The sequence below is a fragment of the Choloepus didactylus genome, chromosome 11 (assembly GCF_015220235.1).
Source record: "Choloepus didactylus isolate mChoDid1 chromosome 11, mChoDid1.pri, whole genome shotgun sequence".
Lineage (NCBI taxonomy): Eukaryota > Metazoa > Chordata > Mammalia > Pilosa > Megalonychidae > Choloepus > Choloepus didactylus.
Window position 1 is genome coordinate 71,069,476 of NC_051317.1, and position 72,089 is coordinate 71,141,564.

At 38.0% G+C, this 72,089-nt stretch overlaps 5 pseudogenes; 2 read left to right on the plus strand and 3 right to left on the minus strand.

The window, feature by feature from the left end:
• Positions 1 to 25,380: 25,380 nt before the first annotated feature.
• LOC119506046 lies at positions 25,381 to 26,197 on the plus strand (annotated as a pseudogene).
• A 6,788-nt stretch (positions 26,198 to 32,985) lies between these two features.
• Positions 32,986 to 33,806, minus strand: LOC119506389 (annotated as a pseudogene).
• Positions 33,807 to 39,162: 5,356 nt separating this feature from the next.
• Positions 39,163 to 43,038, minus strand: LOC119506047 (annotated as a pseudogene).
• On the minus strand, positions 41,885 to 42,789 carry LOC119506519 (annotated as a pseudogene).
• Positions 43,039 to 47,762: 4,724 nt separating the features above from the next.
• Positions 47,763 to 49,579, plus strand: LOC119506429 (annotated as a pseudogene).
• Positions 49,580 to 72,089: the final 22,510 nt, after the last annotated feature.

A 72,089-nucleotide genomic window follows, 5' to 3' on the forward strand; every position in this document is an offset into this window, starting at 1 on the left:
CCATGTGTAACTGATAAGATTTTCACAGCTCTTTTTCATCTGATGGTTGCCCTGGATACATCTACGGCTCTAGAATGCTCCTGCTAGTGACTCTGAACTCTGTGACTGTGGTGGATGGGAGAGATTCTGGCCTTTTTGTATCCTAGGGACTCTTAAGCTGCATGGCACTGAGTGAGTAGAGAGAGTGGGACCAGTGTTCTAGTATGGCAATTTACTACCTAGTATTTTTTTCAGTATTGTGTAGTCTTTCCCCAGTCTCTACCATCCTCCAGAGTGGGATGTGTCCTTTGATTTGTTAAATCTGTGGTGAGGTTTTTTCAGGGGACATCTTACATCACAATGTTGATGTCTCCACCTCAATGAGGTTTAGATTTGCAGTTTCCTAATGGCTAATTATGTTGAGCATCTGTGGGAGCCCAGGGCCCAGGCCTTAGTCTCTAAGTTCCTGTGAGACTTAAGTGCACAGCAGCTTGCATGACCTTAGGCAGTTAGTCAGAAGTTTACAGTGGCCTTCTCTAGAAAGAATGTACAGCTTTTTAATGTACACAAGAAAACAGACCCCTTTGTAGAGAGTGTTAATCAATACCCTACATGTCCCTGATACTGTTATCTACAAAGCAACCTATAACTTACTCACTGCACACTTTGATTCCAATCAATCTCCTTCCTCATTACAAGACATCTTGCTATGACCATGTTCTCATACTCAGTGGAATGCCTATGTCTCAGGCCTCTTTAACCAGCTCTGCTGATTCCTGCTTAACCACAGAGCACTTCTCATACTCTCTGAACCACTGCCTTCAAAGCTGTTTGCTTTCCTTTGTACATAAGTTCACCAAAATGAAGTTCATGTCTCAGTCTGTGCCTGCTGCTTTCTTTGGCCATTTGGCTGGACACACTCCTTGGGTTGGAACAATTGGTGAGCTAGCCATGAAGCCAAAGAAACCCTGGCCACTGAGAGCATGAATTCCAGGAAGGGAGACTCCCTGAAGGGAATCCCAGGATGGCCTGTAACATCCATATGGGAAGGGGTGGCTGCCCTCCTGGATGAATGCAGGCCACTGAGGGAGTGTGGGGATACCCAGAACTCACTGGCCAGACTGACAGCCCTCCTGCAGCCGGCAGCAGGACAGTTAAGTATTCATAAGGAAAAGAAAATCTGCCAGGCCACTACAGCCATTCCATGGCCCCTCTCAGGAGTTTACATTCAGCCATGGAAGTGGCTCTGGCCACCAAAGCTGCAGTTCACTGCCTAGAGGAAATGCTTAGGTTAGAAAGAGACATGTAGCTAGCCCAAGCATAATTAATGGATGCATTAAATGATTATGCCATGTAGATGAAAGAAATATTGGCATGTCAGTGCATGAGAGTGAAAGGGCATAAATTGCTCCGAGGTCAAATCAGGCATATTCTGATTTCCCCCAATTGGGACCCCAAATTGTGGGATACCATTTATTTCTCTTCAGATGATGATGTGCCCCAGTCTGACTGGGAAGAGGAAAATGAGGAAAGTAAGCATGTTTGCTTTCTTATCCAATGCAAAGTTAAATCAGAGAAAATCCCACCACTGGAACACCAGCCAGGCAGGGGTGGCACCACCACCATGGCTCCAGCCACACCCACCAACCAAAACATGTATGTTACTATGTGAGATTACACTATCTCAAGTTACATCAAATTGGAAATCAATATAGACAAAAAACAAAAGAGCTTCTGTCAAATTGGCTACTGCACTTGTGGGATACTGATGTGGAGGGAATATTGCTTTCAGGCAGGAGATGTGTAAATTGGCCTCCCTTAATACTCACCTTTCCCTCTACCAATGAGTTTATTTGCTAAATACATTACATGCACAGCATGAAATAAATTCATTTCTTTATTGGTTTATGACTCAAGGCAAAGAGTTGTGGCCCAATGAGGGGTATTTTATACATGCCACCCTTCAGTGGAACATGATTGAAGAATTACAAGATATACTATGAAGATTGGGAATGGAACTTGCTTTCCATACCCCTGACTTCATTGGGCCAGACAGTGAAAATTTTACTGCAGAAATAAAGCATGAAATTTTACATAATGCTCCAAACCAATGGTATGGAATTTTGGTGCCTGTCTAGCCCACTAGTGGGCAGCCCATTTCAAGAGCTACTCAAATAATTGCAGATGTAAGAGAGTCTGAATCCCTGAGGCAAAAAGGAGCTAGAATCAGAGACACAGGCTATGCTCTTAGAGGACATGTGTCACCCAAGCAGATGTGGGCTGACCTAATAACCACAGGCACTCAAATTGAAGATATCAATAGACATTCAAATACTGTACAAGTAAAATTGTGGAGTAAATTATCCAAAGAGGAAAGGTGTACTAAGCTTGAAAATAAACTACTGAATGAGGAAGCAGATTCTGGCTGAAAAATTCAGACTTGCAGCATACAAAGCCTTCTGTTTTAATCACAGAAGAAGTCTGGGAAGCTCTTTTTCCCCTCACATAGAGGGCTGTTTTCAAGATCTCCAAATAAGAGCAATATGTTGGGACAATGAGCTAACTATTTTCTTTTCCCCTACTAATGAGCATAGAGTTTTGGCACTGGTGGATACTGTAGTGGAATGCACTTTTCTACATGGAAAAAAAGCCCCAGACCAGAGGGCCTATGTTGTCATCACCAGGTATGGAGGCCAAAGTATTTAAGTGGCTTAAAGTGGCTCAAAAACAGTTATTGATGCAATTAGTTGTTTACCACCTGTTCTGGTTTGCTAATGCTGCCACCATGTAAAATACTGTAAATGGATTGGCTTTGATAAAGGGGGGTTATTTGGTTACAAAGTTACAGTTCTACAGCCATAAAAGTGTCCAAACCAAGGCATGAACATGAATATACCTTCACTGGAGAAAGGCCATTGGCATCCAGAAAACCTCTGTTAGCTCAGAAAGCATGTGGATGGCATCTGCTTGCTCCCAGGTTATGTTTCAAAATGGTGTTCTCCAAAACGTCTCTAGGCTTAGCTTCTCAGGGAAAACGCTGGGCTAGTATTTCCAAAGCATCAACAAAAGTCTGCTTTCAATGGGCATCTCCAAAATGTGCCCCTAAGCAGCAGCACTGAGCTCCTGTCTGAGCTCTTCTAGAGCTCCAGTAAACTAATCTAGACCCATGCTGAATGGGTAGGGCCACACATCAATGGAAATAATCTACTCAAAGTTATCACCCACAATTGGATGTGTCACATCTCCATGGAAACAACCTAATCCAAATATCCCACAATACTGGATTAAAAGATCATGGCTTTTTCTTGGGGGACATAATATGTCCAAACTACCACACCACTTCAAAAATATACCATGCACATATCTCCTATTCCAGAAAATATATTAGGAATTAACATTTTGCAAACTGTTATGTTACAAACCACTGTAGGGGAATTCCATCTATGATGCCAGGTAGTCAAAGCCATCCTAAGAGGACATGCTAAATGGTCACCAGTAAAGATCCCTTCCCCCAGATGTACTGTGGCAATATGTCAGTATAAACTACCAGGGGGCCATCAAGAAATAACTGCCACCATCAAATAATTAGAAAGAGTGAACATTATAATCCCCACTCATAGTCCACTTAATAGTCTAGTCTTGCCAATAAAGAAATCTGATGGTACTTGGTGAATGGCTATTAAATATAGAGAATTTCATAAAGTAACTCCTCCTTTCTTGGCAGCTGTGCCAAATATAGATACCTTGTTGCAGGATATATGCACTCAATTAAGGCCAATTTCACTTTGTTTTAGACCTTGCACTAGAAATGGGGGAGAAAAGATCAATTGACCCTGGTCCTGGCCTATGCAGCCATGCTGGTTGGGAATCCTAAGCCCATGGTTTATTGGAATTACACAAAATATAAACATTAGGCCTCAGTTTATATATAAAATGCCAAAAGTTAATTGTATTACCAATCCAGGACCCCAGGGAACTGTATACATGACTTTGTGGATGCATATTATGCCCAAATTGACTATAGATCTGTCTCCAGAAGGCTCCCTGCAACCACAGGAAGGGAAAATGTGGTATTTGAAACCCACTCATGGTATCCCCTCACCTTGAACACTTCTACCTACAAATGGAAACTTAGCTTGTGTGTTGTTGTATCACCAAGATCTGTCCCTCACTGTTTCCCATAAACATCTTTCTTTTCACCCATAGCACTGTAGGAAATACATTTCTATGGGGGGGCATAGTCCATGAGCACAACAGATCTCAGTGCTGGGTATGCACTGATTTGCCATAATTGGGTACCACCAGCCTTCCATGGATGGTTGCCTCTGCCAATTGGACAATGTGGGTGCAATGCTGACATGGCAGAACACCAGCCAGCAATGAGTTTCAAAAAACTTTTATTTTTCTTCTTCACCAAAACCTTTACCTTCTAAGAATGTAATGTATTCATACATACATCAATTATTTCAGGAACAGTTAACAATCCTGACCCTTGACGGACTAAGAAGGCTCACTGCTGAAATTGTAACTATAGGCAAAGTGGCTCCAATTTGTATGGAGCATGTTGAAGGATGTGGAAAGCCGCCTCCCGAATCGGGCCTAGCGTATGCGCTGCAGCCTGCTCTAGAGTTACCCCCGCCCATCGAGTGAGCCAAGATGGCGCCTGCATCCTGTTTCCGCATAGTGACGCATGTATCCGCCACCCGCTCCTACCAATCGAAATCCTGTATACGCGATACTAGCCTAGAAGCTTATTGGTTGTTAATTGTGTATAAAAGGTCTTACCCGGACGGGGTAGGGTGAGACAGCCCACAAGGAGCCGTGCCTGACGGCCACATCGAGGCTGCTCTCCCACGAGGCGCCGTGCCCCGTGTGGGAACCAGTAACACAGAATGTTCATCTAGCTGTAGTAAAGGGCTTGCTTTCACAACTGCCGTGTGGTTCGAGTCGTGATTCATGACCAGGTTAGTTCGCGCAGTCTGCATCTCTCTCTCTCCTTCCCTGTTTCCCCTCGCCGGCCGGGAACCGGGGACCGAGCGGGGGCAGCGCCGGACAAGTGGTGGCCCGTACGGGGAGCTCCTCCTCCTGCCTCGCTCTCGACGGTCCCTCTGTGAGGAGAGCAGCGCTGCGCGTCGAGCTTACGGCGGACTTCCCGCGCCTGATCAACGCGAGAAGGTGAGTGCGTCTTATTACATGATAGTTAGGGCCCGTGGGTTTTCAGGTGACCCCGGGGGACTCAGAAGAGCTCTCCGAGTGACTGAAGTATAGTGCCGACTGCAATCATGGGGCAGTCCGGAAGTTCACCTCTCTTAGCTCCCTTAAAGAACCTTTTGAAACAACGGGGTATCTCGGTCAGGAAAAGCTCCCTTCAGCGTTTTCTTGATGATGTTGATACTTTTGCCCCTTGGTTTGCCTGCACCGGCAGCCTTAGCCTACCCTCTTGGATGAAGCTCGGTCGCGACATAGACCGAGCGCGCCAGACGGGCGTGTGTATGGACCCGATTCTAGTACCCATATGGGAGACCGTCCGTGCGGTCCTTGAACTAGAATCGGCTACCGGCCTAAGCCCGTCCTCTGTCTTGCAAGAAGCACGGTGCGCGCTCCAAGAAACCCAGTCAGTTTCGTCAGCGGACGGCTCCTGTAAGGGCAAACCGCCAGAGTCCAGTGACTCTGACTCAGAGTCAGATAGCGATACTGACGAGAAGGCGGAAGCATCCCCGCTAATTGAGTGGGAGGAGCCTCCCGCCACACCCGTGCGGCCTTCCGCCCTGCCAATGTCTACCGCTGCACCCCCAGGGACACCCCAGCTCCCAACTGACGCCTTGGGCGGTCCCACCAAAGGACCTTGCCGAGAGCTCCCTCTAGTGGCCATGCCCAGTAAATGTAATTATCCTTTGCTGCCAGACCCGGAAACCCCGATGGGTCGGTCAGGGGAGGGGCAACCTTTGCCGTACCCCCCGCCCGAGTATACAGGCCCTCAGGACCCTTTGCCATTAGGTAGTGGTGGGAGACATTTCTGGAGATGGAACCCTTTCACAACATTTAGACCTTTTGGCATGCTGGGTGGCTACCAGCCACTTGAGCCGCAGCCAGTCTCAGAAATGTACCCGGTTATTATCAATCCCCAAGGTGGCAATCGGCACGAATCATATGATTACAAACTATTGAGGGAATTGAGGCAGGCCGTCCATCAGTATGGCCCCAATGCCCCTTATACCTTGAACATGGTCGAGAACCTCTCTGCTCTAAATCATACACCCGCAGATATTTTTCAGCTAGCCCGTGCTTGCTTGCCGTCAGGCCGATTCATAGATTGGAAAGCATGGTTTGAGGAGTTAGCTGAAGAGCAGGCCGCAAGGAATGCGGCGGGGAGACGTGGCGGGTGGAATGCTGACATGCTGTTGGGGAGAGGCGCCCATGCCCAGAACCAAACGGGTTTCCCACAAGAGGTCTATGCCCAGATCTTCCGCTGTTTTGTGGGTGCCTGGAAAAAGCTAACAGGTGAGGGAGAGGCTCAGGCCTCACTCAGCAATATACACCAAGGCCCCACAGAACCATTTGCGGATTTTGTAACCAGGATGCAAACCGCAGCTGAGAGAATCTTCTCAGATCCAGGAGTAGCAGAGACTGTGGTTAAGCAAATGATTTTTGAGCAGTGCAACAAGGAGTGCAAAGTTATCCTGGCACAAAACAGAGCAAAAAATTTGATCATTGCAGTCCTGGAAAGCCTTTCCGAGCCCTTAAATGTCATCTCGGATTCTGCTTATGTTGTGAACTCTGTACAAATTTTAGAAACGGTGGGCATTGTTAAACATTCCTCTACAGTAAGGACGTTCTTTGCCAAACTACAGGAGGTTATATGGACCAGGCAACACCCTTTTTACATAACCCATATTAGAGCCCACACAGGTTTGCCTGGCCCTATGGCCCAGGGGAACCATAGCGCAGATGTAGCCACTCGACAGCTGCACATCTTTCCGACGCTGGTACCGTATCAACAAGCCCGAGAATTCCATGCCAAGTTTCACATCAATGCAGGTACCCTAGCTAAGCGGTTCAGCATACCACGTGCAGCTGCTCGAGATATTGTCCGAGCCTGCAACAATTGTGCAGAGCAGAGAGCAGTCCCCTCGGTTGGGGTCAACCCTAGGGGTCTCACCCCAGGGGATACTTGGCAGATGGATGTCACTCATCATTCAGAGTATGGTAAGATCAAGTACTTACATGTGTCGGTGGACACATGCTCCCAAGTTTTATTTGCCTCTGCTGAACCAGGAGAAAGAGTCTCCCACGTCATTGCACACTGCCTTGCTGCATGGGCAGCTTGGGGTAAGCCAAAGACGTTAAAGACGGATAACGGGCCTGCCTACACTAGTAAATCCTTCCAAAAATTTTGTGACAACATGGATGTCCAATTAAAACATGGCATCCCCTATAACCCTCAGGGGCAAGGAATCATTGAAAGAGCGCACAGATCTCTCAAAGACTTGCTTAAAAAACAGAAAGAGGGTATAGGCCACGGCCTGTCCCCAAAAGCTCGACTGTCTGTAGCCTTGCTCACATATAATTTTTTAAACGAAAATTCACAAGGAATGACACCTGCCCTGCAACACACCACCCCGAGTCCTCCGCATAGAGGTCTAGTCCGTTGGAAGGATGTCCTGTCGGGGCAGTGGAAAGGCCCTGACCCGGTGCTCAGCTGGGCCAGAGGCTCTGTTTGTGTTTTTCCCCAGGAACCAGGACGTCAACCAGTGTGGGTTCCGGAAAGACTGGTGAGAACCGTGACATCACCTGAAGAAGCCAAGGAACAGCTGTCAGAAACGCCAACGAATATACAACCTGAACCATTAGACCAAGCCTCCGACCCTGCTGATGATGGCGACGACCGACAAGACGATAATAGTAGGACTGACCACCCCGCGGTTGCCCAAAAAGAGGATCGGTAACTCTGTTCTTTGCTCTCCTATAGCAATCCTTCTAATCTGCCTTTTTCTTTTTAGTGGAACTATATTTCCTCCACAAGCTTCAACGAGTCCTTCCCCCTCACCAATGACACACTGATCCTCTCTTTTGCTAACCTCTCTGTCAAGGTTGTCAACACCACAGTTGCGGCGAATGCTACTTGTGAAACTGGTAATGGCGAGTTAAGTAAGGGAGTCTTGCTTGAATTTCTTAACGTTACAGGGAAGAGCCGCCAGTCTTGTGAAGGGATCTTGAGTAAAAAGGAGACTCAAAGGTGCCTTTTCCTTCCAGGGCTTGCTCCTACAGTCTGCAACCGTTCCAAAGACCCGGATGCCTCGCCGCCCCGCTATCCTAGTGTATCGCCCAAGTTATGTCTGGCTCCCCGTCAAGGCAACCGACTGGGTTGGCCCTGTTTCTCAAGTTGTTTCACTTAACAATATCCCCTTCTCTAAGTCTAGGCGTCCAAGAGGCATAAAAGAATGGCTATCGAATGCTGCCAGTGTAGCTTCCTCTTTGTTTGTCCCAACGATCGGGCAGGCTGTGCTACAAGCATGGACAGATCGGCGGCTCGCCATAACGATGGAAACGGTAAATGGCTTGGTCAACCTTACCCGAGACGTGCTACGCCGCCACAATCAGATGCTGAACTTAAATTTCCAGGCCATTCAGAAACTCCAAGCGGAGATAGATGAACTTGGACTGGAAATAGATGGACTCTGGAGAGTGCTTCAGCAAACATGTGACACCCGGTGGCTTACGGTTAAACTCTGTGTCACTCCTGTCAGGGCCAACGTGACCGGAAGCATTTCCAGAGTCTCTGATTGGCTGAAAAGGTCATATTTTCCTGAATTTGTTAATCTCTCCCAACAGGTGGAATCTAGTTTAGACACAATTGGGGGGATCAAGTTAAAACCCGTTAAAGTCGATCTCTCCGGGTTAGGCGAGGTTCTACAGAAACTATTGCACAGTGTTTCTTCCTGGTTCTCTTGGCCCAATTTAACTAATTGGATCCTCATTGCAGTGGGATTATTGGTGGGATTAGTCGTTGTTAAATGTTTGCTAGAACGCCTGTTTCAAGCGCAGCAGCAATTGCGTGTTACCACTATGATGGCTATGACTCCCACCTCTGTTACCCCCGATAGTGACCGATTTATTAACCATACCCCTTCCTGGTCGCCTCAGGTGGGGCGCTTTGGAGCAAAATTTGTAGCGAATCGCATGGCTGTTTCTCGGGTGTAAAAGGCGACACCAGTAGTCATAATTTTGTCTCAGGTGGGTCTCTAGGGCAGAGTCCTAGTTGTGGCCAGACTGGACCCTAGCCATTGCACAGAGACACCTAGTGACACCCCCGACTCTGGTTACTGCTGTTCCTGCCCCCGTCGTTCTTCCCCAGTTGCCAGGCAAAGCACTGCAGGGAGAGTCACGTTGCTTCCAGCTTACGGACTCTCCGGTCTCCATATGACGTGAGCATTCTGGTTGGTGCTAGAGGCTCCGCCGCTGGATGGCTGAGGCCTAGTCCAGACTCCCCAAAGCACCAAAGAGGTTGTGAACCATTTGGGTTCACGGGAGCACGCTCATCACTGGAGACACTGGGTCAAAAATAAATAAGAAAGGGGGAGATGTGGAAAGCCGCCTCCCGAATCGGGCCTAGCGTATGCGCTGCAGCCTGCTCTAGAGTTACCCCCGCCCATCGAGTGAGCCAAGATGGCGCCTGCATCCTGTTTCCGCATAGTGACGCATGTATCCGCCACCCGCTCCTACCAATCGAAATCCTGTATACGCGATACTAGCCTAGAAGCTTATTGGTTGTTAATTGTGTATAAAAGGTCTTACCCGGACGGGGTAGGGTGAGACAGCCCACAAGGAGCCGTGCCTGACGGCCACATCGAGGCTGCTCTCCCACGAGGCGCCGTGCCCCGTGTGGGAACCAGTAACACAGAATGTTCATCTAGCTGTAGTAAAGGGCTTGCTTTCACAACTGCCGTGTGGTTCGAGTCGTGATTCATGACCAGGTTAGTTCGCGCAGTCTGCATCTCTCTCTCTCCTTCCCTGTTTCCCCTCGCCGGCCGGGAACCGGGGACCGAGCGGGGCAGCGCCGGACAGAAGGATATAAAGATATGGGGTGGCTGCCTCTTGAATTCTGCAATATAACCATCCATTTGCAGAATGGTAGCCACTTCCAATGGCTCTGGACCAGTGGGCAGAACAGCTGGCCTTACCTGCAGTACAACTGGACTGGATGATGCACACATGGGGACAGCCCTATAAGCCAGCTACAATTTATGACTTCCTACCACATAAATCTAGTAATTGGGAAATGATAAAAACTAAATATAGAATCAACTGGACCTCCTGGCAGTATTATTACCCATTAGCTATACTTGCACCTGGAGGTGCCTTCATAGTAACTTAAAAAACACATTTTTGCTTTAGCTAACCACAGTCTTCATGCACTTAGTGAATCAAAATTAACTTTATTGCTGTAAAATGAAGAAATCACACAACTTAGGAAAGTAGTCTTAAAAATTGAATGGCTTTAGATATCCTCACTGCCACTCAAAGTGGCACCTGTGCTTTAAGAAATATTATATGTTGTGTATCTCTACCTGATAATTCTAAAAATGTCTCACAAGCCATGAATCATATGCAAAATAATAAACAAAGTACTGAAAATTTATCTGATGACCCCCTGTCAAAATGATTTAACTCCTTATCTTGGCCATCACTCCACTTATTAGCAGGTTTTCTTTCTCTATGCACTGGTTTACTCATGCTCTGTTGTGTGCTGTATTGTTACTGTGGATTATGGATGTAATGTCTGCCTTATGGTCAACAGAAACTGCTGAATGGGAGTGGATTGTAGGAGCCCAGGTTCTGGGCCTTTTCATAAGATCCTGTGAGACTCAAGCACACAGCAGCCTGCATGAACTTGGACAGTTAGTCAAAAATTTAAACTGACCTCCTTAAAAAATATGCAGCTGGTTAATGTATGTAAAAAAAATAGATGATTTTTTAGAGTGTTAATCTGTACACTGCATGTCCCTGGTACTGTTACCTCAAAGCAACCTATACCTTACTACATGCTTTGATGTTAATCAATCTTTCCCATCACAAGACAGCTTGCTATGCCCATGTTGTCATACTTGATGGAATGTCTTTGTCTCAGTCCCCTATAACTAGCCCTGATGATTCCACTTAACCATGGAGCAATTCTCCTACTATCTGAACAACCACCTTCAGATATTTTTGATATTTCCTGTATGTAAATTCCCCAGAATAAAGTTCATGACTCAGTCTGTGCCCAGTGCTTTCTTTGGCCTTTTGACTGGACACACTACCATGGGCCATGACAGCATCTTTTCCCATTTCCTTTGTGTAAATGTGTATTCTAATCCTTTGCCCATTTTTAAATTGGGTTGTTCATCTTTTTGGTGTTGACTTGTAGCAGTTTTACGTAGTTTGACTGTTAGACCCTTGATAGATACGTGATTTTCAAATATTTTTCCCATTTTCTGGGTTTTATTTCACTCTTCTGATAGTGTCCTTTGATGACAAAGGCTTTAAGTTTTAACAAAACCCAACTCATCCATTTTTCCTTATGTTCACTGTATTTTTGGTGCCACGTTTAAGAAATCATTGCCATATCCAAGATGACAAATATTTTCCCTTATGTTTCCTTCTAAGAATTTTATAGTTTTAGCTCTTAAATTTAGGTCTTTAATCCACAATGAGTTAATTTTTGCATTTGGTGTGATTTAAGGGTCCAATATCATTCTTTTGCATATGGATATCCAGTTTCCCTGGCATCAATTGTTAATGAGCATATTCTTTCCCACTGACTGCCTTGGCACCATTATTGAAAATAAATTCACCATAGATGTGAAAGTTTATGTCTGGACTCTAAATTCTATTCCATAAGTCTATATGTTTATTCTTAAGGTATTACCACATTGTTTTGATTGTGTCCTTGAATTGGTACATTTATACCACTTACCTTTAGTTTGATTATTTAGACAGAATGATTAATATTTATCATACCTTTACCTGTTTTCTTTTCTCATTGCCCTTCTTCTTTGTTTCATTTTTTGGTCTTCCACTCTTTTTCTGCCATCTCTGGTTTAATCAAGAAATTTGAATTTTTCTATTTTAACTAATTTTTAGTGGTTTCCCTAGAGTTTACAATATGCATTTTTAAGCAACTTAAGTCCACTTTTAAATAACACTATGTTCCTTAAAATGTAGTGTAGGTACCTTATATAAGAATATTTGCAATTCCTCCTTCTTGCTCTTGTGGCATTGATGGTACTCATTTCACTTATCCATATGCCATAATCACTCAACACATTGTTTTTTATTTGAGTCACCTTATATCAAGAGTAAAAAAATGAAAGAATTTATTTTGCTTTCATTATTCCTTCTCATTTGCTCTTTGCTGTATGTATATCCAACTCCTTGACCTATACATTTTCATTTTGCCTAAAAACTGCTTATAAAATTTCTTGCAGGTCATGTAGGAAGGCAATGAATTCCTTCAATTTTTGTTTTCTTTAGGAAATCTTTATTTCTCCTCCATTTTTGAAGCAAAATTTCACTGGATATATAATTCTAAGTAGCTAGTTGGTTTTTTTTCTGTCTTAACAATTTAGAAAGTATATGGCATTCTCTTTTGTTTTCTTGGTTTCTGAAAAGTAATTCACTGTAATTATTTTTTTTTTTAACTTTTCAAATTTTTGTTCCTCTATAAATGAGAATGCTATCCCCAACCCCCAACCCCTGGAATAACTTCTAGATTTTCTATTTGGGCTGGTTTGCTGCTTTCTGCTTATCTGTAAAATTTTGGGAATTTATCCTGCTTCACATTGTATGAGAATCCCAGAACTGTGTCCTTGTGTCTGATTTAGTTTTGGAAAGCCCTCAGCCATTATTACTTTTATTTTGTTTCTTTTCCATTCTTTCTCTCTACTCCTTCTGGTAATCCAGTCACATATATATTAACACCATTTTAGAATATCCTACAGGTTTTGGACATTCCATCCTGTGGGTCTTGACTTGGAGGTTCTATGTACCTAAGAAAAGACTATGTTCTTTTAATCCATAACTGTGGGTGCAGACCTATTGTGGGTGAAACATTTTAGTTAGGTTATTTCAATTGAAATATGCTCACCCCATTCAAGATTAGTCTTAATCCTTTTTACTGGAGTCTTTATGAGTGGATAAAAGACAGAAAAAGCCTGAGAGCTCAGAGAAGCCCAGAGAATCCAGGCAAAAAGGACACACCCAGAGAATCTGAGAGAGGAAGCCACTGAAGCCAGAGCTTAAATCAGGACCAGCAGATGCTGGCCATGAGCCTTCCCATGTGACAAAGGTGTCCCAGATTCCCAGAGCCTTTCTTCAGAGAAGGTATCACCCTGTTGATGCCTTAATATGGACATTTTCACAGCCTTAGAATTGTAAATATCTAAGCTAGTAAATCCCCATTGTAAAAGCCAACCAATTTTTGGTATATTGCATCCTGGAAGCTTTAGCAAACTGAAACACTGTACCTTCCTTTTTTTCTTTTTGCATATCAGTTTGGGAAATTTCTGTTGAATTTGACTCACAGACCAGCCTTGTGAACTTCAGCTGATACTTTTAACAGAGAAAAAGACAAATCAATGCATAAAATTATGTAACAGTGTTTAATACATCAAACATAACACGGTGCCATCTTTATCATCTTTCAAAAATATTACATTAATAAATTTGGGGAACTTTCTTAATCATGAAGTAACAAAGTGTTGCCATATACTCAATTGTATATACATTTTTTCTCAGGAAAACCTCTCAGCCTGTAACTAGTTTTTCAGCCTGTATTTTCACTTATCACCACTAGATGTCAGCAGTGGACTCTTGTCTAATTGTTGCCCTGAAGGTTTTCTGTAGATGTGATTATGGTGCATAGCTACCTGAATTTAAGGGAGTTGAACATAGATGATTTGATGGTACTGATTTAATCTATTGAAAAGCCTTGGAAGTAGAGCTGAGACTTCCCTGAAGAAGAAATTCTGCTTCTGTACTGCAGCTTCAACCCATGCCCAAGAGTTCTAGCCTGTCCTTCCTGATGGTCTTCTATCTGGATTTCTGAATTACCTAGCAGCCTCCACAACTGAATAACCAAATTCCTTTGTAATAAATCTCTTAATATCGATCACCTATTGGTTCTGCTTTTGTTGTTCAGACATGACCAATATACAAAGTTACAGAAATGTCACAATCATTTTATTTTTAAATGCTCCTTCTGCCTGACTCTCTTCTTTCCTTGTGGGATTAAAACCTCATATAAACTAGACCCTCTCACTGTTACCCTCTATTTTGTGTTTTTGCATCCCTTCTATGATTAACTCTAAATAATTTTTTTCTAATTTCTTTCATTTCATTCACTCTCTCTTTCACTGCATTTGATCTGAAATTAAAACTATTTAATTAGTTATATTAACATTATATTAGGTAAATTATAATTTCTAGAATTTTCCAGTTGTCTGCCCAAAATTTCAACCTGTTGTCTACTTAGGATATTTTTAGTGTTGTCTTGTGTTCTCACATGGCTATTACTTATTGAATGCTAGACATCAAATATAAAATATTGTACAAATAATTTAAAACATATTAAAACACTATTTTTTCCAGAAGGAATTTACATTTATTTTTAGCAGATAATTAGGGATTTTAATGATTCTAGGTAAGCTTATCATCTTCACAAGTTGCAGAATACTGTGAAGTTGGGTTTCAGTTCTTAAAACAGTAGTCTATTTTAGGTTCAAAATTACTCCCTTGCAGGCCTCATGCTCCAATTTTTGCCCCCAGTCTTTCTGATCATCAAAGCCTCTCAGCCACCTTTTCCTTCCACAATGTACAGACTCAGTCCAAGGGAAATATGACCCTTATGCCAGGCTTATTTTCATTTGCATCTTGGCCCTGTAGTTCTGTTTTCTTCAATAGAATTAAAAAACACAATATTTTGTCAATCTTGGATGGTGTACCAATTTGTATGTATTATGTCACCTAGAAAAATTTCTATTGAATTGGACAGTTGAAAGCAGACTATTGCTCCAGAGAAGCTAAGAGAGGACAAATGCCCCAAGGGCAACTAAGAGTGACATTTTTTGAGGAACTGCAGCCTAGAGAGGAGCATCCTGGGAGAAAGCCATTTTGAAACCAGAACTATGGAGCAGACACCAGCCACGTGCCTTCCCAGCTAACAGAGGTTTTCTGGATACCATTGGCCATACTCCAGTGAAGGTACCTGATTGTTGATGCATTACCTTGGACACTTCATGGACTTAAGACTGTAACTATGTAACCAAATGAACCCCATTTTATAAAACCCAATCCATTTCTGGGGTTCTGCATCCCAGCAGCATTAGCAAGCTGGAAGAGATTTTGGTACCAGAAGTGTGGTGCTGCTGAGATTGCAAATACCAAACCTTTTGGAATGGATTTTTAAATGGATAAGGGGAAGATTCTGGAAGAATTGGGAGGAGCTTGATAGAAAAGGCCTAAACTGCTCTGAAGAGACTGTTTGTGGAAATATGGACCCTAAAGATACTTTTGATGAGGCCTTAAGCAGAAATGATGAATGTGTTGTTACAAACTGGAAGACAGGCGATCCTTGTTTTAAAGTGGCAGAGAATTTGTCAAAGTTGAGTCCTGGTGCCAGAAGGAAGGAAGAATTTGAGAGTGACAAGCTGAGATTCTTGGCTGATGAGATTTTGAAACTAAAAGTTGTAGATATAGCATGGCTTCTCCTTTCAGATTATAGCAAAATGTGAAAAGTAAGGGATAAGCTGAGAAATGAACCCTTGGTTTCAAAGAAACCAGAAATTGATAGCCTGAGAAACTCTGGGCTTCCAGGATATATAACCCCAGAAGCTACAGCCCAACATGAGGATTTAGCCAAACATGGAAACCAGCTGCTATTTCAGTACAAGCCAGGATTGGAGATAGTTATCCAGAAAGGATTTGTGGAAAGTCCTGTTGTCTCATGGCTTTGACCCTTGTGTGGTTCATGCAAAGCCAACAGAATTTTTGAAAGACCTTTATAGAAGGAGGTGCTGCTGGTCTGGACTGGAGGAGACAGACGAGGAACAAATTGAAGGAAAAATTTCTTCAAAGATAGAGACATGGAGGTTGCAGTCTGGAGTCAAGAGGTCTCAGGCTGGGAAAACCAAGCAGCCTACAGACATGGAAAGGTTGAGTTTGCACTGGAGGTCAAGGGTAAGGATTCTTCCTCCGTACTCTGGAAGTGTTTCCACCCCAGGCCTCAGAGATGGTGGAGCACATTCCCCAGTACTGGGGAGAGCCTGACCATCACCCCATTGTTCTGAAGGGGTTGAGCGTGTGCCCCAGAGATGGAAGAGAATCCAGGTGCTGCCCCAATGTTTGAGGAGGGTGGGGCCAAGAAGGTGGTCTCCCCAACGTCTGGATATGTTGGAGCACTTACCCCAGCATTTGGAGAGAAAAGGGTTGCTGCAAAGTCTCTTAGGAAGGGTTAGACTCCCACTGTTTCAAGCCCCAAGGATAAAATGTCATTCTCTAAATGACTCTCAGACTGAAATCTAATAGAATTTGTCCTGTGGGTTTTAGGAATTGTTTTGGTCCCTTAAACCCTGTTTTCCTACTGTTTCTCCTTATGGCAATGGGAATTTTATCCTATGACTGCCCCTTCTTTGTATATTAGCAGTACTTAACTTATTCTGAGTTTCACAGGTCCACAGCTAGAGAATTATGCCTTAGGGTAGACCACTCCTTTACCTGATTCTGATGGGATTTTGTGCTTAACTATTTTTACTGAAATGATTTAAGTTTTTGTGATATTGCAATGGGATGAATGTATTTGTATATGGAAAGATCGTGTTTTTTGGGGGTACAGGGTGTGGAATTTACCAGTTTGCAAAAATTACGTCCCCTAGAAAAAGCCATGTCCTTTGATGCAATCTTGTGGGGGCAGACATATTAGTATTAAGTTGGAATGCTTGGATTTAGTTGTTTCCATGGAGATGCACCTCACCCAACTGTGGGTGATAACTGATTGGATAATTTCCATGGAAGTGTGGCCCTGCCCATTCAGCATGGGACTTGATTAGTTTATTAGAGCATTATATAAGCTCAGACAAAAGGAGCAAGCTTGCTAATCCAAGAGGGACAGTTTGAAGAATGCACAGGAACTGAGAGGAGCTGCAGATGAGAGACAGTTTGAAGATGGCTGTTGAAAGCAGACACTTGCTCCCAAGAATCTAAGAGAGGGCAAATGCCCCAAGAGCAACTGAGAGTGATATTTTGAAAAGGAGCTTTGGCCTAGAGAGGGACATGCTGGGAGAAAGCCATTTTGAAACCAGAACTTGGAGCAGATACCAGCCACATGCCTTCCCAGCTAACAGAGGTTTTCTGGACACCATTGGCCATCCTCCAGTGAAGGTACCTGATTGCTGATTTGTTACCTTGGACACTTTATGGCTTTAAGACTATATCATGTAAACAAATAAACCCCCTTTTATCAAAGCCAATCCATTTCTTGTGTTTTGCTCTCCAGCAGTATTAGCAAACTAGAACAGATGAGTAAGGGAATATCACTAGATTCTCTATTAAGAGTAGCACATTTATCTCCTATTTTCAATGCCATGTGATTCCTGGACCTAATGAAAATCAGGAATAAATGGCTGTCTGCCTGTTTTGTTTCCTTGATTGAGAGATATGTAGGATTGCTTCTATATAGAACATGGAAAGGATGCTTATTTACATCACTAAATCCATATCCAGAGCATATATATCTCAGCTCTGAGCTAACCAAGGTACCATTACATTATAATATGCAAGAGAAAGCTGTGTGTAACATAGGTAGTAACATGGGCAAGTGACTAAAGAGAATTATTCAATAAATATTCCTGGGATAGCTGATTCCTTGGGAAAAATATCATATACCCATCAAAACAATACACAGCAATCAAATTGAACAGTATGCAAATACTTAAATGTATAAATTGGGACCAGACATTAATAACAACAGTGAATTTTAAATTATGGTCAAGGGTTATCTAATATTATATGCTTTACTCAAAAAATTTTTATAATGTGTAGGACTTTGTAGGTCATGTTATCCCATTTCCCAGAGATAAACATTGCTACCATTTTAGTGTGCGTGCTTCCAATTTTATTTCTCTGTATTTAAAATAAATCTTAAAATAAATAAACAATGCATTTTCATTAGGTTAGATACCTCTAATTATTTTCCAGGTTTAATTATATTTTAAAAATGAAATTCATTTAATTGCCCTGTGTAAGTTGAAATGCTAAATATATTTCACTTCAAACTGGTTGAGAAGAATAGAACAATAGACTAGGTAACAGAGCTTATGCTACACAATAAGTTAATGTAAATGTCTTTTTAAGTGTAAATGAATTTTACACTTCACTTAGGAAACCATAGAAGAGACAAACCATGGGAATTTTTAAAAAGCATCCTCTTGAAACTTTGCCTCCCAAATATATTCAGCTAGTCAAATAGGTTCAAATAGTTCAAACAATATGACAACCTGCTATTAGCATTTATTTCCTCTTCTGAAAATAAATGGAAAAATGGAGACAAAAACTAAATGAAAAATAGAGTGGGATGGGGGAGATGATTTGGGTGTTCCTTTTTATTTTTATTTTTTATTCTTATTCTTTCTGGTGTAAGGAAAAGTTTCAAAAATTGATTGGAGTGATGAATGCATAACTATATGATGGTACTATGAACAGTTGATTACATATCATGGATGAGTGTGTGGTCTGTGAATATATCTCAATAAAAATGAATTTAATTAAAAATACATTTTGTTCATTTCCTCATGTTGTTAAATATGTTTCAAGAAAACATGGTTTTAATAACCTCCCCAAAAAGTAAAAAAAAAATAATAAACAGACATTTAACATTTATTTTATGCACAAGCAGGCTGAATGACTAACTAATGGATAGTATGAGCCATGTTATTTGACCAATTTTTGAAAATTTTAATTGGCAATTTAGCCCCAGAGAGAGCTGATCTAGCTACTTTGGCTGGTATAAGGTCTAGGGAATAATATTTATTTGGCCTTCTGAGACTGTAGGTTTTTTGGTTGTCAGCTAATTTTAGGAGAATAATTTAAATATGGAGAAAGAGCAAGTGATTTTATAGGCACTTTGTTTTTTGATGTGAAAGAACATCTCAGAGCATTTTCTATGGGGTCCAAGTGCAGGTTAGGAAGAATACGTGTTCTTTCATCCAAGGCTATGGACTACCAGCTTTGGAAGTGTCTAAGTGAGTTGATCTCAGAAATGATTCCTTTTTGTTTCCATATACAAATCTTGGCTCCTAGCTCTGACTCATGCATCTGATTTTTGTTGCTTAATACCTCTCATCTCTAAATGTACTTGATCTGGCGCATATCACCATCTCTTTCCCACCCTAGTCCAAATTTTTATCTTTTTTTCACATCTCTAATTATGTTATTTTTCTTATTCTGTTATCTGGTTGTGTCTATGTGAGAAAACAGTGTAATTGTCAGAGTAAATCAGTAATGAAGTATACTTTTAGTTATTTATTTTAAGTATAAATTTGTATCTTTTTTACTTGGTCAATAGCCTGGAGAGGTTGTTGACATTCTGTGAGGCAGATACTTTAAATTTAATCATCTATAAATTCATGCTTATATCTATTTCTGTTTGCAGTTTGTTGTGATAAACACACGCAGTAATATATTACAAGGCACCTTGAATCAGTTTAAGTATCATTCATATAATAATATTTCTTAATCAAAGATCCATTTTATTGATATTTTTCAAAATGGTTTTATGGCTTCTTTATCAAAATTGACTTATCTGATTTTGCTGGTACATACGTGTGGAGAGAGAGATACAGAGAGACAAAGAAAGAGAGAGAATGAGGGAGAGAGAAAAGTTGAAATAAAAATAGATAACTAAATACAAAAACAGGTAAGTTTAGCATATTTTTACATGAGATAAAATAATGAACAAATGCTTTATATACTTGTTTCTCTTTCTAGAAGGCAAGGTAATATTGGTGTTTTTCCAAGATATATATAAATAAAAAAATAGACTGAATTAGACATTGTTTGAAAATATATACATATAAAAGAAGTGTGTGTAATATAAAGTGGACTCTGGTATGGGATGAAAAATATAAGTCATTGGTGTTTAAAACTGGTGGGCCACAAACTGGAAGCTAAGTTACTTTAGCCACTAATCAAAACAAGAAAACAAAGGAAATAATTTTTTTGTGAATTACACTCTTCTGAGCATCCCAAGACAAACATGCACATCATTCAGGAGCTGACACAAATATTCTGTTAAATAGAAGCATACTGTCTAAGCAAAAGAATATATGGGGATTATATTATGTGTAATTTTGGAAGGGCAGATTATTTATTCAGTTTGGAAGGAGGAAAATCTGACTTTTTCTTGTCTTGCAATGTAAACCTGTCCTGTTCACCTAGAGACTGAATCTACATGTGCATTACAACAACTAGCTGATTCAGTTCTGTCTTTTCACTAAATAGTGTCTAAGGCTTTCCAAGATAAAATCTTACCTAACTCTTTTACAAAACCTATGACAGTTGGACTTTTGTTTTGTTTTCATCTTAGAAGGGCTTACAGGCAACACGATCAGAATATATTTATGTAAGCACGTGTTCAAGCTTTCATGCATCTATTCCCTGTACAATCCTAACAAAATCTGAAGAAGCACACTGAGGGAGAGGATAGCTGGGATTCAAACCCAGGCCCTTTGCTACAACTTATTTTGCCAGAAGGCTTTGACTTCAGGAACAGATGTGATTTGATGGTTTAAGCTGCGAATGTGATATTTTCTTTTGATAGAATCAAACCAATGAAGTTAATCCATCATTTTTAAAATAATATGAAAATATTTACACATCAAGACTAAATGCTAGATTTCTGAATATGCCTAAATAGGAACTGATATTTTATTTTCTCAGATGTATTAAAATAATACATATATTTTTGCACATCATGACTAAACGCCAGATCTATGAACATGCCCAAATAGGAATTGCTTTTTTATTCTCTTAGATGTGTTACTATTTTGTAGGTCTAAAGGGAAATAAGTTTGATTTAAATGAATCTGCTTTGAGTAAAATTTCCTTCAACTGAAACATTGAAGTCATTGCCATAGCTACATGCATGGAAAAAATATGGAATTATATAACCATAATGTCATTTATGCAATTTAAGTGAATCATGACAATTGGGACTACTGGGTAATCCTTATTCATCTATAGATTCTGCAGATAATCAGTGGATGTTATTTACATCATGATGTTATCTCCATAACCCTGCATCTCTTCTCCAACTGGAATCTCCAACCTTTCATCCACTATCATTCCAATTTTCCCTATGCCAATTTAATACACATTTTGCATCTCCAACAATACTTAATCATTAAGCATATATAGATTATGTTTTCTGCTAAAGGAAAAAAAAAAGGAAAAATAAAAGAAAATGAAGAGACCAGAGCTCTTGCTACTTCCCAAATTTTATTTGGCCTGAAGAAAAATGTTTTGTTCCCAATGAACAACAGGACATAACATAAAGAATTAGATGCTATAAGGAAAACAAACAGGAAGGAATGGATTAGTGAAAAGGATGATAATAAAAAGTGCTAAACATAGCTCCTGGCTGATGGCAGATACACAATGAGTATATGCACAATAATGAGTCAATGAAGGATTATTCATTTTACATATAATTATTAGAGCTTTTTTCCTATATGGTGGTAAGTTATAGCTCCATCTTTTAGTACTAATTTATGACAAGTAATTTATGACACCAACCTTTCCATATTTAACCTTACCCATTTTTATATAGTTATGAAAGAGAAAACAGTAATACTATAAATGTATTCAAAATTTTACATTTACATTTTCTAATTGATCTTCTTGTCATAAAGCAATGGGGGTCAAGGCATATGCTCTTACTACTGTCTGATAAATGATACCAGACAAAGGCAGTGGAAACTCTGCCAGATATTCTCAAATGACCAATTCCTGAGACATCAGAGTTTCAAAGAGAGAAAGAGTTTATTGTTAGGTAAGAAGCAGGAAATCAGATGGTTGGCCCAAAAATCTGTCTCCCAGAGACTAGGGAGCTCAAGGTTTTTATGAATTCTACAAGGGGTAATGAAGTCATTACACTTTCAATAGCCAGTATAAGCAGAAAGGAGGGGAGATGGGATTATTATCATTTCAATAGCAGGTATAGGCAGAAACAATTAACAAATACAAAGGAGTGAAACTGCTGGAACTAATTTAATGGCTAGTTTTGAGCTGATTCAAGTTCCTCCATTAGTATTACAGGGTTTTCCCTTGTGGTTATAAGTTTCTAAATTAAAACAAACAAATGAACAAAAAAGGTAGTACCATCTTTTTACAATCACAAAGGCAGAAGATAAAGTCTTTTACAATCATTGGAAGAGATCGGGGCAGCTGGATTATAGTTCAGAGATTTCAGGTATTTCCCTATTTAGTTTAATATACCAGAAAGTAAAATGAAATATTTATGTAATGATTCAGTAGTCATAATCATTTTTTAAATACTAACTTCTTGGTTATGTGTATGAAGAAATTGAGGGTTACAAGGATTGAGAGACTGATCTAATATCCAACAACTTGTGAGTAGAGAACAACTGATACAATTCAAATCTCCTGTCTCTGTTACCAGTATTCTTTGGACTCATAGCTAATCTTAACCTTGGTTTGCAAAGTTTACCGGCTTATGTTTTTGAGTTCAAGAAGCATCAAAACCATAGCAGCCAAGGTACAATTCTACACTCGGTATTAGGAAAAATAATTCATTTAAAGCTTGAACTCGAGATCTATTTCTACATTGTTATTAGCACCAGGAAACAGGTATATTATCTGCTATTTTGCATATAATTAAAACATTTTCAGTGTTATGCAAACACAGGGATTCACGTAATTAACATGATTTCATGCTTGTCAGCAAGAACGTTATCTTATTCTACAACTATAATTTATTTGCAATGACACATAATGCTTGAAATGGTTGGAATAAAAGTGAGCACCTTTCATTCATAAGGAAATGGTTTTAAATCCAGCTATATCCAACAGAGATAGCACTTTGATTTGTACTGAGGTGTACGATGATCAACATCAGGTCTCTACTTATGCTGAGCTACCACTGAAGTGAAGGAGTCATCGTTAGCTACTCAGTGATTGTCCTCAGTGTTTGCCCTCTGCAGTTGCAGGACAAGAGGTACAGGATGTCATGAAGTTCACAAAGTGGGCAGCTGGAAGCACCACTTCATGTTTTCCTGTGGCTGTTCTTGGATACTGTTTGCTTCAAACTTAGAATCTGGGGCTTCATGGCAGAATAGGACTCCAATGTCATTGAATCACAACTCCTTCATTACGTAAATGAGAAGGTAATAAGCTTGATGCACAAAGTTTCACTAACCCTTCAAAAAAAGCTTTGCACATGGGTATAATTTTCTTAGTTTAAGAGCTGAGAAAATCATGTTTAATGGTTAAATAACATCAAAATTCTAAGCTGAGTTTTAACCCTGAAGCTACAGTCCTATAATCACTCCCTCCTCTACTCCTAGTGGGTCATTGTTTCAATTGTTTTAATCATTCACTTTTGGTGGATATTAAAGTAAATCAGGGAAGGTTAAATCTTTCAGCTATTCGGTGATGATCAGTTGCTCTTTTAGAGCAGAAAAACATTAAGCAGAATGAGCCACTCTTCTTTGTCTCTTCACCAGGGAGTTATTTTCATACAAATCAAGGCATCTCAGTTAAGTCAATGGCCACCTCTTCGTTCTGTACTGGGAGAACTTGGGCATCCCATCCATTCCTTCATCAAAGATCCAAGAATGTAATCTGTCTTGTTTCTTATTGGCATTCTCCAAAACTTCTACTTAATGTAATATCTTCCAAAAGGAGGGTGAAAAAGTGGAAGAAATGTTCAGTTTTTGAAATAATTTTGCCATATTTTATTTTTAAAAGCATTGTCTTTACAAAGCCAATTTGTAATTATTCCAAATTTTTTATGAAAAAAATCTTATTATTCTATTCCAAGAGGTAATCACTATTATTTTATATATAAAGATTGATAAGAGATTTTTTAATCCTAGTTCTAACTTTTATCATGAGCAATGTATCAAAATAATTTATAAAGTATTTACTCATAAAAACATATAAGGTGTGACATGAAGAATAAAAATGGTTATGGGGATAGACTCAAAAGTAAATTTAAATAGATGCTTTTAAAATTAAACTTCAGTGACTCTAGACTTGTTTTTACAACACTGCTGTCAGCTGTATACTTGAAACTAGCCTTTGGAGACTACCTCTGATTTCCAACTAACATTCTTTTATTCCTAATGATATAGATCAGCCAACTTACTGTTCCTCAAGTCAGAACCCTTTGCCCCACACTCAATTTCCCATTCTTACTAAAAAATGTTACGTCTTATTAACATTCTTGATAATTCTTCCCAGGTCCAGTTATGGTGATGAACTACCAGCCACACATGTGCCACAGACTGAGACAGTCTGCAGTACTGGAAAGATCTGAAGAAAGGTCCATTATTTCATAGCTGTGCCCCAGATGCTTTTCCCAGGAAGAGCCCTATAACTGGTAGCTTCCAAGACAAAATGTGAGAGAAGATTCAGGGACTGTATATATTTGTGGTTGTTGCAGAGGCCCCTGAGTCAGATCCAGTTCCCAATTGTTCTGTTTGATGAACTAGTAAATATTATACTTAAAACTGGAAAAAAATATTTCTACTAAAAAATTTGAATATTTGGCCTCAGAGTGCCTGCAATTTCATCTGGCCAATGCTTTGCTGGACCCACCCATCACTACCTTTCCTGGCACACTCAATCACTCACATTATTTGCTCAACCTCTGTGAGCATTTGAGTTATACCCACATCACTGCAGATGTAGTAGAGAGCAACCTCCAGCCATTGCAGTCTGCATAAAGCATTTGTTTGGTAGATAATTTATGAATGAACAAAATCATTTAATCTTTTGCATTGTTATATAAATTATTTCAAAATATATTACTTCTTACAATATAGACCAATAGATGGTAGATAGATAGATAGATAGATAGATAGATAGATAGATAGATAACCAGCAACTAAATACATTTTTATTTATCATTCATTTCTTCAGAATTTGTAATGGACCAGAATTAATAGAGAAGCAGTAAGACAGAATGAAAAAAGAATCAAATGGGACTCAGAACCAATGCTTAGGACTAGATTTTATTTTTGATCACATCTATGGACTGGTTTGTAATTGTGTCCTTTACACTAAACAGTACTAAGACAACTATCTTGAATCTTTTCTGTCTCCCTCTTTCCATGATTTGGAAAGGAAATGACAAATGACACCACTGTGACTGAATTCATTCTCAAGGGCTTCTCAGACACTCCTGAACTGGGGCTTATTAGCAGTGCATTTTTCCTTTTCATCTACCTCTTCACCCTCCTGGGCAACACCTCCATTATTGCAGCTGTGACCAGAGACAGACACCTCGACACCCCCATGTACTTCTTCCTGAGGAATCTGTCCTTCTTGGACATGTGCTACATCTCTGTCACTACCCTGTGCCTCTGAGTGCTTCTTGCTCACATCCATGGCATATGATCATTGTCTAGCCATCCAGAGGCTCCTCTTCTATGAGATCATTATGAGCAAAAGGTTGTGTACAGAACTTGTCATTGTGGCCTGGCTGAGTGGGGCTGTCTATGCCATCTTCCACACAACCTGTGGCCCCAACATCATTGATCATTTTTTCTGTGATAACTCCCCCATTATGAGACTCTCCTGCAGTGATGCCCACACCAATGAGGAAGTTGAATTTGCAGTGGGTGGGTGTATAATTTTCAGTGCCTGTGCACTCACCATTATCTCATATGTTCTCATCATCTCTACCATTGCACAGATCCACTCTGCTGAGGGCCGTTGGAAGGCCTTCTCCACCTGCTCTTCTCACCTGATCACAGTCATTCTGTTTTATGTCACTGGGAGCTTTGCTTACCTGAGACCCTCTTCCCACTACTCTCCCATTCAAGGGAGGCTAGTTTCTGTGTTTTACACCATCATCACACCTAGCCTGAACCCTGTTGTTTATTCTCTGAGAAACAAGGACATGCAGGTGGCCCTGAAAAAACTATTTGTTCCATCCAAGTAGACATGCTTCCTAGTACTGCGCTTAATGTTCTGAATGATAGTTATCCTGCATTGATTTTATACTTGGTTATGGAATATACTTGCTTGCAGCAATGGATCACAGATTTTGCATTTAATAAAACTACATATTAAGAAAATAATGGGTAAAACCATGGGGTATTTTTTGTCAAGTATAGAAATTAAAAGAAAAAAAAAGCCTACCATTTTCTGTCATTAACTTTCCAAAAAGTAAGTATATTTTAAAACCTCCAAAGCCCAAATGATACAAATTTGACAGTTTTGTAATTTCTGACCTTTGTCCAATTTAATCTAATATTAAAATGGAAAATTGAATTAGTGCTCAATGCTATTTTAGTAAATCTCAGAGAAGCTGAGAAAGAACAGCCTCCATGTTATAAGTCAATGATCCCACTGGCTCTTTACAGTCAGTGGTAAAAGTGCACTCTAGGTGTCTTGCTGGCAAATGGCATTTGAAGGGGGCATCAGGCACTCACTCCTTGGGGGCTAATGCATGGGGAAAACAAGCTTAGGGCTCTCATCATTTGATAAGGGGTAATTGTGAATGCATTTAAGCAGGATGTCTTAGCTTTCTAAAGATGTGATTAACATCGCTAACTGGCATGCTTATTTGTGTTGGCTATGCACTGATCAAGTAAACATGCTGCTGAACACACTGAGCTAGTTAATGGGATGGAATTTTTGAGGAGGTTGTTTAGCAAGTGGATTTGGAAATGGATTGTTGCCAGTGTTGAGTTCCTAGATTGTTGGCAGCACCACAAAAATAATTCAAGGGTACAGCAAAGATTTAGCAAGCAGGTAGAAATTTACTGAGTATTCATGCAAGAGGGGCCTGCAGGTGCTCTTGAAAGGTGAGAGGTGAGAGGCCTGCAACACTGTGGGGTGGTTGCTTTTATAGTTTTCCTGTTCATTCTGTAATTTTTTTATTAACTATTTTATTCCCTTCCTCTTTTTCTTCCTTTGTGAACGCTGATCATAGATAATTCACTCAGGCTGGTTGGTTGGCACCAGGTGCTGCTTACTGCCCTTTTTCCTCAGGGATCTCTTTCTTCTTGTGGCCCCACTGCTTCTTGGAATTTGTCCTTTGCTCGCTAGCCAGCCACCACCCTAATTCTAATCCTGCCTCAGGAGGACTGTAGTATTTTTAGATGTCCTAGAAACAGACAAGAGTTACTAATGTTTCTTTGGTGAAGTTTTGTTTCTCATTGATATGATATGTAAATCCTCTATTTCATTGATTATTTATATTTACCAAAATGGATTGACCTCAGCTATATATGAACTGAATCTTTAATTGCAGAAATCAGGTCTGTATTTGTCTATTTGCTTGTTTGTGATTCAGAATACATGCACACACATACACACATAATTGCTTAATAAATAATATTGTTTAATAATTGGTCACAATGATTGCTTAAGTCTCTTAAAAATATCAAAATTTTGTAGGCCTATGATTACTCTTGATAATGTTAAAGGGGATTAAAATGCAAGAAAACATATACATACAGAAGGCAAAAACATTCTCTTTTTATTGCATTGAGAACTTGAAGAAGAACAACATGGGATATGGCTCTGTGGCAAAGGTGATAGGAAGCCATTGAGATAATGGAGAAGAAAAATAATTGTGCCCTAACAATTGCATTGAACAGAAATCATATCCACAGGGTCTCTTCAAAGTCAGTGCTTGCTGAAGGCTAATGTATCTGTTTAGAATAATATGATGATGTAGAAAAGTGATAAAGATATTAGAAATTGGGAAGAGGAATTAATTTCAAGAAAATTAAGGTAAAGTTTTTATTTTTAATTTTTTATTGATTTGACATACACTCAGGTAGTGTTTACCCTCTGGTAAGTGTAGGTGATGAGTCAAAGAAACTAAAATTCTTATACTCTGTTGGAGGGAGTGTATATTTATAAGATCACTTTGAAAACTCTTTCTTAGCATCTACTACAGCTGAGCATGCACATAACATGACACAGCAATTCAACTCCAAGGTATATATTCAATAGAAATACTACATATTTGTATTAAAGTTCATGTACAATAATGAATATTGTAGCTTTCTTCATAAAAGTCAAAGCTGGAAACAGCTCTGACGCTTTCATCATAGAATGGATACAGAACTTGCGACTTAATCATACAATGGAATACTCTCTGGCCATTTGTATGTGTATATATATATATATATTGTCTGTGGGAGTCATGAGACTATGCCTTTCAGGCCTCCAACCACAGTGTGCATAGGGCCCAGCTGCTGAACTCTGAAATGATCACCAAATTTGCACCGAGTCTATGCTTTTCATGGACTTCTCCCACCAAGAATACGTGTGGCAGGGAAACTCAGGCAGGGATCTTCCTGGGAAATTCAGGACATCTATTATGGCCAACTTGGAGTCAAGGATTCCTGGAAGCCCCTGCTAAATCATCTCTACATTTCATGGCTGTCTAAGAAACTTCTTGACATTCTCCTTTACTTTGGGGTCAGACTCAAACATTGTGATTTTACAGTGCTACAATTTCTAGATCTCTCCTCATTTTCTCTCAAGCTGTTTTCCTAATAAGGACTTGGATTAGCTCTACACCTTCATGAAACAGTATAGGTGAGTCACAGAAAGCAAAAAAAAAAAAAAAAAAAAAATCAGACACTAAAGAGGATATACAATGAGATTCATTTTGATGAAGTTCAAACATAGGCAACAATACTCAGGGTAATAGATGTAAGAAGAGTGGTCACTTTTGAAGGTTTACCATCCAGGAAAGAGCAAGAGAATGTCTTCAGAAAAGCTACTAGGTTCTACATGATGTTATGGATGGTGATTATATTGGTATAACTTTGTCAAAATTTCAATAAAATGTTAAGTGAGTAAAACATTCAATTGTTTTTTGTGGCAGCAGCATAAAATTTTAAATAAATTTTACAAATAAGAAAGTGTAAAATATTTTACAGTAGCATCAAAAATCAAACTAATGGCAGAGTATCAGATGTCTATTTAGAAAATAACAAAATATTACTGAATGTCATTAGAGGAAATCTAATGAAATGTAAGTAAATTCACTGTCCAAGGGTTTAGAGATTTGATGTTGTAAAGATTCTATTTTCCCCCAAATGTTCTAAAGATTCACTGTGATCATAAGAAGACTCTAAAACTGATGATTGAAGAAATAGAGAAAGCATTCTGTCTAAAAATGTAAAGAAAGATTCCATAACACATAAAATATAATATGTTGGAATTTTGGGATGCAAAACTCAGAAAAAATTTATAGCCCTGAATATACATATAAAATATTAAGAATAAAAAATAAGTTGAATAAACATTGAAATCAAGAGGTTAGAAAAAAATAAAAAAGTAAATGCCTGTAAAGCAGAAAAATGAATTAATTTAGATAAAAGAATGTTTTAATGAATAGGGAAGAAAAATAATATAGAGTAGATAACTAAATTCAAAACATAGTTCTTTGAAAAACAACATTAAAATATAAAATCACCTGATATTTAAATACCTTAGGTGACTTACTTTTGACAGCATCCTCCTGTATTGAGAAACAAACAAACTACATAATTCACTAACTAGCCATAATTTATATTTCCAACACTTCTTTGTGCTTTAGATCATAAATACTGTATGTACTCATGCAAGATCTGGATGTTGCAAGGTGGCTGTTACCAGCCACCAATTTTTGGCTTGCTTTCTGCTTTACCAAAAAGGTCAGAAATGTGGGTGATTATTCTGCAACACATTTCCAATGTCCCTCCTCTACTTTTCTGTATCTGAAGAGCAGTTGTGGTGATAGCACTGTTGGTGGTAGCTTTTATGTGACAGCTTCCTGAAATTTGGATTTCTTCTACTGGTGTGAGTTTTTAAAGTAAGTGGGTCAGGTGTGAACTCAGAGTAATTTCCACATGCAGTAACTGTTTATTGATCTCTGGGTCATTTCTAAGCATATCTTAAAGCCCATTCCTCCAAAACTTCAATAATTGTGGGAACATCTAATTTCAATTTTCTTTGCTTAAAATATGTAAAAAGATTTCTGTTTCCGTATTGAACTCTGTGGTAGTTTGAAGCTGTTACGTACCCCAGAAAAGGTCATTCCTGTGGGTTCAGAGCTATTGTGGGTGGGACTTTTTGATTAGGTGATTTCAATTGAGGCCTGCCCCAGGGTGGATCTTAATCCTTACTGGATTTCTAAGAGGATAAAAGAGATGAAATTAAGAGAAACTCACAGAAAAAAAGCCCCAGAGAAGTTTAGAAAAAAAGGCACAGATAGAGTAGGTAGAAGCTGAAGCAACAAAACCTGGGAGAGAAGGACCAGCAGACATCATCATGTGCCTTGCTATATGACAGAGAAAACCAAGCTTGCTGGTCACCACTGTTCAGAGAAGGTATGGTCCTGTTGATGTCTTAATTAGGACATTTTCATGGTCTTAGAATTGTAAATTTGTAAGCTAATAAATTCCCATTATTAAAAGCCACTATATTGCATTCCAACAGTTTTAGCAAAACAAAACAAACTTGGACTGGGAAAGTATGTGCTTCTATAATTGGTTGCAGACAACAGACTACAAAGATGTTTTTCTAGTTTGCTAATGCTGCAGAATGCAAAACATCAGAGATGGATTGGCTTTTATAAAAAGGGGGTTTATTGGGCTACACAGTTACAGTCTTAAGGTGTCCAAGATAATGCATCAAAAGTTGTGTACCTTCACTGGAGGATGTGTACCTTCACTGGAGGATGGCCAATGGTGTCTGGAAAAACTCTGTTAGCTGGGAAGGCACATGGCTGGCATCTGCTCCAAAGTTCTGGTTTCAAAATGGCTTTCTCCCAGGATGTTCCTCTCTAGCAAGCTTGCTCCTCTTCAAAATGTCACTCACAGCTGCACTGAGTTCCTTCTCTTTGAGTCAGCTCATTTATATGGCTCCACTGATCAAGGCCCACCCTGAATGGGTGGGGCCATGCCTCCATGGGAATATCTCATCAGAGTCTTCACCCACAGCTGGGTGGGGCACATTCCAAAGAAACACTCAAAGAAATCTAATCAAAACTGATAACGTCTGCCCACACAAGATTATATCAAAGATAATGGCATTTGGGGGACACAATATATTCAGACAGGCACAGATGTGCATCTGTGAATGTTTATATTTTCTGCTGGATGTAAAGCCATTAATAACCCCATTACCAATAATAGATAAGATACCAATCATTGATATGCAATGGTAAACAATTATTTAATTACCTCTAGTGGTTACTTGGAATAACTTGTCTCATGATGGTAAGTATTTAGCAGACTGGGTGATCACCTTGGTAGCCATTTTGTTTTGATTGTGGATTAAAAAGTTTACCTTGTTATACAGGTTAAAGGAAGAGACTGCCAGGCTCAGGGTTACAATTACTGGTTCAAGTGATTTTCAATGTTCCAAATCTTAAAATATCTGTTTTAAAACTGATATCTTATCATAAGAGAAAAAGTAAGTTGAATTAATGACATGATTTGGTTTCTTATGGAAAGGTGGAGATTGAAAAATAGTGAGACTTATGATGGGAATAGTGACATTTGATAAACTTATTTTGCATCCTTGTCTCAGTGAAAATCCTATCAACAGAAGCAGGCTTGTTCTTCTTTTACTAATTCCAAAAGCTATAAAGTTAAGTGATTAATATGAGATCTTTTTAATGTAGGCATTCACACCTATAGCTTTGAATTCATAGCACTCATAGCTATAAATGAGCATTGCTTTCACTGCATTCAAAAGTTTTGGCATGCTTTATTTTTCTTCTCATTCATCTCAAGGTATTTTCTAATATTGCTGTGATTTCTTCTTTGACCTTCTTTATGAAAGCATTGCTTGATTTTAAGATATTTGTAAATTTTCCCATTTTTCTTGTTATTGATTTCTAGTTACATCCCTTTGCATGATGTCAACTTTGAAAATTTTTTGAGCTTTGTTTTTTTTTCAGATAAATTAACTTTTATTTGAGAGACTACTTTTGCCCATACCTATCTTCTAAGGACTTTGTGCTATGCAATAGCCTTAACTGTTGCTCCAATATGAAAATTTCTAACAGCAAATTACAGAAGTTGCTCTAGTTAAAAAATAAGGGTTGTACTTCACTAATTAAGGAAATATTTAAACTTCAACAAGTTTAACACAAAAAAATCACACTTTAAGTTTGTAAGGTTTAACAGCTGGATTTAAAATACAACAAGCTCTCCATCTCTAAAACACAAAGACTTAATTTTAGGGTCCAAGAATTCCACTCTTCAAAAGAAATGACCAAGTATTTTCTTTTATAATAACTTGAAACTTTTCTACACTCAACTATTTTTGTTCATGCGACCCCAAACTTGACATGACTGAACTACTTTGTGTATTACTATGATATCCAAAAGAAAGTGAAATAAGGGAAGGTTGTAAATGCAGATCACTAGTACAATGTCTAGCACAAAAGAAGCTTTAAAAGTGTCAGTTTCTTTCCTTACTTGATTATGAGTTAATTTTCTTTAAAAGCAATGAAAAATAATTTACAAAGCATAACACTGGGGTTCCTTTTTCACTCAAGATGTTTACTCAAAATGACAATTACATCTTCAAGAGTATAATAAAAGGGGAGGAAAACACTTGTAAAAAGTGTAGATGCTAAATAAACCAAAGATATTTAAAGGATTCTTTTTAAGGAGTAGCAAGGATTAAAAGCTTGGAGAAACCCAGAGTTAAACAAAAGAGAGAAAGAAAAAGAAAACATGTCCCCAACTGCAACAATTCAGTTTCTCAATAGTGTCTTGGGCTGTAGGAATGAGATCTTGATCATGATCTGAATTGTATAATAAAGAGAAGGTGATCTTCTCTTGTACCACTAAACATAGTCTTCATATCTGTCATATCCACGATCATATCGTCTATCATAGTAAGAGTCTCACTGTCAGCTGCCACCTCCATCTCCACCGCCACCACCACTATGAACGGGTCTGTCTATGTGGTTGCCTGGTGTAGGTGTGTGCACTCTTAGTGACAGGATAATCCACACGAATTCTCCTACCATCTTACTCCATTCAATTTGCCCTTTCCATAGCCTCTTTTGAGTCATCTATTCTCTCAAAATAAACAAAAGCAAATCCTTGCAATCACCTGGGTTCACTGATCATAAACAACATTGACACCATTGGTCCATATGGAGAAAATACTTCACAAAATCTCTTTCTGTTATGTACAAACTGAGGCCAAATAATCCAAGACATGTGTTGGGATTGAGATTCTCCCTGCTGCCTGTATGTCTGCTCAGGTTAGACATTGGAGAATGACTTCATGTCCTTCGACACCGGTTTTCCAGTGTTTATGATCTACTTGCAGACTGCCTCTTATGAGAATGAGAGTGGGATCTGGATCGAGTGTAACGTCTGTGAGAATGGCTCCTTGATCTCAACTTGGACTTTTATCTCAATTGAGAATGGGATTCAAAGTATTTGGAAACCCTTGATAGACCACGAGATCCTGATCTGCTCTCAGATTTTACATGAGCAGGAGATCCCACTGGAGCTTTTGACTGAGAGTGAGACTCTGCCCTTGAAGTTGTTCTCCTCTACATCACTCATGTTGGCCAGGTGGGGTCCAGAACTAAGTAAGAGACAAGTCTTGGCTTCAGGGTCGATGGACTAATCAAATCACTGACTGGATCATGGGGAGAAGGAAATTGTTGGCAACAATGGCTGTGCCACTCCATTCCCACTTGGTCACAGGCTCCCGCAAAATCAAGCTTTGCATTATGGCCTAACATATGTTCTATGCTGGAGAATATTTCATGTGCACTTGAGTAGAATATGTATTCTGCTGTTATTGGAAGTAGCGTTCTGCATATGTCTGTTGGGGCTAGCAGCTAGCTGCTTTATAGAGTTGTTTAAATCCTCTATTTTCTTATTCTGGCTAGTTGTGCTATCCATTATCGAAAGCGCATATTGAAGTTTCAAACTATTGTTGTAGAACTTGTCATTTCTTCATTCAATTATGTCAATCTTCATTTCTTATATTTTGAGCTCTGTTATTAGGTTATATATGTGTAGAATTGCATGTGTTTTTCTGGATTTCCCATTTCATCACTTTATAATGTACTTCTTTGTTTATTGTAACAATTTTTATTTTAAAGTTTATTTTTTTCTGAAATTACTGTAGCAACCACAGGTATTTTGGTTACTACTGTCATGTACCATCTTTTCCTATTCTTTCGATTTGAAACTGTTTGTGTCTTTGGATCTAAAGTGAGTCTCTTATAGTCAGCATATACATGGATCAACATTTTTTATCCATTCTGCCAATTTCTGTCTTCTAATTGGACAGTATATTCAATTTACATTTAAAATAATCACTTACAAGGAAACACATCTGCGATTTTGCTATTTATTTTATTTGTCACATATTTTTCTTTCAATTCCCCCATTACTACTTTCTTTTGTATTTTTTTATTTTTTGAGTGTAACATTTCGATTACCTTTTAATTTTCTTCTTTAGTATATATTTTTGGTTTTTTTTTTTTGTATTTAATGAATACCTTGGGATTAAAATTAAAATCTTAAACATACAGAAACCTATTTCAAATCAATACTGAAATAGTTACAACAATACACAAAATTTCTGCTCCTATATATCTCTGTCCCTGCAACTTTATGTTGATATTGCCAGAAATTACATCTTTATATATTATGTGCCTATTAAGATAAATTGAAAAATATTGTTTTGTGCATTTGCCTTTAAAATTATGCAGAAAAAAAGAGGAGTTACAAACCAAAAATACAACTTTTGCTTTTATATATTTTTTTATAACAATGTGGGTTTTGATTTCTTAAGGAAGTTATAAAATGCTAACAGCAATCAAATTTTGTATGGAATGTGATCAATAAGCACATTTAGAGGCAGGCATACACACATACACGTACACACATACACATCTTTTTATCCCCACTCCTGTATGTACCAGCAACACATACAGCAGGTTCAACTAAAAGGAAGACTAAAAAAGCACACATTTAAATGACATCTTGGCAAAAATGTTAACAGGGGTGGGGAGTGAGGAGTCAAAACAGTGACTTTAAATTCTGAGCTAACAAAAGTTTCATTTTTCCAAATTAAAGACTTCCTTAGTCAGATACTGGGGAACATCAAAAAAAGGCCTGGACATACCTCAAAATCCAAATTTTTGATGCTTCACAAAATCCAGCATGGAAGGCACAACGTGGGTCCAAGGATGTTATAAACTGTGTAAGAACCAAAATATATATCAGACATATCTGGCTGTTTGGCAAATAACTCTAAGTATATATCTTCAATAAAAATAAGTTGCCAATAAAACATCAGACTTCTGTATAAAGTATTCTTCCCAAACAGCTGTACATCTTGAATTTAATGATTACACAATACACCTGTAAAGTTATGTATTTGGATTTTCAGCTCTGCTAGCTACAAGTGGCAGCACACATTTCAAACAAGTGATCTGTTCATGCTCTAAGTAAAGACAAAAGGAGCCACAAAGTTTTGGGGCAGGGGACACGGCTCTCATGATATCTTCATGCCAACCCCATTATGTAAACCATGAACACCTAACAGGAATCAACAAAGAATATGTTTCTCCATCACTGATTGTCCCATTTTCCTTTGCTGAAATATAAGCAAATCAACATTTCTTAGTCTTTTCTCCATGTGGCCCATGGCAGACTGTTCAGAAGAGAAGAAGACTCTTCCTTTTCTCTAATCTCCAAAGCAAACTGTGATTAGGATGACTCTGAAGAACTAGCTCCTTGGCAGGGAGTAGCAACCACTGAGCTCATGGGTCCCCCACAGAGAGAAGCTGAGAAAGTGGGAGTTCCCACCCTCATCAGAGGTCCCCATTGGAATGTGATTTCCTCTGGGACTGGGGCATACCTGGGTCTCTGTTGTCTCTGACTTGGTGGCAAGTTCTGCAACTGAGTTTCCCCAGCTGCCTGCCTTGAGTCCCACATGGCACATAAACAAGCCACAGTGGTTGCTGCATAGTTTGGTGATGGTGACTGCCTGACCCCACCACCTCCATGACAGATGTAGACAGTCTTATTATTGGTATGAAGGTATCGCAATGATATCCACACATAAGCTCAAATCTGAATTACAATTAATAATTTTTGCTTCATTTCCACTCAGCTTTGTATTTAGGAACCAGAATAGAATAAAAACCATTAAATTCCACAAAAAGTTTCCATTTTAACATAATTGACTCCAGTTTCAAGCCATTTATTGGTTCAATCATTTTAGAAAAGATGAAAGGTTTGGTCCCAATTCATACCAGTGCATTAAGTGCCAAGCCTTTGTTTTCCACCACCTCCTAGATCTTTTGTGAAGTTTGGAAAGATATGATATATTTTGGTGTTGAGCAAATTATTACATGTCTTCTGTTTTGTCAGCTACAGTCCCTTTTCCTACAAATTCCAAGGATGGTAGAAGGAGTAGCACTACACCAACAACTTTGATTTCACCTCTTCTCTCCTTTCCTCTCCCTGTCTCACCTGCCAGAACCTCAGGCCTGCCAGGAGATTCAGACACTGCCCCTGTGAGCAGAGGAAATGGTGCCCAGGACAGTGAAATAGGAAAGGAAAGAGGGAGCAGTGGATAATCCTCAGGATGCTTAGAAAACAAATGAATCTATTTAGTTTTTCTCAACCAAGAATCCTTGGTTCTCCCTCTCTGGGGCAAAGGGGTTAAAGCAGACAAGGCCCAGCCAAGTTTTCCTAGTGCCTAAGAAGGAAGCACCTGCATGGTCACCTGAGTGCATCTCCCCTGCCTGGGAGCATCTGTGGAGGAGAGGGGCCACCACAGGGCATCAGTGGCAACTTCACTACCTTCAGTTGAGGAAACTGAGGCTGAAAGAGGCAAAGTAATTTCCAAACATCTTCTAGGACCACCATCCCAAAGCAAGATGAAGGCATAAAATTTAGACTGTAAGAAACCCAGCAAACTAGATGAGATTCCCAAATCATCACAAGTTTGGTCAAAGTTGACAAGGAGTTACCAAAATTAATCATATTTTAACACAAAATATGAAATGCAATCCCTCTTTGGTCATCAGGAAGCCCTAGTTTGGGAGTCCACACCTGTTATTTATAATTTTGATATATGTCCCCATTAACACTCACTCTGGCCGACTGTGCCACCTCAGAAATTAAGCTCCAGAGAGAGAAACTCTTTGGGTCCTCCTCCACAAGAGTCTGGTATGGGTCAAGACTGTTCTGCTGAGGTCCTTCTGATTATTCCAGTAAAGAAATGTCCTTGTACAGAGCCCAACAGATCCACAGTCTCAGATGATGTTATTGTGGGTCATGTTTTGTCAAGGATCCAGGATGGACATGCTAGAGATTTTAATTTAGAGAAAAGTCCGGTCCATTCCCTCCTTTCAACTCTGCCATAAATAAGCTGCTCTTCTGGGGACTTCTGCTGTAGTCAGAGCTCACTCTAGGCATACACTGGCATTTACAATTTTACCTTAGGGTCAGTCACTTTATAAGCAGGCCCCAGAGATAGAGAGTGAACTAAAATCAGGGTGCTTGGTGAGAGGCTATCAGTATATTTCCCTTTTCCTTTTACAAGTGATTCAACTAGTCTAAGTTACAAAGAATGTCTTGAGAACAAACAACTTGGATCCTTCCTCTGGGTCAAAAATCTGAAAAAACACAAAGGCATTAGCTATATAATATTTTTATTTTTTGTTTCAGTCCTTAAACTTTCACCATTCCAAGGAATCTGTATCTTTCATGCCATTAACTCCCCTTCAGTTCCCTCACAAGTTTAACTACTATGTGTCTTGGTTTGGAATGCAGAGGTTGAGGTATTTGAGGTTGCTTTAATAGTATAAAATTGAAAAGGGAAGCTATGGAAATGAGGAAACTTGTAAACACAATCTTTCCTTAATTTGCTGAACAATGCTTTAAAGATTAAAATAGAAAAGGAACATATCAATCTAGCGAAGGATGTGTTCACCACCGGCTTTTCTCCGTGTTTCCACCTGTCTGATATTTCTGACATATATGAGAAGAGCCTCCTGACAAGCAGTGGAACCCCAAACAAGACAATCTGGAAACCCATCCAAATTTGAATGCTGGGCTTTCTTGGACATAGGAGTAGCTACAAACTTTCCTAAAAAATCAGATAATTATTCAACAGGAAGATTAAAGTAAAAGAACAGATGATAAATTAATTTTATAAATTAAATTAAATTTCCTTCCTTCCAGGTACTTCCAGGCATTCTTTCAAGTTCATCTGCTTTCAGGAGGAAAAGTTATAAATGTAAGAAACAACCTCTCTTTTCTAATACCCAAGTGGAAAACAAGATCAGAAATAAAACTCCACTCAGGAAGAAACCCCAGAATGATCCAATCTGGACGGAATTTAATTAACAAAACAAAATGCAGAGAAGGGGTCTGGTGCGGTTCTACAGGAAGAGGTTTTTCCTCCAGGGGCATCAGTGCATGACAAGCTCTGTGGTAGTAGCCCCAGGGCCCCACAGAGCAGAACCCACCTTACAGCCAGAACCTCTCCATCTGACATGGCCTTTCCCTCAGCTACGCTCATCACTATATGCATACATTAAAAAACCAAATGATTTCAGTTTGTTATAAAGTGGCTTTTAACTTTTCTATGTGGGCTTAGCACATGGTGCCTGCAAAGCAAAGAGGTTTCAGGGGATTCACAAAACAGTTAATTTTGGCAAAAAGAGAAAACAAACAAAAAGCTAAAATTCAAAGCAAGATCAAAAGCTGCTGAAGTGAAAACAATGTATTTCTCTATGGTACAGAATTAGACCACAGCTACAATTTTTTTTAAGTCCCTGACAACCTCTCCCCTAATTCAGGTCAAAATTCACAGTAGCGTAACACTATGTCATTTGTCAAGCCAATGTTCTCTGCTTCAGCAGTTAGAATTCAAAGTCAAAGTTCAAACAGTCCCAAGGATCATGGGTGGATGCTTCCTGTCTCCATCCAACCACAGGGCACTGGTTTCATCTTCCCAAACAAGCACCACCCATGGCACTTAGGGAACCTGGGTAGGCTTTCGCTCTAGCTAGGCTACAGGTCTGAGTTACTAAAGGGCAGTCATGAGATGTGGAGTCTAGGACTTCATTAGCTATCTCCATAATTGTGCTTTTCCTTCAGGATACACTTGCCACCTTCCTGGAGATCTAGGTTGTACATATATAAGTATACATTGAAAGCTCCCACCAGTAATCAGGAAATCTTCTAAATTGTCACTAGTGAAAAGATGTTTTTGTGGCAATAAACAGCAGGAAGACTCTGTGGCAAAGGCTCCACCCTGGTTAAACTTTTCTGTTACTTGAGAGGGCAGGTAGCTGGTAGAAGTCATGAGCACTTTCCCAAAGTAACCAGTCCAGGTGGTGGATTCCTCCTGAGGTTTTACATTCACAGTCCCAAGTTTGAAGATATGCAGTCTCAGTGTTACCAGATGCAGAAAGGAAGCTGTTGTCCATGCTGAAGGCCAAGGAGCAGATGATATCATCCCCCCTAACTCCTCTCTAAAACTAAAAGAGTTTTTGTCCCTCTGGAATAGAAAGTTCCCTAATCACAGACCCCTTCTCCAGAACAGTAGCAAGTTTGATAACACTTGGATTGAAAGCCAATACCACCAAAGGGCTGTTGTGAGCAGAGATCATGTTCACAGCTCTCAAATTCATGGTATCAAAGACTTGCACATTCCCCATGGTCATGCTCCAAAGGCAAGTCAAGTAACAGGTGTTACTGGTTGACAGCACACACAAGCCTGCAGGCAATCTTCTGTTGTGTATATGCATACTGTTTACCTCTGCTGTTCAACTGGAAGGATAATATGGTATTGGAGTAACTGTAGCTGCAGATTTCAGTCCCCTTCTTTTTTTTTTTTTTTTTTTGAACAAAATATGCTAATATTTAGTCAATAGAATACAGTGGTTATAAGTAATTATAACAACAAAGCAACAAAGAGCCCCAAAATATACTAAGTGAAAATAAAGAATATGTTCATCTCAATGACATCTGTGTACATTTTACAAACAACAAAACAATAGATTCCTTAGGGGTACTAGGTGAAATGTAAAAAATAGATGAAAGTATACGTAAACTCAATGCAAGAACTGGTTAAGGGGACTTACTTTCCATCTTAATATTCTATGTCTTCATAGAAAAAGAAGGAAAGCAAATACAATGAAATGTTAACAGTTATTATTTCTGAATGGTGGGAATGTGGATATTTACTATTATTTGTCCTTTTCTGTTAGTCTTTCAAGTTTTCACTCACTTCCTTGGAGCTCAACCACAGGTTCTGTTTCAATACTGGCAGGAAATCCTGGTGGTACTGGACACATTGAGGAACCGTTCAATGCTGTACTTCATATGTGATTTAAATGATGCTGAAAATAAATGTTGACTATATGTGACTACAGCCTGAACTAACAACTTTAGCATTAATCCTCATTTAAGACTAGACTCACAGCTTTCATTAACATAATAACTTAGAAGCAAGCTCCATCAATACATAAGGATTTTTAAGGGACTAATCTTCTGGGCAAAATTAGGTAAATCAAAAGCCATTTTCTCTAGCGCCATCTGGTGGAAAGAAACAGTAAACTCATCTGTACTTTCCACAATTGAACCACAGTTGGGTTATCACGGCATCACTGTTTTCAACTGTGCCTCCTCTTTTATTTTGAGGTTACTGTATAGTGTACTGTTAACTGTTTACTTTCTCTAAAGCCTTCCTTAAACTGTAAATTCTTCAGCTTATTGGTTAAAAAAGAAGCAAGTGGATATTTCACTTTTATTCTCTTAGCTAAACTTATTACTTGCTTTCTTGGTTTCTAGTAACTTGTCTTCTGCAAAATAGACTAATTTAGACTAAAGTTTTAAAAGAGTTGCTCTTCTATCTTCTCCTTCTCAGAGACTCCTTCTTTAATTTTTTTAAATCACATAATGCCTTAACTTCTGTTCCACACTAGACCATCCTGAAATCATAACCTCCATTCATTCACATTCCAAACCCACAAATTCCAAAAGTTGATCCCTATACAAAAAAAAAAAAAAAAAAAAAAAAAACAACCTTTAGTGTCATTTTACTTTACATAAACTTATGGCAGTAAAGAATTTTCATTTAAAGGACAGAATTTTTTTGTTTTTAATAACATATTGTCACTATAAATATGCAGTAAGAATTACAGAGCAAACCATTTTTTTCTCTCAAACACTGGTTGGGACAGTAAAAAGCATACAGTATCTTACCAAGAGCCAGTAAAATAGGCTAGATTTTCAGACAGTAAAGAAAAATATTGACATAAGAAAAAAGGAAAGAAACACAGTAACAGGGTTGTTAATCCCCCATCTTACAACAGTGAGCTCTTTCATCCATTTACCATCTGGAGATAGCATGGGGCAGGGTGGGAAAATTACTCTGGAACATGCCAACTGAACTCAAGCAAATAAGTCCTTTCTAAATGGTTTTACATTAGGGTCTTATGTGCCTATGATTGCATTTGAACTTTATAACCTGTCATAACAGAAAGCTGATTTAACTGTTTGCAAATCAGCACTATCAGAGGACAGAAACCAACAAGGCCAGAGGCACTCTCTTCCTCAGAGGCTCAAAATGGTTAGATTTTGATGTAGGCCTAAACTTAGTGGGTTTCAGTCACTCTGTTTAGATGCTCCTTTAGGATCATATAAATATGCTTAACTGTGGGTTTACCTTCTTTTCCTTCCTCCAGATTTATGATAAAGAGACTAATCCCTTTATTGGGACTGACTGATGCAATCTCAGACTTGCTCATAGTTGCTGGAAAGGAACACTTAAGGTCAGTCAGAAAATAATCAAACAGGCTTCTCATATAAGCTCTATGGACTCACCAAGAAGACATGTCTACTAATCCCATAGTACTGCCATTTGAATTAAATTTGGATCCAAGGTTTTTGCTAAAGGAAATATTTCTGCTAAAGAAGTTTCCAGAGAGTTGCCTGGTGCACCTTGTGAGAACTTTGTTTTGACCTGCTTCTTCCAGGATCAGTTGACAAAGATTTTCAAAAAAGTCTTTTCCATGCATTTTCACCTGGTCCAACATCTCTCCTCTGGGTGGGGTGAAAGTAGGGCATTCCTCCCCAGCTACTTTCACCAAGGCCCTTAGCTCAGTCAGCACCTCACCTTCTGCAACCCAATATTTCCTTTCTCGAAGTCTTGAATCATACTTTACTGTCATATTATTGCAAAATTTGCTTTTCTCCAAAATCCCATGCATGGACTGCTTAGTCCTCATGAGATCACCAGAGAAAGCATGAGTAAACTTGACATTTTTAAGATATATACCCCTGGTGGCTGCTTGTTTAAATCCAGTTTCTGAAAGAGGCTCTTTTATTCCTTGTCCTTGAAGTACTTTCTCCGTGTTAAGTCTTGTTTCTCCACCTTTGACGGAGTCAGGAGCAGCACCACCCATTTTCAAAATCTGCTGTGTGATTCATTTCCAAAACCAAACAGCTGGCTCTGCAAGAATCCAAATTGTTGTATAACTGACAGAGTGAAGTGGGTCATCTTCATTGGGTTCAGAGGTAGGCCAAGCAAGGACCACAGCTCAGTGCCCCTTGCCCATGAATGATGCCACGCCACCCTGCTCAGTCCCCTTCTTAAAATAGCAAACCTTTAGCTTTGTAGGAGCTTGAGGCCCACAATGACCACTAAGCTGCTTGAGAACAGTCTCTTTACAATGCACACATCTTCTAGATCAGTGCGTCTTTAGATCTGTTACAGCTTACCCATGGAAGAAAGGGAGAAAAATTTAAAACCAGATTAGTTGTAGCCATTGAAGAGCAGCTGGCTTGAGCTGGCCTTGCCCCTCTGACTGGTCAGTTCATGGTTGGGGTGCATGGTGGTTGGGTAGGGTTGGCCCAGCTGGAGCGCATATGTTTGGGGGACAGTCCAGCTGCTCTCAGTGTTGGTGCCTGACCCAATCACCATCTTGATCATCACCACTCACTACTCCAGGATCAATATACAGTATTTACTTTTGTAATTATTTGCCAGTGTTTTTTTATTTCTTTGCATGACATTGCATTATTTTCTAATATCATTTTATATCAGCCGGAAGGACTCCCTTGAACTTCTCTTGTATATCAGTTTCACTAGCAACAAATTTACTCTGCTTTTGTTTTTCTCAGAATATTTTAATTTCTACTTCTTTGCAGGGTAGTTTTCTAATATAGAGAATTCTCTGTTGATAGTTTAGCTTTTTCTTTCAGCACTTTAGATATGTCATCCAGTGCCTTCTGGATGTCCATTTCCGATGGGAAATCAACTGTTAATCTTACATAAGCTTCACGTATATGAAAAGGAAAAGCTTCATTCTTGTGCTTTTGAAGAGTCCCTTTTAAATTTGGCTTTCAACAGTCTGATTTTAAAGTGTCTCAGTGTAAATGTCTTTCAGTTTACCCTAATTGAAGTTTGTTGAGCTTCCAGGGTGTGTACATTCAAATCTTTTATCTAATTTTGGAAGTTTTAGACCATTATTTCTTCAAATATTATTTCCGCCCCTTTGTCTTTTCCCTCTCCTGCTGAGAATCTCATTATCTCTTTATATAAAAACAATATAAGGAGATGGTGTCCAACAAGTCTCTTAGCTCTGTTTACTTTCCTTCATTTCTTTATCTTCTTCCTTCTCAGACTGGATAGTTTATGGATTCTTTCTTCTGCTTATTCAAATTTGCTGTTGAACTCCTTTACTGCATTTTTATTTCATTTATTATAGTTTTCAGCTCCTACATTACCATTTTCCTTCATATAATTTCTATATCTTTATTCATATTTGTTAAGACATTATTTTCCAGGATTCATCTAGTTCTTTGTCAAATGTTTCCTTTAGCTCTTTAAGAATATTTAAGACTCTTGGTTTAAACCATTTTTAGTATTTCAGAGACTGTGATTCTTGAGTGACAGTTTTTGATAATTTATTTTTTCCTGTGGATGGGCCATAATATCCTGTTTCTTTGCATGCTGTATAATTGTATGCTGTAAGCTGGAAATTTTGAATACTATAATATATCTTGGAATATTCTCTGAAAATCAGGTTCTTCCCCATCCTCTGGATTGGTGTTTTTGTTTTCCTTCCTCTGTGTTAGTTCTGTGTTTGCTTAATTACTTTTAATAAATATCTTCTTCAAAAACTTTTTTAAATCATGTGGATCTGAAGTCTCTGATTTTGTCTTTGTTTGTTTGGGTTTTTTTGTTTGTTTGTTTGTTTGTTTAGTGGCCTACTATACACTTGATTGAGAGTTCCTTAAATTTTTGAAGTGAAAAAATATATGAAAGAAAGAAAGCAAAGAAGTCTAGAAAAGAAAAATAATACTTTCCAGGTCTTTGTAGATAACCTCTGTGTTAGGATTCTTCTCCAATGCTTTATTCTGCCTGAGTCTTCACTTCTTGTTTGGCATGGAGTCTAAAGGTAAGCCAGAGGTAAAATCTTCAGCTCTTTCCAGGTATTGACTGGATATCAATCTTTTTCTGAGCATTTTCATGGTTTCTAGATTTTCTAGTATAGCAGGAGCTTTTCAAAAACCTTATTCTTCAAATATCCCACTCTCCAGCTTTTCTTCCAAGATGATTTGCCTGAATGTTATTTTTGCTCCAGGTGACAGCAGTTTGTTCATTTTCCTTTCAAAGATTGTGAAGAACATCTTCTAGTAGGAACTTCTCCTTCCTGAAAGGGTTCTGAGATAGGGAATACAAAGGCAAATGCTTGTTTCAGTCTTTCAAAGAGCACCATAGTGGTCAAAACAAATACACACAATTCATAGGGGACTGTTCCACTCTACTTTCTTTAACATGGGCTGCTGTCTTCAAAACCACTGCTACACTGGGAAAGGGTGGGGTAACATAAGTTGAAATGCAATAAAGCTCCCCTATGTCATTTAAGTGGCCTTTCTAATGTTTAAGCATTCCTTTGGTTTCTGTAAAGCTTTGCTTATCTTCCAGAGTTCGGATACAATTGATGCTGATAGCTCTTGCCAGTTTTTCTGTGTTTCTGGTAGAGACTGACACCTGGACTTCTCTACTCTGCCATTATCACTGTTTTCAATCTCCCTTCATTATAAATCAATTTGAAACATTTTTAACTTAAAAGTTTTAAAATATAATTTTAACTCATTTTATGAAATTCTCATTGCTCTTTGTAGATACTTGGTGTAACTCGCTTTTATCAATAAATTGTCCCCAAATTGTCAGATGTTTTCCTTTAGTTAAGTGCCTCTATTCGCAGTTAATTTAAACCATGGTGTTCATCATCTATGTTCCTGACAAGCTCCCATTTTATATTAAGACTTCTGCAATTTTCTGTGTGGTGTCCAGGAAAATACCAAGGGGAATAGTGGTGTTGTCAAGAGTGATAAATGTGTAATGAGAAAATTATCCATTATAATTTACAGGAGAGCAGAAAAATAGGATAATATATATATATATATTCTGCTTCCCTCAAATTGCAGAAAATAACAAATGAAATATTCTAGTCACAATATGATGTTGTTCCTTTTGGTATAAGATTGATTGCATTTTTCTATAATGAAAATTATAGTCATGAATTATAAAATATTCTGCTATCTTTAATCATACTCAAGATTTTTCAGAAAAAAATATCTAATAGTGTGGAAATTTCTCTTTTGCAAGAGGATGACATCACAAAGATGACAGAGCAAGACACCCATAGAAACAACTATGGAAGCCAGAAATCAGTTGAATGTCATATGTTCAGTGCTGAAAGAAAAGCAGTCAATCAAGAATTCTATATCAGGCAAAATGGTCCTTTAAGAATAAGGGAGAGGAGTGCTGGGCAAGATAGCAGCCTGGTGAGGTGTGGAATTTAGTTATTCCTCTAGGGCAGCTGGTACATAGCCAGGAACTGTCTTGAATAACTGCTGGACTTCTGTGACTGGACACATATCATACACCAGTCTGGCATGGGTGGAATGACTGAGATTGCAATGAAGAACTATAAGTTTTCCCAGCCAGTGTGCTGGTGCTCCTCCTCCACTGGCACCAGAAGCTGTCTTAGAGCTGGTTCCTTGAGGAAAAAAGAAGCAGTTTCTGCTAGGAGCAAGGAGGGTGGTTCCACCAGGCTCCAGGCTCCAATTGCAGAATTAGCAAATTCACACTGCTGAATAAAAGCTCTGAGCACAAATAAATTAAGAGCAAACAGTAAAGGAACCAAGTTTGCCTTGGCAGAGGGGAGGCAGGGCTTTAAAAACAAACAAACAAACAAAACACAAGAGAATTTTGGAGTTGGAGGTGCTCAGAATACTGGAAAAGGGCTGGGCTCCAAGAAAAAGGGGCACATCAGAAATAGGTAGCAACTCTGGCCCTTGATTGGCAAACCCAGGGAACTAGGGTCTGGCTCTGAAAAGTGTGTTTTTTGTTTGTTTGGTTCTTTTTTGTTGGTTTGTTTGTTTGTTTCAGCACAGTTGCAGGCAAGGGTGGAATTAAGTTATGGCTGAGATTAACTAGTCAGGTGAAGAATATATACTGAAAGGCATATCTTTAAGCAGTCTCTACTTGTAGCAAGGGAAAGCAGCTAAGCCAATCTACAACTGCAGCTTTAATCCTGGCAAAGGGAAAGTGGGGCTAATAGAAAAAATAAAAAGAATGAAAATGAAAGTGAATGAAGATGGAGGCTTTTAGAGTCTGATGATCTCAGAGTGCTGGAAAGGGGCTGTGCCAACTCCAGCTCTTGACTGGTGAAACTTGGGAGCTGGGGAAATCTCCAAAAAGGGATTTCTTCTTTTTCATTGTTTTTCTTTTCCTTTTCTTTTTTTAGCTTTTCTTTTTTAAAACTATTCTAAGTAGCTCATTAAAGAAAGTCTGAGATATTTCCTATTGGCAGATGAAGTTATAGAACACTTAGATAAATGGAGAGATACACACTGTGTTCATGGGTTGGAAGACACAATATTATAATATTGATTCTCCCAAAGTTGTTCTATTTATTCAGTGCCATCTCAATCAAAATCCCATGAGACTTTTTTTGTGGAAATTAAAGAGTCAATTCTAAAATTCACATGGAAATATAAAATGGCCTAGAATAGTCAAAACAACATTAACAAAATTGGAGGTCTATGCTGCCATATCTTAAGGGTTATTGTAATGCAATCTATATTCTGACAAGGTGGCATTGACATAAAGTTGGAAAAATAGATCACTGAAGCTGAATAGAGAATCCAGAAATAGTCCCTCTTTCTCTCTCTCTCTCTCTCTCTCTTACACACACACACACACACACACACACACACACACACACACACGCAGTTTTTAGCAGTGATGTAAAGAATAATTTTCTACAATGATGTAAAGTCAATTGATTGGAAAAATGGTATTTTTTTAAAAATGATGCTGAGGGCAAGCAAGGGGCAGGGCCTGAGGTATACACCATGGCATGTAAGGTTCCAACCACGTGCAGGCCCTGATGGCTGCAAAAGGGTGAGATTCAAGGCAAAGCTGCAGGCTCTGGGTGCCTCAGAAGAAGTATAATGTCTCAGGTAGGCAATTATAGGAGGTGGACGACATCCAGTAATGATGAAAGCGAGGACAAAAAGCCAAAACTGGGTGAGCCATCTACCTCTTCTCTCCCCCATGCTGGGCAAGGAGCAGCACAGCCCCGGTACACATGTTCTGATGCTCCAAAAGCCACCCGCAGGAGGAAACTATACCTGTGAAATTCACCAACACAGATTCAGTTCCAGAAATTTCACCTCCCCAAAGGTAGAAAAGTGGCTCTCAGGAAGATCTAGGTTGGTGTCTCTCCAGCAACGACGGGGAGCTGCAGTCAGAAATGCAGCAGAAGCAGGCTGAGAAAGTGGTGGTCAAAGAGGAGAAAGGCATTTCTCCCAAAGACTGCACTGCATGAAGAACTGGGAATCCCATCAGCCACAAGCTCAAACAGGAGGAGGAAGATGAATTTGAGATGTCAGGGGAAGGACAGGACATTTGGGACATGCTGGATAAAGGCAAACCCTTCCAATTTTATCTCACTTGGGGCTCAGGGATCAAGCTGAAGTCCAACCCTGGAGCCCTCCACATCAAGGATATTTTATCTCTGCTATTTGGGACACTTGTTTTTTCAGCTCAGTTTAACTACTGCTTTGATGTGGACTGGCTCATAAAACGGTATCCACCAGAGTTCAGGAATAGACCAATTCTGCTTTTACATAGCGATAAGTGCAAAGCTGAGTCTCACTTACATGCCCAGGCAAAGCCTTGTGAAAACACTTCCCTTTGCCAGGCAAAGTTGGATATTACATTTGGAACACACTACATGAAAATGATGTTACTGCTGTACAAAGAAGGCCTCCGGGTTGTCATCCACACCTCCAAACTCATCCATGCTAACTGGTGCCAGAAAACTCAAGGACTATGGCTGAACCCCTTGTATTCATGAATTTCTGCTGCAACCCACAGCTCTGGAGAATCAACTACGCATTTTAAAGCTGACCTGATCAGTTACTTGATGGCTTATAATGCTCCTTCTCTCAAGGAGTAGATGGACATCATCCTTGAATGTGATCTTTCTGAAGCAAATATTTACCTTATTGTATCAGCACCAGGACACTTTCAAGGAAATAAAAAAAGATAATTGGGGATATTTTAAGCTCAGGAACCTTCTGAAGGAATATGCCTCATCCATACCTAAAGCTGAGTCATGGCCTATTGTAGGTCAGTTTTCAAGCATTGGCTCTATGGGGCCTGATGATTCAAAATGATTATGCTCTGAGTTTAAAGAGAGCCTCATGACACTGGGAAAGGAAGGCAGAACCCTGGGGGAAAGTGCCATTCCTCTTCTGATTTATTGTTCTGTGAAAAATGTGCAGACTACCTTAGAATATCCTGCTGGGGTCTCACTTCCCTATAGCATCCAAATAGCTGAAAAATGGAACTGGCTCCTTTCCTACTTTAGCAAACTATCAGCCGAGACATCTGGCCACAGCAATGCCAAGCCACATATTAAGGCATATATGAGACCCTCTCCAGACTTCAGAAAAATTGCTTGGTTCCTTGTCACAAGTGCTAATCTGTCCAAGGCCACCTGGGGGGCTTTAGATTAAAACGGTGCCCAGCTGATGACCCACTATTATGAGCTCAGAGTCCTTTTTCTCCCTTCAACATTTGGCCTTGACAGCTTCAATATGAAACAAAGTCTTCACAGGCATCCAGGAGCTGGCAGCCTCATTCCCTGTGCCATATGGTTTGCCTTCAGAACTTTATGAAAGGTAAAGATGGGCCATGGATTTGGACTATTCCTTATATGAAAGCACCAGATACACACAGGAACAAGTGGGTTCCCTCCTGAGACTCCTAAAGCATGTGAAATTTAAGTGTAAGATGTTGAGCCTGAAACAATGGATTTGCATGTTGTTTATACTGGATGTTCACTTCCCTTAAAATCTCTGTGCCCCTAAGAGACTCTTTGCAAAGGACAGTCTAGTGAGCATGGATATGGTTAGACTTTTAATGGTCTTTAGCATTCTCACTAAAAACATAAAATAATACTTTCTTAATTCACTTGTATATGGTTTGTAATTAAACCTATTACACTTCACAATGTTACAAATGATGCTGGAACAATTGGATATACTTATGTAAAAGAAGTGTCCTTCAATCCATGCCTCACAGTATATACAAAGATTACCTTAAAAATCTTACAGCCTCAAACTACCAGACTTCTGGGAGCAAACATAACAGAACATTTTAGGTGAAGGTTTCTTATATTCAACACCAAAAGCTGGATCCATAAAAGAACAAGTTGATAAATTTGACTTCACCAAAATTTTAAATCCCTGTTCTCTGCAAGTCACTTTTAAAAGAATAAAAACACAAACCAAAAACACAAGCCAAAATTACAAGATAATAAGAAAATATTTGTGAGTCATATGTTTGATAAAGAACTGGAATCTAGAGCTTATAAATAACATAATATGTAAAGATCTCTCAATACTCAATAATAAGAGAAAAACAACCCAATTAAAGAAATGGAGAAAAATATGATCCAGTCATTTCACTCAAGTATTTACCCAAGAAAATAGACGTGTACATGAGTGCCCTTAGCAGCTTATTTATAACAGCCCAAATTGGAAACAATCCAAATATTCATCAACAGAGGATAAAAAATCATGATAAAATGAAAAACTTGTCTTGCCTTTGGTCCCTGTTCCTGGGGAAGTAACCTCTGACTCTGGAGTTTCCTGTGATGTGGGTGTCTTTTACTCTTCAAGTGAGACCAGGACCACACCTGATATTTGCTGGGGTGGGGCTTTGCACTGCCCACCTCCCTGACTTTGAAGGGGCTGCAGGTTGTGTTCAACCATATGAGCATTGATTCCATGCATCATATGTGTGTAATTAGACAATGAGACACTATATACATTCTGGACACTGGAAGCTCTGATGAGCTTATGTGGTTAAGAAAACATATTACTGCTGTGCTGGGAGGGTGATGTGTTCTGATCCAAGTGGAAAGGACAAGGAACCTTGTATTTGAGACCCTCCTGGCTCTTGTCCTATGCATCTCCTCCTTTGGCTTCTTATTTGTATCCTTTGCTACCATAAAACTATAATCATAAGTATAGCACTTTCAGTGCATTCCGTAAGTCATTCTAGCAAATTATTGAATCCAAGGGGATTGTGGGAAACCCCAGTTTTGAAGCCAATTGGTAAGAAATGTGCATGACCCCAGGTTCCTGAAATTGCTACTGGTATCTGAAGGGCTATCTTGTAGAGGATTTTCCTTAACCTGTGGAGTCTGACCTAACACTGAGTAGTTAAGAGTCAGAATTGAATTGTTTGGATTACTGCAATATTTGCAGTTGGTGTCAGAAGCTGTGTAGGGGAATCTGGTAGAAAATTTTTGATACTTTCACAGTGGTATATTCATTTAATGGAATACCAATACCACTCAGCAATAAAAAGGAATAAACTATTGGTACACAGAAAAGCTCTGATGAATCTCAAAATAATTATGCTATGTGAACAAAGTCAGACCAAAAAATGCATATTCTTTTCATATAAAATTATTGTAAATGCAAACTAATGTACAGTGACAGAAAATGGATCAGTGGTTGTCTAGAGATTTTGGGGACAAGAAGGTTGGGATGGGGGTATATAATCAAGGGGCATGAGGAAATTTAGAAAATTCACACATTCATTGATATATTTATTATTTTGTTTATTGTGTGGTTTCAGAGTCATTTACATCTGCCAAAGCTTAGCAAATTTTAGTTTTAAGCATTTACAATTTATTTTATGTCAATCATCCTTTCATAAAGCTGTTAAAAAAGAAAAAAAAATAGTAGGTACAGTAGGATCATGTGGTATGATTCCATTTAAATGAAGCTATAGTTTCAGAAATCAAATTAATGCTTTCCTTTAGGGGTGAGGCAGGCTAGTTCCTGGGATGGGACATAGAGTAGGATTCTGTTATGCTGTTGATATTCTATGCCTTGATCTCTGTGGTGGTTATTGTTTGTTTATTTTGTAAAAAATTCATTGTGATTAGTAGCATTGTTTGTGTTATTTTATGTAGAAATGCTTATTACAAAAAAAGCTAAGCAAACTTGGTGCTAACTATTGTGTTTGTTAGGATTCACACAATGAAAACAGTTACTAGTTATTTGAAGCATAAAGAAATTTGATGCAGTGAATAAAAATACTTACCAAATATTTGCATGCTTGGGGAATGAAGGAAAATGCCAGGGAAAGTTACTGCTTCCTTGGAAGAAATTATACTGGAAGAAGCACCATTGTCTAGTTGGAATTATTTGCCTATGATTTTGAGGTGGAGGTGCCAATTTTATTTTTTTCCTTACAGATAATATTTTTTTTCCAACTTAAAGTGTTGAACAGTTCTTCCTTTTACTACTGATGAACCATAACATTTCTGTTATATACTACAGTTCCATGTTTGTTTTGGGCTAATTCTCAACATGCTCTTCTCTATTATGTTTCATTAGTTATTTTGTTCATCCCCATACATCATACTATTATTGTTATTGGAACAGTGTATAAATACTTTTGTTTACATAAATGATCATGGTATATTATCTGAAAATAGTTACTGTTTTATTGCCATCTTTCTAATAGTTATGTTTGAAGCAAATTTCTGTTTTAACTGCATAAATAGTGGTGATAGTTGGCATGCATTTTTGTTTCAATTTAAGTGGAATATTTTAAACTATCGTCTCAGAGTGACTTTCACTTTTATATGCTATGCTGTTATTTGTGTACAAAGCCTGGATCATTATAGATTTCTGGTAAAAAGTAATTTTATTAAGCATTTATGTTTATTATGATAATGATAGGTTTTGCTTAAAGTCTATTTCATCCAATTTCACCAGACTCCACACTCCACACATGGGCCATGCTTTTCTTAAGATTTGTGTACCAAATATGAAAGAATCATGACTGGCTCATGTCTCCACCGCCATTTGACCACTGTCACAAAGAAGAACTCTCTAGAAAATATGGGACATTTATTTGATTTTTTTAAAAATAATATTTTTGGTGATAAACCATTGAGATTTTCTGCATTTTTATAAAAAAAATTGAAGAATACAGCAAAATTGAAAGAATTTTACAGTGTAACACATATCCACCGCCTAGATACTAATATTAACATTTTTACTATACTTGCCTCAGATATGCCCTCCTATCCATCACAGACATCTGTGCACTTCCTCTAAATGCTTTAGCATGCATCCCATTAGCCTGGGCTCAATATTTAGCCTTACATTTTCTTCTTGTGTTTTGTTTTGTTTGATGTGAAATTAACATGTAATGAAACGCACAGTTCTTACGTGTACATTTGCTGAGTTTTAACAAATGCATAGACCTTTGTAATCAAACACTCTATCAAAGTATAGAATGTTCCCACAATACAGAAAGGTCCCTTATATACCTTTCTAGTCGACTTTGTCCTTTGCTCATGCACCTTTCCTTCCCAGAAGCATGGCTATTATTTTCTATTTTAAAGTAAAATATGTACCATTTGATGAATTTTGACAAATGTAAACACATGTTCAACACAAACCCATGTCTGGACATATAACATTATTATTATCCCTAAAGTTTCCTCATACTCCTCCCCAGTCACCTCTCAAATCTTCCCTGCATGAGAAAAAAAAAATGATTCAGATTTTCTCCACCACAGATTAGTTTGATGTGTTTATAAATTTCATATATGTGAAGGATACAGAATGAATACAGAATGAATTTAGTGATTCATTTCAGTAAGCATAACATTTTCATTTTCACCCATTTTTGGCAGATATCATAAGTGTTTTTTCTTTATATTGCTAAGTAAGTTAATATTGTATTAATATACTAAAATTTGTTGATTCTCCTTTCTTGGACATATGGGATGCTTTTAGTTTGAGCTATAATGAATATTTTATGAACAACCTTATAGAAGTCTTTTGTGAACATTTGCCTTTATTTCCTTTGGGTCAATATCTGGAAGTGGATTTGCTCCAACCATGTATGTGATTACTTTGATAAGAATTACCAGAACTTAAAAAAAAATCACTATGTCAATCTACAATGCACTAAAGTTATATGTGAGTTCCAGTTGCTCCATATCTTTGCCAACATTCAGTGTTTGCAGTCTTATTTTGAATCATTAGGTTTTTACTGTTATTGTTTTGTGGCTTTCACTTGCATTTCCATGATGCCAAAAACAATAAACAAATTTTCATCTGCTTAGGGGGTCCTTTGTACATATTATTTTCTGAGATGAACTTTCAAAATTTTTGCCCATTTTTAACTGGATCATTTATCTGTTAATGAGTTGCAAGCATTTTTAAGCTCAGGTGATTTTGAGTTTTCATATTCCTACAAATTAGAAATATATATTGTTCTGGATGCCAAGTTCAGAAAGTGCTTCAAGGGAAAAGGACTGATGGTGGAGTGAGATGTGGGTTGAGAACTGGTCACTAGATCTAACAATGTGAAGTTCATGAATTAACTTGACAAGAGCAATATGTGGAGTGCTGATTGCAGTGCTCAATCAGAAAGGGTTCAGGAGGAAATTTTAGGAGAGGTTTGGAAACAGGAGCCCAGGGAACTTTAAAATGACATTTGCTCTGAAGGAGAGCAGAAACTTTGCATTTCAGGGGCAAGGTAAAGAGAATCTTATAAAATCATATAAAAAGAATATACTTGTAAGATGAGAGGAACAATCCTAAAGAAAGTACAAAATGATGCAAGTGAAAGAGAAAGAGATAGGAAATTTTTAGACTGATGTCCTGGAGGCCGTGAGAGTGGTTGAGAACTAGCAGGCAAGGGAAGGAATTGAATTTGGATAAGAAAATTAATTCATCTACGGTAACAAGCAGAAGGTTGGATGTGTCACTTCTGAGGCTTCTAGAGAGTAGTCAGAGTAATGGTAGGATTGTGAGCCAACTATCTTTTGACAACTTCTATTTCTTCAATAGTACTGTCAAAGAAAAAACTGCACCTGACAGTGCGAACCAAGCAAGGATGACTTTGTTCATAGCTACAATTGTAGCAGGGGGAGAGGAGAACTCAACCTTGAAGAAGGCAATGGTTTGGTTGAGTTTTACAGTCAGTGCAGGGGTAATGGGAAAGTACCAGTAAGCCACCCAGAGAAAGTGGGTAGAGGGGTGTGAGGGGCAAGGTCGATAACTTGGAATAGCTAGTATCTGAAGTTGTCTCCCCACCACTCATTGTTTCTCCTGCAATTCTGAGTTGTTTTTTTGTTTTTTTTTTTTCTTTTCTTATAGTTCCACCACTGCAAGAATAGTTTCAAGGTCGTCATGGCAGTAGAAGGGAGCAGGTAGAGGCACAGGAAGAGCAAAGCAAGCAGCTTGGTCAAGAGAAATGAAATGGTCTTGTTCATTACTTTTTAGTGCAAATTCACCCTGTATGCTGCTTTGTGAAATCAAGATGGATCCTGTGAACATTTCTACTTTGTTGGATGAAAGAGTGTTTGACTTCAGCAGAAAGCACTGGAGGGACACTGCCGGAGAAAGAGGCATCTCTTCCTGGTTCAGGTGGTAGCCTCTTGCTTCTATGGCATGGCCACTTGTGGGTTTTTACTTTGGCAGTGGGTAGGGGAAAGTAGATTTAAGGAAAGCTTTGCTGGCTCTCCAATAGTAATTTTCCAGGAAGCCTTGCCAGCACACAGGGAGATGGCTTCTCAGTGGCTCAAGCTGTCACAGCAGTAGAAGATTTTTTCTCATCATTCTCAATCTGCAGCACATCAGCTTACTTCTCTCCAATGAGCCTTGGAAGGGAACCTTCCCAACTTTTCTCTCAATATCTGCTATAATGTATTTAAAGTACTTTTTAAATTTTTTTCCTAATCATCTACAGTAATGTTGCATACTCAGAAGGAAATAATTTCATGGCAATATTCTGATTCTATATTGTAGATTTTTTTCTTTGACAAAAAAAATAAACCATTGAGAATCTGATTGGCATGCAGAGCAATAATTAGCCTAATTGGACAAATACTCATTAAACTCTCTTTCTGATGGTATGAGTCTATAATTGAAAAGCATTGAGAATGTAAACTATCAGTGAGGTAGAATAATAAACACTCAGGAAAAATAAGATACTTGTGCAAAATAACATGTATGATATAAATAACGATGTCTGATGCTCTGGCTTGTTGCGCAATATGGGGAAATACTATTTATGTTCATACCACCCTCTTCTTCATTTTCATTTTTGGATCATCAGAATATTTCTCTGGCCTCACAGGTTCTATTTCACTTCATTATTGTCACTCACAGTCTTAGAGTGAGGAGAGTACAGCACAATATTTATAAACATATATCCTTTGTCTCAGCAAGAATTATATTTCCATACAATCTTGACTAAAATTTTCAGTCAAATCTTCTGAAAGCAATAAATGAATAATGGGTCTTAGAATATAATGAAAAGGATAAAAACTATTTCCTTAGAGATGTTTTAAGTTATTACTAATAAATTCTTTAAAAAGATACAGAAATTTCTCAACTTCAGATATTAGGAAAGATATTGCTTAGATGGTAAAAGTTGTACTAGATGCATGATAGAGCTCAAAGGGACTTTATATTGCCAACTAGTTAAAACCAATCATAATGAGTGAAATCTTTGAGTTCTACCAAATTTAAGTCAAAGGCTTTCAAATTTGGTTCCATTCTATGGTTCCTTTGAGGGAAGTATTATTGCAAGTAATATTATGATTGCTTATGGTTCTAGGATCACACATCTTGTCTTTACCAGAACATCTTTGCCATCATTTGCTTTAAATATTGACTTTCCAAGTGATATTTTAAATTCTGGCTCACCATGCACTATTTTGTGTTTGATTTTTAAAAGTAGTTTTATTGATATATATTCACATACCATAGATCATCCACAGTGTACAATCAGTTGTTTACAGTATCGTCATACATTTGTGTATTCATCACCACAATCAACCTTTGAACACATCCATTACTTCAAAAATTTAAAGTAAAAATAAGAACAAGAATAAATATAAAAATGAAAAAGAATACCCAAAACATCTATAATCCCATCCCCTCCCATTATTCATTTATTTTTTCTCCCACTTTTCTACTCATCTGTCCATACACTGGATGAAGGGAGTGTGAGCCACAAGGTTTTTACAATCACATGGTCGCAACATGTAAGCTATATAGTTGTACATTCATCTTCAAGAATCAAGACTACTGATTGCAGTTCAACAGTTTCTGGTATTTCCTTCTAGCTATTCTAATACACTAGAAACTAAAAAGGGATAACTATACAATGCATAAGAATAAACTCCAGAATAACTTCACAACTCCATTTGAAATCTCCCAGCCACTGAAACTTTATTTTGTTTCATTTCTCTTCATGGGTCGAGAAGACTCTGAATCCCACAATGTCAAGTCCAGGCTCCTCCCCAGGAGTCATGTCCTACATTGCCAGGCAGACTTAATAGCCCTGAAAGTCATCTCCCACTTAGGGGGAAGGACCATGCCACTATTTTAACATGCCCTTTTAACCTCTGAGTTCTTATTTAATTGCAGACACTTTCTGTATTTTTTCAAAATTATTCTTTCAATTTATTTTATCTTTAGATTTTATGATTCTTCCATGAGAATATTGCATTTGGTTAAGCATGCTTTTGTTTGTTCATTTACTCTCATATTCGGTGCATAGAAAAAAGCATGAAACAGATTAGACATTCATTGAATGGATAAATTCTTCAAATGTGTTCAGTGGGCAGTGATATGCAGTGCAACTTGTATGTCAAAGTTTCTAGGATACATTAGATTGAGAGTTGTGAATGATCATTTCTAAAATTGTATGTCCAGTGTGCATATAGACAAGTTTAACATTTATTTCCAAGTCCATTTATATTTCTCCCAACTTTTATTTTCTTATGAAAAAGAAATGTTACGCATCCATTTAGAAGATAGTGACAGACATCAGACAATGGAAAGATACTTAGTTTTTAAAAATAAATTTGAAAAATATCAAAATATAGCACATCTGAACAAAACAAAATATAGAAATACATATGATATGATATAAATTTTGTGAAACAAAGCCAAAACGGACTTATACAGACATTTATAAGATTGGAATAAAAGGACATAAAAGTGTGGAAAATCAATATTAAGGAAGAAACCTGAATTGGTTAGCTTTTGTTACATAACAAAACACATCAGGACTTCTCAGTTTAAAACAGCAGCCATTTATTTGGTTTATGATTGTGTGACTTGAGTTAGGTGGCTTTTCTTTTGGTTTGGCTGATTTTTGATGAAAATGTTCATGTATTTGCAGTTAGCAGGAGGCTTGGCTGGATGCTGGATGATTTGGGATGTTCAATAACATTTCTCCTGGTTGAAGGAAGTCCTTCGCGAGACAGTATCATCTGGGGTAGAGGGAAAAGGCAGCCATGCTGGGTGACCTAGTGCAACTTTATTATAATTTTTAGAATGAAGAAAGGGACAGGGAATTACTGAGTTGAGAAACCATGGTCTGAAGTTACAGCCTGGCACAAAGCATGGGATTTCTACTGATATGCAGTTTATCGCTGAGGCTAGGTTGTGACTGTACATTATTTTATGTACAACTAGAAATGAAAAAAATATGCATGTGAAATAAACTTGTGAGGAAATGTATGTTATTGTATATAATCTATGTCATACTTATTTCAAAGGTTATTTTAGATGTTAAGAGATATTAATCATATACCACTTTGAAAAAAATATATATAATTACTTCTAAAGATTTCCATATTTGAGTCTGACTCTAATTCATTTTCTGTTGATATCTGCATTCGTATAATAAATCCATATTCTGTGCCAGTGGAAACACTCCTAATGTAGCTAAAGCTACATTACTAGAAGCTCCAGAGTTGGCTCTACAATTAGTAAAGCCAGACATCTTTTGTCTCCTGCTTCTCAATGATGCAAAACAAATATAACTCGCCACTGTTCTTCCTATTCCCATCCATTTGGTTGTATAGGTTAAGAAATCACCACCATTGCCACTGAAACATTGTCCCAGCCTGTGACACTGTACATGATCTACAAGTTTCAATTTAGTGTTAATCATGTTACTTCTGTCAACAGACCTACACTGATTTAGGGTCTCCAACAATTATAAGACACTTCTCAATTTCAGCAATGTTAAAATGTGTGTGTATATGTATATATACCTTAGAATTTAAAGAATGTTGTTTCCTTAGAAATCCCAAATGTATTTAAAATGTTTTACCTATTTCTTTTCTCAGAATTTTCCACAGAGCTGCTTTCATATACTTGTTTCTCAGACTGTATATGATGGGGTTCAGGGCCGGGGTTAACACACAGTAAAATACAGACAAAAGGAGGTCCAGGGTTGTCTGAGAATGAGAAATTGGCTTCAGGTAGGCCAAGGTAGCTGCTGAAAGAAACAAAGTCACAACCACCAGGTTAGGGACACAGGTGGAAAGGGCTTTGGACCTTCCCTCCAAAGAGGAGATCCTTTGGACAGTGGACAAGATGTGGGCATAGGAATATACAATAGACATGAAGCAAACAAGTGAGACACTTAGAGTGATTATGGTTACTGAGAATTCATCTAGGTTCATTTTGGACTCTGAGATTAAAATAATTTGTGGAATATCACAGAAGAACTGTTGGATTTTATTGGATCTAAAAGTTATAGAGAATGTAGCTGCAGTGTGCATTACTCCAGAGACCCCCCCCCCCAGCTGACATATGCAGCCATCACCATTTGTCCACAAGCCCCTCGGTTCATGATGATCTCATAGTGCAGTGGACCTCAGATGGCCACATAGCGGTCACAGGACATCACCGTGAGAATGGACAATTCAGCACTGGCAAAAAACACAAAAAAATACACCTGCAAAATGCATCCAAGGAAGGATATGGAGCTCCTGTTCATCAGAGAGTTAAGAACAAATTTAGGGACAGTGACAGAAATGTAACAGAGATCTATGAAGGACAAATTCTCCAGGAAGAAGTATATGGGAATGTGAAGTTGAGGGTCACATGTAATGAGTATGAGGGTGAGTCCATTTGCTATCAGGGCTGCCAAGTAAGTCAGGAGGAAAAAGAAACCATGTAGGACCTCCATCACCGGGTCATCGGAAAATCCCAGAAGGAGAAATTCAGAGATTCCTGTATGGTTGATCATCTCCTCCAAGACATGTTCCCCAAGTGCATGCTCTTAACTGTAATCAAACATACATGAGTAAAAAGATGAAGATGCCCTCCATTTTCTAATTTCAGAGAATCATAGGCCTCTCCAACTGATTACATATAACAAAGGCTTATATGTCTGTAATCCTTTGTTTAGCGGAATTTTGTTGGTTTAAAGATGAGAGCAATGTGAGTGTGAGAGAGCAGTCATTACAAAGTGAATGGATGAAAAATGGGAACCACAAGAAAAGTGTCATAACTGAACCAGGAAATGCCCCTTTGTATTATGATTCATGATGCTGTTTCCTTTCAAAGTGTTTAAACTCAATACTTCCTTGCAGAGCATTGAATATTCTGTCTGTCTTACCTGGTATTTTGCAGATGTTCAATTGTCCATAATACATTTATTATTTCACATCTTTTGGATATCACATGTGAAGAGGGAGGGATATTAGTGTTTCCTGTTGAGGTTTACCATGGTGAGGCCTGTGATGGTACATGAGGCTGCCAGGGTCCAGCATGGGGTAATGAATAATTTGTTCATATTCTTTCATATCTCTGTGACTCTATTTTAGGCTTCTATAAAATTGTTGGAATATGATGCACCCAAAGATTCATTGACAGAAATAGCTATGATGTACATAAAATATTTGTACATAGTGAGAAATCAATATTATATGGCAACTGTCTCTATAAGGGTTAATTGACAGGAATACTTATAGATAATTGCATATTAAGTAACTATAGATACAGATATATGTAGTGATTAAGAAAGCTATTATTTCTGTAAAAAAATTATTGCATCTTATTCATCAGAAAGCATTCTCCACACTCATTCTCATATTTTGTTTTCTGAAATGTCACTATATCCATTTCCTGAAGTGATAAATCATATCCTCTTCATGAAAATTCTATTTTGAAATGCATATTTTCCTTGGTTGTATATAGCATCAGTTTGGATACATTTCATTGGCAATATCCCTCTGTAACAGATGGGTGAATGAGTAGGAGATGTGGGCCTCAGTACCATCTGGGGAAAACCATGTGGTAAAGACGTTAGGAAGGAAACTCTTGATTATTTTCTACTTCATAATTTCTTAATGTTTGTTGCTAATCATCCTGTATATTTATCATTAAAGGAAACCTTAGACTAAGAGAGAAAGGACTCAGTATTCTTGAGATTTAAATAAAAATATATTAAATAAAAAATACATTTTGAATATATAACACATTTTTAATATGTAAAAGTTATTGTTTATCTACCTTAAAAGAATAAGGCTATCAGGATTTGCTAGTTAGTGGAAAGTCATTCCAGTTGACACAATGTAACAATAATTTTATTATTGTACTGTATACAGTACAAAGGCAGGATTGCCAAAAGTTAGATATTACTGAGGAGAAGAAAGAAATATAGAAGAGATCTTAATGAACTTTGCTAAAAAAATAGCTAGGAATGTTTAACCTTTTTTGTGGTTATATAAAAAAGATTGTTTTAAGTTAACTTTTTTTCTCTTTTAACTATTTTTCTTTGAATTCAGTGATGAGGAGAATTTTCAGGTGGTCTCTTTTTTAAAATAATGTGATCATGTAATGGAAATTTAGCATATTATCCTTGTGATATTATGATTTGGCAAATTAACAAAGAAGCCTATGATATATTGAGCACACAAGCATGGATTGGGAATAATGATTTAAAACACAAATCTACATGGCATATAAATGTAGGCATTTGGTAACTCAGTGCCTAATTGCTTCCCTCGACCATTTCTCACACTATTTGCTCTCCAGCAAGCACACACACTGCTTCAGGGCCACACACGTGGACACACTGTCCTTCGCCCACCCTCTTGCATTCTCATTCCCTCACCCCTTCCCCAGCCCTGCTTACATGTGGTCTATTCCTTGAAATCTTACCTGACACTTCAATATAAAGTGGAAATGTCCCCAAACACAAGACCTCCCTAATCAATTTCTCGGTATTATATTTTCATTTAATCACTCATCAGCATCTAATTTACTAAACATTTTCTTTCTTTCTTTTGTTTATTGTCTATCATCCCAAGTAGAATGCAGTATTTGTTCAGCAAGCGGAAGAGAGCTGGTCCCAAAATAGGGTTTCACATATATTTCTGGAATAAAAACAAAAGCATGGACAAAAAGTTTGAGTGTCTTGAAAAAGTTAGCATGGTCAGTTTTCCAGAATGTGTGGAGTTCAAAAATTTTTGTTGTCAGAATTCAGTTCTAAAGTGCATTCTGTTTTCATTATCAATAACCAAATGAACATTTATGTATGACATTAACACTATCCATGCAAATTTATCAAAATTAATTTATGACTTTGACATCATTGTAATGCATAATTTGAATCCCTTAATTTAGAATTTGTTTCTCCATTTGCTTCACTTTCCCATATTCTGGGATTCCAATTTTTAAAAAAATAATTTGGAACCCTAATTTCTGCAGAATTCTAATCTACATGCTAGATACCTATGATGTAAAGGCATGCTCTTGAATGGTGAATCAGAGAGTGAATTAATTTTAAGGAATAAATGTCCCCATCTATAGACAACGATCATGGATTCTCTCAGAATAAGATGTAAGGGGATTTGTACTCACATAATGATTTCATGTCAGTCTCGGCTGTGTTGAATCATAATTGTGACAGATCCTCTATTTTGTTATCACATGAGTAACAGTTACATGTGGATTTGAGAGCTTTCTTCTTTATAGCCTTCTACATCCTAAAGAATAGAAAAAGATATTAGATTTGTTTGTATACCAGCCTTAAAATGGAGAACACAATTCTTGCATCACAGAAAGGATAGTAAACTCAAAGCAGATCTGAGGAGTAGATCACCTCTAGGGCAAACAAATTGTCCTCAGAATCTGCAAGGTGTCCTCCAAATTTCACTTCTTTTGATGACCTAGAACACTCAGGAGAGAGCAATTGGAGATTAGAGCCTTAGAGCCCAGGAGCTGATGTGATTTTGAAACTAAGGGAATACAGAACTGTGATTAAGCCCAAGGGACCATATGGTGGAAAGTTTATTTTTTGTGTGATGGTGTTGTTGATGGTAGTAGTTGAGAATGTGGGAAGCAGGTAAAACAAAGAAAAATCAATCAATAAAATCTTTAAGTGACTTCAAAGCAAAGACTCTTAGATATCCAATCAGTCTCCAGAGGACAAAATAATGCACAATCTTTCCATGGGAAAGTCATTCATTTCCTGCTACATAACAACAGCACTTTCTGCAAGAAAAACCTAATGGCTAGGTCTATATATAATGTGTCTCTACAACTATAGGCATTCACATATTATGTTTAATATGCCTTCCTTGAGGAATAAAATAAAGACCAGCCATCCAAAATCCATTTGCTTTCTCTACTTTATTTTGGTGTCATAGCAACTCATTGTGGTAGATAATATCAGAATAGTTAAGGATGGAGGTGAATAAAAATTGCTTACCTCTCTTTCTCTCTTCTATGAAAGTTGAGTCTTTTGAAATGAACTATTCTTTGTGCAGTAGTTGAAACTACCATAAAACAATATGGGCTCAACATTTTGGGTGGCAGCTTTTTACTTAGTTTACCTTTTTTTCTTTTATTTTCTTTTAAGTCACCCATGAACCTTCTGTTAGGGTTATTGATTACAGGCACTTGCACTTTCCCATGACAATTTAGATCATACATATGTTCCTTAAAATCAATTAAAATAACAAGAAAATTTAACTTATCTTAATATTCTTTATAATGCCTTGTTAAGTATATCTTTATACTACTTTTTAGCATTGTTGGATTGTTTTTTGTTGATGTCTAAAAATTCATACAAGTTTTGTGATTTGAACCAACTACATTGATTTCTTAATAAATTCTATTTTTTGTTATTATTTCCACAATATATCTTTTAACCTTTAGCTTTTACTTGCAGCACCTTAACTAAAAAATAACATCTTTAGATCTGTCCTCTCAAGACTGGATATCTAAGAGTCTTTGTTTTGAAGTCACTTAGAAGGATGCTTATTTTTGTTACATGTCTTATTTCCTTTTTTCTCTTTTAACTTTTAAAATATGTTTTAATGTGTGTATTCTTTTTTAATAAAAGCTTTGAGAGATCAACATATATTTTAATATACTATCATGTCATTATTATGATTGCATAAATTTCAAGTCTGGAATTAGGAATTTGTGTGAGTGATGTAGTTTTTTAGTAGATTTGATATTTTTGATGGTTGCTTTCTTAATATTCCCTAATTTCCTTGTATTTTATTTTTATTATGTGCATTTCAAGGTTTCCCTTTTTGAAAAAATGGAGTCTGTTTGTCACTAATACATGAGGCAAGCAGTGAAACTGACTCAGAGGCTCTTTGGAGCCACATTTCACATAAATGTATGAAATGGTGACCACCCGAATTATATAGAAATGAAAATAAAAGTGAAAATAAAAACCTGCAAACACTTTCAAAAGTCCAGTAATTTTTATCCCCATACCAAAAAGTTTTCAGTTCATTCCACTTCTGGACAAAACAGGAAATTAAATTTTGCCTCTCTGAAATGAAAATAAATTCTTCTCCATGAATCCTATATTAAAAAATAAGTCTTTGCATTCATGCATGTTTTCTATGTTTTGAAGACTATTTTAGACTCATATAAATAATCAAAGTTATAACCAATTTAATAGAGTCCTCCATCAAGTTAGCATTGCTGTTTCCACCATTCTACTATTAAAAGCATTACATCTCTCTCTAAAACTGAATAAAGTATTATTTTTATTATTTAGCAATCCATTATGTGACAAATGCCACTTTTTCTTCATCTATATAACTTTCCTAAAGAACAAATTGGTGAATAATCATTTCTGTAAAAATATATTTCCCGTTTGCATTTTTTTTGGAAATGATGAATGAAAATTAAAATTTTACATTTAGTATTTTCCTTCAGGATTTCTGGGTGTTGCTTCACATTTGAAAGGTCTTCCCAACATTACATTATTACAAAGATTATGATTTTATCACATAAATAGAATTGACATATAGACAAAAATGCAGTAACATTTAAAAATTTTAAAAATCCTTGAAAGACTGTTTTCAAATCTATTATTTATCCATAGAATAAAATTTCTAGTGATACAGCAAAGTAAGGCTATTTCAGATAGACAGGTACTAAGGCATTTCAAAGTTTACAAATGTTGCATAACATAATTGCCAGAAAATTCTTCCACCAAAATGAAAAATGAATCCAAGATAAACAGTGATGCTTTCTTCAGTCTCAATATTTCTCAGTGCAACATGCAATACGATTACATGAAAAGTGACCCAAAAGTGGCCAAAGCATGACATATATTCAAGAATGTGAAAGCAATTATAAATAATCAATGCTTTAAAGAATACACTGGCATTTAAATGTATGCAAAATGCATGGTAATAAAAGAAGATATAAATAAATGGGGGATGCAATTGAACTGATAACTAGAGAGAAACATATGGTCTTGAATGATTTTAATATAAAAGGATGAAGTTCAAAAATGAATGAGGTGAATTCTCAACTCAGTAAATGATAAAGAGGAGAGAGTCATCTGAAAGAAAAGATGTAAACTTAGCAATGTATATGATTACACATTTCTTTAAATTCTTACTAGCATTATTTTCTTAAGTTTTACTTTTAGTTATTTTTATAAATTTTCCTTTTAATCATGTAATGACAAATATGAAGAATGGCTCACTAATCAAAATGTGCACCTGATGAATTTTCACAAAATGAACACACCTGTGTAAAATACATTCAAGGTAAGAGATGGTAAATTACCAGCACCCCAGAAATTCCCATTGCCCAACCCCCACACCAGGTACTATACTCCTCCGTATTCACTATTCAGATTAACAACTGGAAGACTTCACTCTTATTTTTTGAAAAAGTTATATATTCATTGAGTATGTATTCTTTTGAATCTGGCAAGTTTTGCCAGATTTTATTTTATCATTTATAATGTTTTGCCTATTTTTATTTTGCTTACTTTCCTACTCTAATTTATTTATTTATTATATTGTTGATGGACATTTGGGTTGTTTCCAGTTTTGGGATAACATGAATTTTATGCTGCTTTGAGCATTATGCTTTTGTATATAGATAGAGATATATATTTTACTATATGCAAAGGAATTGATCATTGGATCAGAAGGCCTGTTTTATTGTTTTCCTTTAATGCTTAGTATTATTTTGCCCTTTCAAGAAATATCTGCATACCCCAAAGTGATAAAGACATTTGTCTATTCATTTATTCTAAATAGCTTATGGTTTTATCTTTCACACTTAAGTATAAAGTCTGTCTGAAATTGATTTTTTAATTTATATTATTTTTTATTCAATTTTATTGAGATATATTCACATACCAGTCATCCACAGTGTACAATCAATTTTTGAACATTTTAATTACCACATGCAAAAAAGAATGAGTTAAAGTTAAAGTAAAAAAGAATGCCCGAAACATCCCATACCCCCCATTCCTCCCTATTATTCATTTACTTTTGTCCTCATTTTTCCATTCATCTGTCCATACACTGTATAAAGGGACTGGGAGCCACAAAGTTTTCATAATCACATGGTCACACAGTGTAAGCTATATAGTTATACAATTGTCTTCAAGAATAAAGGCTACTGGGTTGCAGTTCAGTAGTTTCAGATATTTCCCTCCAGCTGTTCCAATACACTGAAAACTAAAAAGGGATATCTATATAATGCATGAGAATAACCTCCAGAATGACCTTTCAACTCTAATTGAGGACTCTGAGCCACTGACGCTTTATTTTGTTTCATTTCTCATTTCTCTTCCCCCTTTTGATCCAAGAAGTTTTTCTCAATCCCATGATGCCAGAGCCAAGCTCATCCCTGTGAATCATTTCCCAGTTTGCCAGGGAGATTTACACCCCTGGGAGTCATGTCCCACATAGTGGGGAGTGCAGTGGGTCTATTTGCAGAGTTGGTTTAGACAGAGAGGCCACATCTGAGCAACAAAAGAGGTTCTTACTGGTGGATCCAAGATGGCAGATTAGGAGAGACAGAGCAAAATACTGCTCCATGAAAAACACTAGATAAAAGACAGAAAGTGCCCCAGAATACAAGTTCCAGGGTTGTGCTGGCAGTACAAGGTCTGCTATATCCACAGTGACTGTACACTTGGTGAAACTGAGAGTCTGTGTTCAAATTGAGTGAGTGAATCTGCTGGGGAAATGGCAGCTACACCACAGTGGGGAGAAATCTGGGTCAGTGTTTGGAGGTGTGTTTGTCTAAAAACCCTGAAAGCAGTTACAGATATGGCAATGAGAGTTGTGCAGCTGAGCATGGTGGGGAGTGACTTCCATGCCCTGAGCAACCACCTCAGTATCTGGTATGGACAATAGACTTTTGCTCACCCAGAGCTAATTGTCTCAGAGCTAAGAATGGCCCACTGCAGCAGGCAGAGCTCCTCACAAGTGGGAAGTTACCATGACCCATACAGCCATCTTTTCACTGGGCTGAGAGACACCCCTTTGCAGTGCCAAAAATGAGAGCTTCCCTTGGGGATTCCACTCACTTGTGATGTCCTCAGTCATCCTCTGTGGAGGCCCACAGAGTGCATGGCTTGGAGGTGAGTTCCCACACAGAGGTCACAAGGGCCCTACACAAATCCCAGGGACCTGTGGGTCCATGGCAGAGAGAAACTGTGAGGAGTCTGAGGTGAAGGGTTGGGCTAATGCAAGAGCTTTAAGAATCAGGGAAAGGCTGAGAGTTCTGGGTCTTAAATCCATCTTCCCTGCCTAACTGCTCAGGGTGCACTCCCAACTCTTAAGGCTGGCAGTTTTCCATTGCACACAGAAACTTGGAACACTGATTGGACCCCCACAAGGTCTGGACCCCCACTCACCAAATAGACAAAGTTGGGGAGAACTGGCTTGAGGGTAATATGTGGCTCAGGGGTGCCATCTGCTGGTAAGTCAGGAAAAGTGCATGCCACCAAGCTGTAGCTCTGATAATATAGAAATTGTCCAAATAAACCTGCATATCCTAAGAGAACCTTATCAAGATAAGCAAATGCCAAGAGACCAAAAACACAACAGAAAAATTTGAAGCATATGAAGAAACCAGAATATATGATAACCCATCACCCAAATCAAGAAACCAGAGGAGACACAGTACTGGGAGCAACTAATCAAAGGAGTAATCACAAACAACAAGACCATAGCTCAGGATATAAAGGACAAGAAGAAGACACTAGAAGAACATAAAGAAGAATTTGCAAGAATAAATAAGAGGATTTAAAAAAGAAGGGAAAGTTAAAAAAAAAAAAAGAAAAACAAGGAAAAAAATATGTAGTGCCCCCTTGAGGATCCTGTGGAGAATGCAGGGGTATTCGCCTACCCCACTTCGATGGTTGCTAACATGACAACAGATGTAGGGGACTGGACGTTTGATGGGTTGAGCCCTCTACCATAGGTTTTACCCTTGGGAAGACGGTTGCTGCAAAGGAGAGGCTAGGCCTCCCTATAATTGTGCCTAAGAGCCTCCTCCCGAATGCCTTTTTGTTGCTCAGATGTGGCCCTCTCTCTCTAGCTAAGCCAACTTGAAAGGTGAAATCACTGCCCTCCCCCCTACATGGGATCAGACACCCAGGGGAGTGAATCTCCCTGGCAACGTGGAATATGACTCCCGGGGAGGAATGTAGACCTGGCATCGTGGGACGGAGAACATCTTCTTGACCAAAAGGGGGATGTGAAAGGAAATGAAATAAGCTTCAGTGGCAGAGAGATTCCAAAACGAGCCGAGAGGTCACTCTGGTGGGCACTCTTACGCACACTTTAGACAACCCTTTTTAGGTTCTAAAGAATTGGGGTAGCTGGTGGTGGATACCTGAAACTATCAAACTACAACCCAGAACCCATGAATCTCAAAGACAGATGTATAAAAATGTAGCTTATGAGGGGTGACAATGGGATTGGGAAAGCCATAAGGACCACACTCCACTTTGTCTAGTTTATGGATGGATGAGTAGAAAAATAGGGGAAGGAAACAAACAGACAAAGGTACCCAGTGTTCTTTTTTACTTCAATTGCTCTTTTTCACTCTAATTATTATTCTTGTTATTTTTGTGTGTGTGCTAATGAAGGTGTCAGGGATTGATTTAGGTGATGAATGTACAACTATGTAATGGTAGTGTAAACAATCGAAAGTACGATTTGTTTTGTATGACTGCGTGGTATGTGAATATATCTCAATAAAATGATTTAAAAAAAAAAAAAAAAAAAGAATTGGGGTAGCTGGTGGTGGATACCAGAAACTATCAAACTACAACCCAGAACCCATGAATCTCAAAGACAGTTGTATAAAAATGTAGCTTATGAGGGGTGACAATGGGATTGGGAATGCCATAAGGACCACACTCCACTTTGTCTAGTTTATGGATGGATGAGTGGAAAAATAGGGGAAGGAAACAAACAGACAAAGGTACCCAGTGTTCTTTTTTACTTCAATTGCTCTTTTTCACTCTAATTATTATTCTTGTTATTTTTGTGTGTGTGCTAATGAAGGTGTCAGGGATTGATTTAGGTGATGAATGTACAACTATGTAATGGTACTGTGAACAATCGAAAGTATGATTTGTTTTGTATGACTGCATGGTATGTGAATATAGCTCAATAAAATGAAGATTAAAAAAAATAAAATAAAATAAAGGCAATTGGCTGGTCCCAGACATAATATGAATTAGTCAGCACCTGTGGTACTTTCACTTATATTTTCTGCCTTTAAAAAAAAATTTTTTTTAGCCTGATTTTTCTTGGTACCTCCCTGCAGCAGCAGAAATAAGGCCTGTACTTCCTTAACAATAACCCGAGGTCTCTACATCTACCCCAAGAGCAGAGATATAAGCTGTGTCCAAATGGGTTCTGAATTCTATACATTCATCAGTTTGAGGCAGTGAATCATTAAAAACCAGTTTGCCACCGTAATTACATGGAACTTTGAATAGGAAGTGAGATCTGGTAGGTTTGTACAGGTCAGTGTGAAACAGCAATACATCCCAAAGTAATCTGGTCAGAGTATAAAAATAAATACACAGGGCCTCCCTGAGGAGCTAGGGGGAAATGCAGAAATGTTGGACTTCCTCACCTGGGTTATTATTGATATTCTCACAAACACTGAGAACTGATAGTCTAGAATGCCGAGCCCTTGATCTCGGGGCTTCCCCTTATGAAGCTTGTTACCGCAAAGGAGAGGCTAAGCGACTTATAATTGTGCCTAAGACTCTCCTCCCAAGTACCTCTTTGTTGCTCAGATACAGCCCTTTCTCTAGCTAAGCCAACTCAGCAGGTGAATTCACTGCCCTCCCCACTACATGGGACCTGACTCCCAGGAGTATAAATTTCCCTGGCAACACAGGATATGACTCCCAGGTATGAGCCCAGACCTGGCAACATAGGATTGAGAAAATCTTCTTGACCAAAAGGGAGAAGCGAAATGAAACAAAATAAAGTTTCAGTGACAGAGATTGCAAATGGAGTTGAGACGTCACTCTGGAAGGCATTCTTATGCACTATATAGATATCCCTTTTTAGGTTTTAGTGTATTGGAATAGCTAGAAATAAATACCTGAAATTATCAAACTGCAACCCAGTGGCCTGATTCTTGAAGATGATTGTGTAACTATGTTGCTTACATGGGGTGACTGTGAAAACATTGTGGCTCACACTCCCTTTATACAGTGTATGGATGAATGAGTAGAAAAATGGGGACAAAAACTAAATGAAAAATAGGGTGGGATGGGGGAGATGAGATGACTTGGGTGTTCTTTTTTACTTTTATTTTTTATTCTTTCTGGTGTAAGGAAAATGTTTAAAAATTTATTGGGGTGAGGAATGGACAACTATATGATGGTACTGTGAACAGCTGATTGTACACCATGGATGATTCTATGGTATGTGAATATATCTCAATAAAACTGAACTTAAAAAAACAGTTTGCCTCCTTTGGTAGAATGACACGTCTTCAATATTTCAGTAGTTTATTCTTCTTTATACATAAATATGCAAAGCTTTTCTTAACAGTAAAGAGTATATATGCATAGTGGGAGGAGATTGGACCTTTCAAGTGATGGGAAGCAACTTCAGAAATGAATTATTTTCTTTGCTTTATTATTTTTACCAAGACAGAGAAGTACTGTATTGAAAGATATCTATTTTCATAATCAATATGTGCCTAAATTATATTTAAATCATTTCACTCTGTACTATATTTTCAATAACTATAGAATGTGTTTTTCATTCAGTTAAAGGTACCTCTGTAGGCACATAAACTAAAACTGCAGCAAGATCTAAAAGATCTACATGTGGTGTGATTAGAAATTGCAGATTTTGGATCTAATGTATACCATAGTAATAAACAATATGAAATGTTGAAAAAAAAATGAGGGAAAGATCAAGAGGGAGTTCATCACTGCTAGACTGGCCATATAAGAAATGCTAAATAGAGTTCTGCAGGTTGAAAGGAACTAGACAATAGATCAAATCCACATGGGGAAATAAGGATTTCCAGCAAGGGTAACACATGGGTATAGAAATACTAGTAGTATTACATTCGGGATTTGGTGTAGGTTTTTTTTGTTCTTGTTTTTGGTTTGTGTTTTGTTTTTTTGGTTTTTTGCTTGGTTTGGTTTATTTGTATTTTTAATTACTACACAATCTAAAAGGTAAATACATAAAATGTAACCAGATTAGGAGAGTCAAAGCAAAATTCTGCTCTGTGAAAAAGACTAGATAAAGGGCAGAAAGCACTCCAGAACAGCACTTCTAGGGTACCACCAGCCAAGCAGGGACTTCTACACCACATAGTGGGGACTTAGCTGGAGAGGCAGAAAGACTACATTTGAAAGGACCAGATGAGATAGGATCTAACAAAGGATTACAAATACCGACTCTTTATATAAATTTTTTTTTAGATGCTAGGGTATTAGAATAGCTAGAAGGAAATAATTGAAATGGTGAACTGTGACCCATAACATTCTTTGAAATTTACAGCGACTCGTTAAATTGTACTTTGAAAGTTATCACCTTTCTGTATGTATCTTATGTTTCACAATAAGGAAATAACAAACTGGAACTGTAACCCATAACATTCTTTGAAATTACCTATATT